The sequence below is a fragment of the Meles meles genome, chromosome 7, assembly GCF_922984935.1.
Source record: "Meles meles chromosome 7, mMelMel3.1 paternal haplotype, whole genome shotgun sequence".
Lineage (NCBI taxonomy): Eukaryota > Metazoa > Chordata > Mammalia > Carnivora > Mustelidae > Meles > Meles meles.
This window is the reverse complement of record NC_060072.1, coordinates 93,704,963-93,777,051: the sequence shown is the minus strand read 5'-3', so window position 1 is coordinate 93,777,051 and position 72,089 is coordinate 93,704,963. Positions and strand designations below refer to the sequence as shown.

Here is a 72,089-nt window from a genome sequence, read left to right as displayed (position 1 = left end):
TCTATTCTTGATTTTATTATGCTAGCTTATTAAACACATACACATTCACTACTAAACTGATTTTACAACCTCACAATCTACTCATGAGTCACATTCAAATAGTAGAAAACCAGGGACACCTGAGTGACTCAGTCAGTCAAGCATCTGACTCTTGATTTCTGCTCAGGTCATGATTTTAGGGTCATGAGAATGAGCCCCATGTCAGGCTCCATCCTCAGTGGGAAACTTGCTTGAGATTTTCTCACTCTCCCTCTACCCCTCTTGCTGTGCTTTCTGTATCTTTCAAATAAATAAATAGATCTATTTAAAAAAGGAAAAGGAAAAGAAAAGAAAAAACCATTGCAGTAGTCTTACCAGATGGTCACTGAATTTAGCAACGTTAATTTGGAATATGTGAGTTAAGCTTAAACAATTAAAAGGCCATTGAAGGAGAAAGATTTAAAGGTACTGATATTTCCAAATATCCCAAATTCCCATTATGCTCAATGGATATAAACTTCTAGAAATCACAATTAAATTAAAATTAATATGACAAATTGCAAATTTGTGGTGATTTTAAATTTCTCTGACATATTGACCAAGAATGATAGAGGCTAGTTGCTGCTTAAAGAAAAATCTATACAATTAAGAAAAATGTTGGCTAATGAAGACTTAGAGCAACAAATATTATTGGTATAATTTGCATATTCAATATATATTTTTATGAGAGTGGGAATGTGAAATTTTCCACAATTACATTTGACACAATTTCATTTTGTCTTCTTAGTTGATTTAAGGCACTTATGGACTTACAGACAAAATTCCCATGTATAAGTGGTGCTTTATCAGGATGAAAATGTCCTAGAGATTTTTTAAGAAATTAACATACTGAATTTCAAATGTAGAAGGGTCTGAATTTGAATTCCTGTGACTACCTCTCAATAACCCTACCTTGTCAAGATTCTTAAATTTTCTGATCCTAATTCATCTTTTATGAAAAATAAATGTATAATAGGATCTACCTGTTGGGTTGTTGCAAGGACCTTTTTTTTAGGATTTTATTTAAGGATTTTTAAGATTTATTTAATTATTTGAGAGAGAGAGAAAGAGCATGAGCATGGGGAGGACAGAAGGATAGTGAAAAGCAGTCTCCCCACTGAGCAGGGAGCCCAATGCAGGACTTGATCCAAAGATTCTGGGATCATGAACTGAACTGAGGGCAGATGTTCAACTGACTGAGCCACCTGGACACCCCATGAGGGCATTTATTAATGCTTTGATAAATCATGTTGGCTATTATTATCACTATTCTTGCTTTTACTATAGTGGAAAGCAAGTATTTCTTGTTTAAATTCTAAGCAACAGCTAATTAATAAACATTAATAAGCAAGCCTGAATGGCTCAGTCAGTTGACTGCGAGAGTCCTGGTTTTTGGTTCAAGTCTTGTTTTCAGGATCATGAGATTGAGCCCCCTGTCAGGCTTTGCACTCAGCATGGAGTCTGCTTGAGATTCTCTTTCCCTCCTCCTTCCCCTCTTTCTCTCTCTCAAATAAATAATCTTTAAAAAATAAAACAAAAATTAATAGATGATTAGGCCAATGATCAAATAGGTCCAGAACCATATTATGAAATATTCATATGAAGGTAATCTTATTATATAATCTCATTTAAAGCAGCAACTTACATAAAGAATTTGCACTGTGAATCCTTGGCAACTATAAGTCTCCACTTTTCAATACATCTTTTTAAAAGTTACTTAAAGCACATTACAAGATTATATTTGCATCATATTATATGCAGAATATATAGGGGTCTCTGGTGAATATTTTCATTTATGCTTCATAAATTTTCTATTCTTTTTTTTTAAAGATTTTATTTATTTATTTGACAGAGAGAAATCACAACAAGGCAGAGAGGCAGGCAGAGAGAGAGAGAGAGGGAAGCAGGCTCCCCGCTGAGCAGAGAGCCCGATGCGGGACTCGATCCCAGGACCCTGAGATCATGACCTGAGCCGAAGGCAGTGGCTTAACCCACTGAGCCACCCAGGCGCCCCTAAATTTTCTATTCTGATCTGTACCCCACAAGGCTGGCCTTTATGAACTGCATTGGCAGAAATTCTTGTCCTGTGTTTCAGATTTAGTTTGATGAAGAACAGGCATCAGCAGATTTGAGAGAGTTAGAATAGCAGAAGACCAGGATGGCTGCCTTTTTCCTTTAAAGAACAGGGCTCCAGTTGTGTGGCTTTACATATAGTTCGTAGCATCCACCAGGTTCCAGGTAATACTTCTTCTCCTTACCCCTTCAGATCAAGACTTGTGGATTTTCCATCATTTGAATTGTGTGACAATTATCTAGTCTTGCCCCCCAATTCACAAACAGAGCCCTCATAAATATTCTCTCAATTATCCCAAGAGTACCATCTGTCTATTGCTGGGAGTCTGACTGATACACGGAGACCCATCTATCACAGCAAGTGACACTGACAAAATCAAAGCTAATCTTGCACTCCTTTTAAGCTTTGGACTGTGGGTTCTGCTGTCTCTTCTTTGTTTAGAAACACTATGCAGTGGAACTCAAAACACTTCTAAATTCTGCAAGACTTTTTGAGTAAATGTCCTCTTGACTGTGCCCTTCACTTCATTGTTCCTGAGGCTGTAGATGATGGGGTTTAACGTAGGAGTGATGACAGTGTAGGACAATGACACTAGCTTCTTGCTCTCAGGGGACTGGTTGGATTTGGGCCTTAGCTAGGTCAAGCTGGCTGTTCCATAGAAAAGGGATACCACAATGAGGTGTGATGAACAAATAGAGAATGCCTTCTGGCGACCAGTAGTAGAGGACACCCTCTGGATAGTGATGATAATGCAGGTATAGGAGACCAAAACGAGGGAGAAGGGAAACATGATAAATAGTAGCATGGAAGCAAGTGCTTGCATTTCATACATGGTTGTATCCTGAGTGACTAGTTTCAGCATTGGAGGACCATCACAAAAAAAAGTGGTCTGTAGTATTTGGTCCACAGAAAGGAAGGCCCTTCAACCAAGCTGTCTATAGCATAGAGACAGGAACACCAGACATCAAAGAGCCGACTGCCATCTATAAGCATAGGGACCTACTCATTATGACTGAATAACGGAGAGGGTTACCAATAGCCACAAAGTGATCATATGCCATCATAGACAGGAGAAAACATTCAGAACTGCCAAAGAAGAAGAAAAAGTACATCTAGATCCCACAGCCTACAAAAGCGATGATTTTCCTTGGAGACACTAGATCCACCAGCATCTCTGGCACAATGACTAAGGTGAAACAGACTTCAAGAAGTGATAAGTTTTGGAGAAAGAAGTACATGGGTGTTTGAAGAGCAGGATTCATACTGTTGACTGGGATGATAAGGAAGTTGCCCAACAAAGTGACTGTATAGATGATGAGGAACAAAATAAAGAGGGAAAATTGCATCTCAGGGTTATTTGTAAAACTGAGAAGAATAAATTCAGTGATTCTGGTGTGATTTTCACAAATCATATCTTAGAGTATTTTCTCTGTAAGAATCAAAAAATATATATCAAAGTATAGTGTTTAGGTATAGATATGATTTTAAACATATCAATAAAAGCCATAACTGCATCTCTGTGCTCACATGTCTCACCATTCTATTTCTCTGAAGCAGAATGTTTAAAATAAGATAAAATTAAGAAAAAATGTATCTTTTTTCATTTTTTAAATATTTTATTTGTTTATTTGACAGAGAGAGGTCACAAGTAGGCAGAGAGGCAGGCAGAGAGAAAGGGAGAAACAGGCTCCCCACTGATCAGAGAGCCCGATGTGGGGCTCGATCCCAGGATCCCGAGACGAGCCAAAGGCAGAGGCCCAAACCACTGAGCCACCCAGGCGCCCATTTCTACAAACGTATACATTTCTGTCACCAGGCTTACAGGTATATGTGTGCAGACATTGTTCTCTCCTATACAGTGCCCTCCATAATACCCACCACCAGGGTTCCCCAACCTCCCACCCCCACCCCTTCAAAACCTCAGACTGTTTTTCAGAGTCCATAGTATCTCATGGTTCATCTCCCCCTCCATTTTCTCTCAACTCCCTTCTCCTCTCCATCTCCCCATGTCCTCCGTGTTAGAGTATATCTTTTTTTAATGGGTTATATACATTTCTATAATATATTTCTAGTCATAATATTCAATGTTTTGTTATTATTTATTTATTCATTTATTTCTAAAGATTTATTTATCAGATGGAGGGAGAGAGTGAAAGGAGTGGCAGAGGGAGGAGTGGGAATGAATCTCAAGCAGACTGTGGGGAACCCAACATGGGGTTTGATCTCATGACTGTGAGACCATGACCAGGGCCAAAAACAAGAGTTGGGCACTTTACTGACTAGTCATCCAGGTGCCCCTAGACAACTAGATTTTAGGACAAAGTTTAATATCAGAAACAGGGAAGGTCATTTCAAAATGATGAAGATCAAATTATTAAAATGGCATAGAAATTCTCAGATTTTATGATCTTAATAACAGAGTTTCAAATTATCTGAGTAAAAAACTGATAAATGTAAGCAAAAATGGACAAATACATAATAGGATATTTCAATACTCCTTTCTCAATAACTGGCAGAACAAATAAGCAGAAAATCCGTAAGGATATGGAGGATTTGAACAATGCTATGGACTAATGACTAATGGATAAAATAACTAGGCAGAAGATTAACAAGGAAAATTAGGACTTGAAAACTTATGAACCAGTGAGGTTTAACTGACATCTACAGAATAATTCACACAATAAGAGAAAAATATATTCATTTTAAATGTACACTGAATATTTGTCAAGATAAACTATACTCTGAACCATTAAACAAATCTTTGTGCAAGAACGTTCAACTTTCACAAAATGTGTTCTTAAAATTGTGTATTAAAAGAGGGATCTCCAGGAAACCCATAAGTATTTAGAAACTGAATAGCAAACTTAAAAATTACTCATGTTCCAAAAAATAAACCTAAGGGAAAATTATAAACATGGCTTCACTGGTGAATTTTACTAAACAATCAAAGAATAAATGCCAGTCCTTTTCAAAGAGTGCTAAAAATTTGAAGACAGGGACACTTCCAAATTCATTTATATCAGGTCAGTGTTACCCTGATTCCCAAGTCAGACATGTTACTACAGCTGGATAATTTTGGTCTGCATATCAGCCCAGCCAGGATAAAACTCATATTGCCTGAACTTTGCTTCCCTGTCTTCAGCAACTTTCTGATACTTTTTCAATGGTAACTTTGTAGAATTCTGAGCTCCTCTCCTTTAGCCTGTTGCTCTTTATAGAATACATCCTGCCTCTTTATCACTCGATCTTTCTCTTCCAGTTGTTTAGCCAGGTGCTTCCTTGGTTTGTTCTTCTTCACTTGATAATCCTTCCGTGAAGAATTGGTCTGGTTAATTGCTCATTGGCAAAAGCCCTCTCAGTTCAGTTCTTTGCCTTGCTTTAGTTGTTTCTGATTTTCTGACTCTTTCTTGGTTTGCTCCAATGCCTGCTCCTCAGCTACTCTTCTTTCAATTCTTCATCAGAAAGTGAGGAACCATAAGCACCAGAATACTGTTGAGACTTTGGACCAGATGTGAAGGTTTCCTTCATACAATCAATCACATTTTCCAAAAGCCAGATGTCTTTTACCATATTGATGTTCTCATTCTCCTCCACCTGGTAGTGACCTTGTGGGTGCTGGTGATCTCATGGCTCTTGCTTCTGTCCATGCAGAGACTTAGTATGGACCCAAGAGCACTACGGACCCCACCAGGAAAGATCCACATGGACATGTCCAGACTCTTTGCAGGGAGGGAGCAAGGCCAAAACCCCAAGAAGAAGCAAGGAGAATGTGCCAATCCTTAGGATTGTCTTAAATTCTCTTTTTCCTACTTTATTATTAGTGTATAGAAATACAATGGATTTATGTACATTGATTTTTATCCTGTGACTTTACTGAATTCATTTATCAGTTCTAGTAGTTTTTTTGTGGACTCCTTAGGGTTTTTTATGTATATAGACTATTATGTCATTTGCAAACAGTTAAAGTTTTACTTATTCCTTACCAATTTGGGTGCCTTTTATTTTTTTTTCTTGTCTGATTGTTGTGGCTAGAACTTCTAGTACTATGTTGAAAAAGGGGTGAGAGTGGACATCTTAGTCTTCATGATATTATGGGGAAAGTTCTCAGTTTTTTACCACTGAGTATGATGTTAGCTGTGGATTTTTTCATATACAGCCTTTATTAGGTTGAGGTATGTTCCTTCTAAACCTACTTTGTTGAGGGTTTTTATCATGAAAGGATGTTGTACTTTGTCAAATGCATTTTCTGCATCTAGTGAAATGGTCATATGGTTTTTGTCCTTGCTCTAATTGATGTGATATATCACATCAATTGATTTGCAAATATTGAACCACACTTACATTCTGAGAATAAATCCTAGTTCATCATGGTTAATGATTTTTAAATATATTGTTTGATTCAGTGTGCTAATATTTTGTTGAGGATTTATTTTTTTTAATTTTTAGTTTATTATTTTTTAATTAACATGTAATGTATTATTTGCTTCAGGGGTACAGGTCTGTGAATCATCATTGTTGAGGATTTTTGCATCTATGTGTATCAGATATATTGGTTTGTAGTTCTCTTTTTCTGGGGCATTTTTATCTGGTTTTGGAGTCAGAGTAATTCTGGCCTCGTAGAATGAATTTGGAAGCTTTCCTTCATCTTTTTTTATTTTTTTGGAGTGGTTTGAGAAAAATAGGTATATACTGTTCTTTAAATATTTGGTAAAATTCACCTGTGAAGCCATCTGACTCTGGACTTTTGTTTGTTGGGAATTTTCTGATTACTGACTCAATTTCATTGTTGGTAATTGGTCTGTTCAAATTTTCTATTTCTTCTTGATACAGTTTTGGGAGGTTATATGTTTCTAGGAATTTATCCATTTCTTCTAGGTTGTCCAATAATTTTTCCTACTATTCTCTTATAATTGTATTTCTGTGGTGTTGGTTGTTATTTCTCCTCTTTCATTTCTTTTTTTTTTTTAAGATTTTACTTACTTATTTGAAAGAAAGAGAAAAAGAGAGAGAGCATGCATGAGTGGAGTGAGGTGCAGAGGGAGAAGTCTCAAACAGACTTTGAGCTGAGCAGGGAGACTGACACAGGGCTTGATCCCATGACCCTGAAATCATGAACTGAGCTGAAACCAAGAGCTGGATGCCTAACTGACTGAGCCACCCAGGTGCCACACCTCTTTCACTTCTAATTTTTTGTTTGTTTGTTTGAGTTCTTTCTGTCTTTTTTGGATGGATCTGGCTAAAGGTTTACCAATTTGCTCATCTTTGAAAAGAACCAGCTTCTGGTTCATTGACCTGCTTTATTCTTTTCCTAAAATTTTATTTCATTTATTTCTCTTCTAATTTTACTATTTCTTTCCTTCTACTTGTTCTAGATTTTATTTGTTCTTTTTCCTAGCTCCCTTAGGTATAAGGTTAGGTTGATTATTCCAGAGTTTTCTTGCTTCCTGGGGTAGTCTGCATTGCTGTAAACTTCCCTCTTAGGACAGTTTTTGCTGCATATCAAAGATTTTGGATCATTGTGTTTTCATTTTCATTTGTCTCCATTTTTTTTTTTTAATTTTCTCTTTGATTTCTCTGTTGGTCTATTCATTGCTTAATAGCATGTTATTTAACCTCTAAGTGGGTAAATTTGTGGGTTTCCAGATTTTGTGTGTGTGTGTGTGTGTGTGTGTGTGTGTGTGTGGTTAGTGTCTTTTTTCATGATGTTGTGGTTGAAAAAGATGTATGGTATGATTTTGATCTTTTTGAATTTGTTGAGACTTATCTTGTGGCCTGAGTGTGATCTATTTTGGAGTATGTTCTATATGCTCCAAAAGAATGTATATTCTGCTATTTTAGGGTGGAATATTCTGAATATATCCATTAAATCCATCTGGACCAATATGTCATTTAAAGCTATTTTTGCCTTATAAATTACCTTTTTAGATGATCTGTCCATTGATGTAAGTAGGATGTTAAAGTCTCCTATTATTTTATTTTCTATCATTTATTTACTTTATGTTTGTTATTAATATTTTATGTATTTGGGTGCTCCCCATTAGATGCATAAATATTTGCAATTGTTATATTTTTCTGTTGGATTGTCCCATTTATGGTTATATACTTTCCTTCTTTGTCTTTTGTTATAGTCTTTGTTTTAAAATCTACTTTTTCTGATATAAGTATTGCTACCCCAGTTTTCTTTTCACTTCCACTGGCATGATAAATACTTTTTCCATCCCCTGATTTTCAATTTGCTTGTTTTTAGGTCTGAAAAAAGTCCCTAGTGGGCAGCATGTAGATGGGTTTTACTTTTTTATCTATTTCATCATTCTGTATCTTTTGATTGGAGTATTCAACCTGTTTACAGTCAAAGTAATTATTGATAGCCATGTACATATCGCCATTTTGTTACTTGTTTTATGGTTATTTTTGTAGTTCTTTGTTCCTTTATTCTCTTTATCTCTTCTTTTGGGGTTTGATGGATTTTTTTTTTTTAGTCAAATATTTCAATTATTTCTCTTAATTTTTTACCTATTACTGGTTTTTTGATTTGAAGTTGATGTTAGGTTTATATGTAACATATTATGTACATGAGAGTCTAATATTAAGTTGATGGTTACTTTAAGTTTGAACCCATTCTAAAAATACTAAATGTGTACTCCTGTGCTCCTCTATTTTACATACATGGTATTATACTTTAAATCCTTTTTTGGTGAATTCCTTGACTGATTTTTATAGGTATACTTAAAATTATTGGTTTTGTACTTCCTACTTTTCAAATTAAAAAAAAAATTAAAACAATTTCATTTATTTATTTATTTGAGAGAGAGAGAAAGAATGAGGAGAAGTGGGGGAGAAACAGTGGAAAAGGGACAAGCAGACTCCATGCTGAGTGTGGAGCCCCACATGGGGCTTGATCCCAGAATGCTGATATCATGACCTAAGCCAAAATGAAGAGTTAGATACTTAATGGACTGGGTCAGCCAGGCACCCCTCTTCTTAATTTTAAAAATTCCTAGTTATTATCTTTCCTTTTCATTGAAAGAATCCTCTTTCACATTTCTTGTAAGGCTGGTTTCATGGTGATGAATTCCTTGAAGTTTATTGGGAAACTCTATTCTCTTCTTGTATTCTGAAAAATAGCCTTGCTGGATAGAGTATTCTTGGTTGCAGGTATTTTTCCTTTTAGTACTTTGAATACATCATGTCATTGCCTTCTAATCTGCCAGGTTTCAGGGGATGGCCTTATGGGATTTCCCTTATATGTAACTGTTTTCTTTTCTCTTGTTGGTTTTAGAATTCTTTATTTATTGCTACTTTTTGCCATAATTTTACTTAGTATGTGTCTTTGTGTGAACTTTTTGTTGATTTTATTGGGTGCTTTCTATGCCTCCTGGATCTGGATTTCTGTTTCTTTTCCCAGATATGGGAAGTTTTAAACTTTTTTTCTTCAAATAATTTTTTTTGCCCCCTTTTATCCCCCCTTTCCTTCTGGGATCCCTATAATGAGAATGTTATTATGCTTCATGGTGTTACTGAGTTCTCTTATTCCATTCTCATTTTTTTTAAATTATTCGTATTTCTTTCTCCTATTCAACTTGATTGTTTTCTATTACTCTGTCTTCTAGATTGCTGAATCATCCTTCAGCTTCCTCTTGTTTACTATTTATTCCTTCTAGTGTATTTTTTTTAATTTCAGTTATTGAGTTCTTCCTCACTACTTGGTTCTTTTTAATATTTTCTATCTCTTTGTTGAGGATCTCACTGAGGTCCTTCACTGTTTTCTCAAGTTCAGTGAGTATCTTTATGACCATTACCTTAAATTGTTTTTCATTATATTGCTTATCTCCATTTCATTTAACTCTCTTGCTATGATTTTGTCCTGTTCTTTCCTTTGGGACATATTCCTCTCTTTCCTCATTGTGTCTAACTCTCTGTCTGTTTCTCTGTGTTCAGAAATTTAGGTGCATCTTCTGCTCTTGGAAGTAGTGGCTGTATGAAGAAGAGGTCCTGTAATATGCTGCAATGCAGTGTCCCCTCTTCACCAGAACCTGGTGCTTTAGGGGTGTCTCCTATGTTTATTGTGTGCACCCTCTTGTTCTGGCTGAGCCATGTTTGCCTTCAGTTTAGTCATCTTCAGTGGCTCACTTTGTCAGTTTGAGGAAGTTTAGTTCCTGTTTTGTTAATGTGCCAGTCTGTGGCTGCCTTGGACTTCAGTTGGGTCTAATCAGGCATTTGCCAGAGCTATGGTCACACCAAATGGCAGGTTTTTTTCCATGTCTTATTCCTGAATGGACTTCATTTGTGGGCCTTATTGGGGTCCATTATCAAAGGAAGGAGACCGAGACAAAGTGAAAGTTATGCAAAGCCTTATTCTATGCCAGGCATTAGAAGTTAGACTGACTGGCCAGGGGAATGAGACAGAGACAAAGTGAAAGTTATGTGAAGCTTTATTCTATGCCAAGCATTAGAAGTCAGACTGACTGACCAGGGCCGCCTCCGAAGAGAGCAACCCCCTCCTGATCTCACAGACTGGTTTTATAGGACATAACCACAGACCCAAGGTACGTGGCTTCTATTATTAAGGCATTTACTCCCGGAATCAATACCCAGAACCATACCAGGAACTACTGGGGCATTTATTCCTGGAATGAAGTCCGTGCATGTAAACAACAATATGGCTACCTAGGCAATATGGAGTTGCTCTGGCTAAGCAGGCCCTAATAGTTAAACAGGTTTTAACATTAAATTGGCCCTAACATTCCCCGCTTTTCTTTGGAGATTAGTCAATTCTTTGGCTCTTCAGCAAGTTCTTGAGGGTGGAAACGGGCTGACCTGAGGTGTCATTAACCTTGAGTGTTGTTCCATCTCCTTTCTTTCTGATTTTCTATTGGGCTGTTTTAGGCCAATGAGCTGGCTGCTGCTGAGTAAGAACAGGATTAAAAGTGACCAAGTTTTGAAACCCTTTTGGGTCTTAGTTTTAGTCCACAGTTAGTGGAGTCCACCGGCAGTGGCTCCCATTTCTGGGGGGGTGTCCTGTTTTTGGCTCGTTTGACATGACACACGTGAATCCAGGCCCTGATGCCTTCTATTTTTACTGCCGTGGGGGTGGTCAGGATGACAGTGAATGAACCCTTTCAGTGAGTCTCCAAGTTTTCCATTCAGTGGTCACGTATCCAAACCAAGTCTCCGGGTTGGTAAGGATATAGTTTTATTTCCGTCTCTGTCTCAGTGTAGGCAGCTCAGATCTCTGTGTGGGCTCTTTTTAAGACAGACTGTAGTGCCTGCAGTGAATGGAGTACAGACTGATCAGTCATTTCCATTAAGGCAACCTCTTGTAATCATGGACAGAGTGGAGGGGGTCTCCCAAACATTATTTTAAATGAGGTAACTTAGTTTAAATAGGGTGTATATCGCACCCTAAGGAGAGTGAAGGAAAGAAGGTCCACCCATCCATTGCCAGTTTCCAGAATTAACTTTGTCAAGGTCTCTTTAAGAGTCTGGTTCATTTTTATACTTGTCCAGAGTTCTGTGGCCAGTAGGCACAGTGTAGTTCTCCATTAGTGCCCATGGCCTTGGCCAATGCCTGTGAGACTGAACTGACAAATGCAGGGCTGTTGTTTGACCCAATTATGAGAGGCAACCCAAACCTAGGAATTATTTTTTTTTTTCTAGTAGCTTTTTGGCTACTATTCCCACCATCTCATGTTTAGCAGAAAAAGCCTCTACCCAGCCTGTAAAAGTATCCACAAAAACTAACAGATGCTTATGTCCGTATTTTCCAGGTTTCATCTCTGGAAATGAATTCCTGGTTCTTTACCTCTTTCTCTTTTTCCTCTTCCCATTCTAGTTCCTCCCGCATTGACCACGTGGCACTGAGCACATCTACCAACCACATCCTGAGCCATACGCCCTAATTTAGAAACCTGGAACTGCTTGCTCATAAGCTCCTTAAGATTACTTGTCCCCAAATGAGTGCCCTGATGTATTTGGCTTACTAATTTTTTTCCTAGTCTTCGAGGAAGAATTAACCTTCCTTTCTAGTCTTAGCCCAATCCCCTTCATAGTCTAATTTAGTCCATTTCTGTAATATACTTGCACCCTTGACCAGGAGGGCCATGGCAGCAATTATGCAGAGGCAAAGGGGGAACCCAGCCGCTGCTGGATCTAGTTTTTTGCTAAGATAGGCTATTGGTCTTTGCCAAGGCACCAGAGTCTGATTTAAAACTCCTTTGGCCATCCCTGCCTTTTCATCCACATACAAGTGGAATGGCTTGGTAACATCTGAGATGGCCAATGCTGGGGCACTCAGTAAGTCTGTTTGTAATTCCTGAAATGCTCCTTCTGCCTCAGCTGTCCATTCTACTATAGTGAGTCCTCCCTTAGTCAGTCCATAGAGAGGTCAGGCATGCTCCACAAACCACAGTATCCACAGCATACAAGAGCCCCCTGTCCCAAGAAACTCTTGTCAGGGTGTGGTGGATCTGGGGTATCGGGTGATCACCTGTTTTCTGGACTCAGACAGTGAGCTCATTCCCTATGGAGATTAAATCTTAAATAAGTGGCATGGCTCTGACAAAGCTGTGCTTTCGTTGCTGACACCCAATACCCTTTTTCCTGCAGAGTCTGTAAGAGAGCTCTCATCCCCCGCAAGCATGACTCATAGTCCTCAGTGGCTATTTCCATTATTCCCATTAACTCAGTCAGATTCTTCCTTTGAAATCCTTCAATTTTCTGAAGGTCCCTCCTTTTATCTGGGGTTGACTGATTGGCAAAGGCAAGATCATGTAACAAGCTATTGTGCAATTTCTCTGAAGTTTACCTCAAGTTGGCAAGTTTAGGTAAACAACCATTTAAAACAACAAATCTAGAACTTAATATCCACAAAAACGTGTTACTGAAAAATTTTTTTTTCTCTCTGGAATAACCCCCATTTCCAGAGATAGCCAAATCAGGACTAATTCATTTGAAAAACAAGTCCAGTTTTAACAAACTTGGTCTAGTTATTTACATAAGCTCAGTAAGAACAGTGAGTGATGATATAGATCTTTTAAGATCTGTTTTGCTGGAACTTCTTTTAAGGAATCTCTAGGTTGAACTTGTAATAGCCTCTTCAGGCCAGAAGCCAAGTCAAGTTCTTGCCATCAGACATGCCTGCAATACCTGTTGATTTGGGTGAATTCCTCTTCCTGAGGTTCTCAATGTATCCTGAGGTTCCTGCACCTGCCAGGAAGTGACATTCTTTACTCACCTGGTGAGGCTGCTGGGAACTCTGTAAGCAAGGTAACAGGCCAACAGTTTCAGGGAGCTTTATGGCTCCAGGTTTTATAAAGTCAACCTTAGTTCCTTCAAGCTGTCTGGTCATATCTAAGTCTTTTTTAAATATGACATTCCAGTCAATGCCTTGGTAAAATAGCCAGTGTTTCCAATTGTGTCCCATTACAAGGAGAACAGATTCTTATTGAACTTATGCAAATGACTGATTGCCATGGAAGAAAGAATACTTACTGAGACCTTTTGATTTTCAGAGGGTTCAGATAGAGAGAAAAGTTGAATGCCTTGATTTCTTTACAAGTGAATACTTTTACATTTCTGTAAGTTACAGATAACTTAAGAAAAATTTTCCCTAGTCTGGAAAAGCAAACATTATAGAACCAGCAATGTTTAAAATAACAGATACAACATTAAGAGACATAGCATTACAATCTTTTAGTTTATCTAGTCCCATGCTACTAATTCTGGTTTACTTTGAATGCAGCTCTTACTTCTGGAAATGCTTACTCATTTCAGTTCCAGGATTTCAACATATCAAAGACCTATATTTGTCCTGAAAATTTCCTATATGAATTTCCTTTAAGTCGGAATTCATTTTACAAGAGAATTAAAACAATTGCAAATGACAAAAACTCAGAACAGATATGGTTAAATATCAAGTGATGACCCTTGTCAAAACATTAAAACTTTGGGAAATGTATAGAACCTCTAGAATAGTTACAGTATTTACCCAAGTGTAACCTAAGGTATATCATTGGTTCAGCAGTACTTCCTGAGTAACTTAGCATACCAAGGAAAAGCCTTATGAGTCAAATAGATCTCATTTACAATTTAAATCTTGTTGACATTTGCTAAAATCTAAGTTTTAAAGCCCATGCCAAATAGGATTACAGATGTTTAAGATCTAATAAAACAAAACATAGAAACTGGTTTCTCTGGGCAGGCAAAGAGAAAACCATTTACATTCTCTTTTTAACAGCAGATCAATTAATCAAAGAAAACTTTCTTTTTGAACAGAGAGAAAGCAGATTTTTTTTTTTAATACCAGAGTCTTTTTAGTTTACATAATAGTCAACATTTACTTGAGTGGATCACCAATATAGATTTGCCATGACACAGGGCTTTAGTCTTCCTTCCTTAAATACTATGCCTCATTTGAACAGAAGCATTTTACAGGAAAATATTAGTCTTTTTTTCCCCTTTTTGTGAATAAATCCATCAAAACTGATCTAATATGGTCAAATTTTCAACATATTTCATTGTTTCCATTCAGACCTATAAACCAAGGCAAATAAAAGTCACTTTGCCCAAGTCTTCTACAACTTATTACATACACTCAAGTTTAGCTTTTACTATCTCCTTTTATGTTCTGGTGCAACCAGACATTTTTACTTTAAGACAAAACTATTTACTCTCTTAGGCCCTCTTTTTTGTGTGTACAGTTTTTCTAAACTTACTATCAGTCAACTGCCTTTTTTCTGGTTTTTCAGACAACATTAAGACATTTAATAAAAACCTTATGGCGTTTTTCTTTTGATAGTCCATTCTGACCATACCTAATTTTTTTTTCTTTTTCTTTTTTTTTAAAGATTTTATTTATTTATTTGACAGACAGAGATCACAAGTAGGCAGAGAGGCAGGCAGAGAGAGAGGAGAAAGCAGGCTCCCTGAGGAGCAGAGAGCCCCACGTAGGGCTCGATCCCAGGACTCTGGGGTCATGACCAGGGCCGAAGGCAGAGGCTTTAACCCACTAAGCCACCCAGGTGCCCCAAATTTTTTTTTCTAAAGATTTCCCTTCACAAACCTTTTATAACTTTATTTTGTATCCAGGTTTTGTCCCAAGTTATTTCCTTTCAAACAACCATCTCATTTAGGACAAAATTACCTTTTATCTTTAAGAAAAATGTATTCCCATTCCTTATCTTTCTTATGTATCTCCTACTTTTATTTTTTTTTTTTTTTTACATGTAGGGTTATTTCCCTTACTTCCATCAGTCTTAGTTAGAGTTAGCAGAATTTTCTATTCTTAGAAACACTTCAGTCTCTAGTGATGGTTAAGTATTAACCAATTGTAAATAGTTACAACAGAATTCTTAGGAGTAAAATTTATGAATCAGTTAGGCACAAAACATGTTTACCAACAGATTCCAAAAGCACAAACCTAGTTCCAGCAACCAGTGCTTTAGCATTTTATCCCATTTGGTTAAGACCTAGATGTCCAACAGATTTAACTCCATTTGTCATCCAAACAAAACTTTTCAGTTTCAGGTTACCAAAGACTTTGAAAGCTATTTTAACAATTACCCATTAAAACCTTGAGACAGACCATTAATCATCAGTTCAGTTATTTCTTTGCTAACAGATTTTAACAAATAGCATGAGCGTATTTGACCTTCAGTAAACTTTGAAGTTTCACATTTACTGCTGTAACTTTAAAGATATGTCTATCTTAATTAAACCATCAAACTTAACTTAGTTCAAATACTGATTTATGTTTCACCTGGACCCACTCCATTTTTAATGTTTACCTTAGACACAGGTGGGAAGATCTGGAGTGGGGGGTGTTAGGTCCAGGGCTGCTCTTCTTGCTCCTTGACAGTGAAGAGGGAAGGAGCCATGGTGCAGGAAGCACCGAGGATGGTCTAGAGGCCAGTTATGCAGGCCGCACCCAAGTTGGTGCAGAAACAGAAGGGGTAGTGCTGCCAGAAGGCAGGGAAAGGATTCTCAGTTTTAGAGAGTTTTCCAGGGTAAGCCTTGTCACCCAAGTGGGAGGTTTTACTTTGAAAATCCTTGAAATGCTGGAGAACAAGACTTAGGGGTGTCATAGGTCCCTTACTCTCTGCTTGCCCCAATTTCTTCAAACACAACAAACAACACGACAGACAACAAATAGACAAGACAAAGACAACCACAGACCAGACCCAGCAGCCCTTCCTCAACCAGATATCAATCTAAGGGTGTGCAAGATATAATCCCAACTCAAAAACACAACCTGCCACTAGTGGAAATTTTCTCGGTCCCCTGACCACCTAGGGGGATTCGAACTCCTGGTGACCACCTAAGGGGACCCGAACCCCCTGACCACCGAGGCGGACATGAATCCCCTGGCAGGTCCCCTGACCACCTAGGGGGATTCAAAGCCCCTAGCAATCTCCCAGTGGAGGGATGGGGCATCCCCGCATCCACTCCAGCCCTGGGGAGCAATGCTGCATCCAGCTTCTCCCCAGTGGGCTATACCCTGGAGCTCCACAACCAGTCAGACAGACCAGATCCTGCAGAATAAAATATTGAGATCTTACCTCCAGAGGCTTTTCCCAGAAATTCTGATGCTGACTCAGTTCTCGTCGTTTGATCACGGACAAGCCCCCAGAATGTTGGGGTCCGTTACCAAAGGAATGAGACTGAGACAAAGTGAAAGTTATGCAAAGCCTTATTCTATGCCAGGCATTAGAAATTAGACTGACTGGCCAGGGGAACAAAACGGAGACAAAGTGAAAGTTATGTGAAGCTTTATTCTATGCCAAGTGTTAGAAGTCAGACTGACTGGCCAGGGCTGCCTCCGAAGAGAGCGACCCCCTCCTGATCTCACAGACTGGTTTTATAGGGCATAACCACAGACCCAATGTATGTGGCTTCTATTGTTAAGGCGTTTACTCCCGGAATCGATACCCAGAACCATACCAGGAACTACTGGGGCATTTATTCCTGGAATGAAGTCCGTAGATGTAAACAATAATATGGCTACCTAGGCAATATGGAGTTGCTCTGGCTAAGCAGGCCCCAATAATTAAACATGTTTTAACATTAAGTTGGCCCTAACAGGCCTGGCCTGCACTCAGACCAGGTATCTGCCCCTAGCCCTATGCTTGGGCCACAGTTGGACTGGCATATGTGGTTCTCTTTCCCTTGCCCCTGGGTGGGAGTCACTTTACAGTGGTTTTGGCCACTGTTAGGGCTGCTGGCACAGTGTTACACTTGTGGTCCTGCTTTGGATGGACTTCTGCTGAGGGCTGGTCTGCAGGAAAACATGAGGGTGGGGTGCATGGTGTTAGCAAGATTGTGCCAGTCTGCTGTGGGAGGAGACCTGGATCTGCTTTATGGAGTTCCTGTCAAGGTTAGTTTTGACGGGTCATGTTGCAGGAAAAGTTGAACATGTGGCGCACTGTTAGCAAGCTAGGTAGGGAGTGTTGGACTGGTTTCTGCAGGTGTCTGTGAATGATGGTGGAGTGAGACAGTGCCTGCCTACTCTTTGTTCTTGGAGAAGACTCCTAAAGATCCCTGCCCCTCCAGGACCTGTTCTGAGATTAGTAATTAAATTTCCTTCCCATATTACCAGCATTTTTTAAACTGTTGCTTTTATGTTGTATCTCAGTGGTGCTGTTTTCTATACTGCTTCTTTAATGGCAGGGAATAAGTTTGCTATGCCCTTCTGCTCTCTCAGAGCCAAGCCTGCTGATTTTTAAAGTTCCAGGTGTTAAGCTCTATTAATTACAAAACTCATAAAATTATGCCCCTCTGGTTTTCAAAGCCAAATGTTATGGAGATTCATCTTCCCAGTGCGTGTCTCCCATGCCTGAGATGCCTGGTGTGGGGTCGGCCTTGTCCTTTCAATAGGCTTGCATGTCTCTCCCTCTTGTAGACAGTCTTACAGTCAGTTTTATTCCTGACTGAGTGGCCACCCTTCCCATTATTTTTGATGTGGCCTCCTCTCTACCATTAGTTGTGGAGGGTCTGTTCTGCCACTCTTCAGGTCACTTTCTGGGTTATTTACACTGATGTGGCTCTTATCTAAGTGTGTCCATGGCGTGAGGTGAGCTTAGGATTCTCTTACTCCGCCATCCTCCCTGGAAGTCTCTGAATTACACTTTAAGTGGTGTTTGCCTCTTCCTTATTACTATATAGTAGATTATTAGCTTTTCTTTATTCAATTACATATTTTAAAAATCATACAATTTGCAAGATAGTCAATACAATGTGGCATTTGAATAAGTAATTTAATTTTTATATCATAAATTATCCATCAAATAATGATATTTTGATTTTGAGTAATTCTATCCAATTATAAAATTATCAACCTTTATTTGTTTAGATTTTATTCCACTTTCTTGATCTAATTGTTGAGTATTTTAGGTAAGATAAAATTTCTTAAGATGTTCCTTGATGTAATTTTGATGATTATGTGTGCAATCCTGAAAGACAGTGCCGTACCCAGAGAAATTACAGACCTGGAATAACATGAAACAGGACTGAACCCTGGCTCCAACACTTATTAACACTACCTAATAGTCCCACATCTCAGTTTACAAATCTATGAAACAAAGATTAAAAACCAACTCCAGTGGTCTTTGGAAGATTCTTCATTTAAGAAATATGCATGTGCATGTGTGTGTATTAAAGTAAAATCATAAAAAAATTCATAGATAGATAATATTGTAGCTCATGTAAAGTTAGCTTAAATTGATCTCTCAGTAAATGACAACTTTTGTTAATTTTTTCCATATCTTAAAATAGAAATCAAATGTAGCAGGGTAGTTTAATCTTGATTTAAAGTTCTTTAAAATGTATAGCATATTTTACCCATTTGATTCTTTTATGAATTTTTTTGACAGAAATTAACATTTTTCTTTAATTAACATTTTTTTCAATAATTGTGAGACTATCTCATTCAGTATATTTGAAAATAATATATTCAATATCATTTATTTACTAGGTTTTATATATAGTAAAGTGTGCATAAAAAGTAGAGTTTGACTTTCTAGAAGATTTTAGATACACAATATAAAGAAAATTTTAGTGAATTAGTACTAAAGAAGAGAAAGTTTAGGTCAAAACAGCAGGTAGGATAGAATTTCTTCAGACTTAGTTTTTATGTTTGTGTGGTGGGAGAGGAAGAGATAGCCTGTAAATTGATGACATTCATGTTGAGACCTAAGTGAAAAATAGAGGAAATGGAATGAAAAAATGAGGAAGAGAGACTTGTTTTTTTGGTTTTTGTTTTTTTCTTTTTTTTCTTTTTAACAAAGGCAACTGTAAGTGCCATATTCTAGAGATACCAGGAGAGAGTCCAAAAGGATGGTCATAAGGCCTGGATGCCAGAAAGCAAAGAGAAAACTTAACAATATGAAAATTTACATAGTAGTTTTATGAGCTTTAATTAAAAAAAAAAAGATATTTTAAGAAAAACTGATGTACATTTTGTGGTCTTCTTTATAAGTTTTTTTTTTTAAGATTTTATTTATTTATTTGACAGAGAGAGATCACAAGTAGGCAGAGAGGCAGGCAGAGAGAGGGAGAGGGAAGCAGGCTCCCTGCTGAGCGGAGAGCCCGATGCAGGACTCGATCCCAGGACCCTGAGATCATGACCTGAGCCGAAGGCAGCGGCTTAACCCACTGAGCCACCCAGGCGCCCCATTTTGTGGTCTTCTAATGTATATTCCATTTGCTTCATGAAAAAAGTGTAACTATTATTTATCTTAGACTTCCATGTATATTGATAATTTGTTTTCTAGATTTCTTTTGAAATTGTTTTCATGATATAAAACAGTTGTTGGTTAATTTAACTACATTTTGAATTCGGATATTCATACTTTAAACAATTGAATATATTTCAAATTTTAACAACTTCTTTAATTCTTCAATAGCAATTAACATTTTGACACTGAACTTATCATATCTTTTTAGAAAATAGCTTTTTCTCACATTAAAACATCATATATTTTGTATAGTCTGTGAATCTTTTACTTTTAAAATTTCAGCATTTTTATATGAGTGTGTGTGTATTTACCAACAAACTCCAGGATCCTAGATGTCAAATTCCACTTCCACTTAAGACACATTTATTTGGAATGTATTTATTTTTATTTTCTTTACATTTCAATTATATCATATTAGTTTTTGGCAGTGGTGCTTTTTTTTCTTTTTCAAGTTTTTATTTAAATTTCAGTTAGTTAACGTACAGTGAGATATTAGTTTCAGGTGTAGAATTTAGTGATTCATCACTTACATATAACACCCAGTACTTATCACAAATGTCCTCCTTAATACCCATCACCCATTTAACCCCTTCTCCCCCCTACCAGTGCTGCTTTAAAAAAAATAATACTGAGACAAGTACAATCAGGGATATTACTAATTAAAAATTTCTACCTAGAGCAGTGCCTTGGTGGCTCAGCTGGTTAAGCCTCTGACTCTTGATCTCAGTTCAGGTCTTGATCTCAAGGTCATGAGTTCAAACGCTGTGTTGGGCATATGACTACTTAATTTTTTTTTTTTTTTTTTGGCACAGAACTTGACCTGCCAACTCTGGGTACTCAATAAATTTTATTAGTCAATTAAAATTCAGCAACACTTAGATTAGATGATTAGAAGAGAACTTTAAATCAATTATTTTTTACAAATCCAAGTAAATATAAGATAAACTATTTATTTCCTGTTTGGTTCTCATTTGTTTTATTTTTCTGCATTGCAATTTTGTTTGTGAGATTAGAAGTAACATCAGGCTTACATTTAAAAGAAAATTATTATCATGTCTTCTGATTGAGATCCTGGGTTTTTTTTTGCAGGGTGGAGAGTTAAAGGAGTGAACTCAGGTGGTGAAATATATCAATTCTGGGAGAAAAAAAAATTTTTGAGAAAGTTAACCTAAATAGAGATCATGTTAAAAAGAGACAAAGAGATTAAGAGTTTGATGGTTTATGCTTAACTAGTTATTTAATCTATGAACTTGAGCATTTTTTTACTTCTTTGAGGCCAATGCAATTTTTTTGAAGGACTCACTGAAGGCTTGTCTCACTTGTTTGTTTCTTAGAGTGTAAATGAATGGGTTCAACATGGGAGCTATGGATGACATTAGCACTGCCACGACCTTATTAATTGTCACTGATTCCTTTGCTGAAAGTTTGATGTAGATGAAGATACAGCTTCCATAGGCAATGGAAATAACAATCATGTGAAAGGAACAAGTAGAAAAAGCTCTTTTCCTTTGTTGGGCAGAGGGGAATTGTAGAATGGTCTTGAAGATGTCAATGTAAGGCAGAAGAACACACAGAAGGGTCAGAATGAAGGTCAGCACTGTACAGACAGTAGCCAATTGCTCTATGAGCCATGTGTCTGAGAATGAAATCTTCAAGATTGGAGATGCATCACAGAAAAAATAATCAATGACATTTGAATCACAGAATTTCAAATTTAGGAACAAAGTGGTGGGAATATGATTAAGTCAGTCATCCAACAGTAGAGGACAAGCCTCTTGCAGACTCTGTTGTTCATGATGGTCACATAATGCAGGGGTTTGCAGATGACTACATAGGGGTCATAGGACATTGTAGCCAAGAGAAAACATTCTGTTACTCCAAAGATGTCGATGAAAAAACTTGAATAACACAAATATTATATGTAATTGACCTTGTCACCTGTTGCTATGTCGTACAAATATCTAGGGATACATGCAGATGTAAATGAAATTTCTAATAAAGCAAAATTCTGAGGAAAAAGTACATTGGTGTTTTAAGGTGAGAGTCAACTAAAGTGAGGGATATGATGGTCAGAATCCCAGTAATACTCAACATATAAGTGTGAAATAGAAATATAAAAATTGGAATCTGAAGTTGAGGGTCATCTGTCAGTCCTAAGAAGATGAAAGTTGTTACTGTGTGATTTTTCATCACTGACTACTAAATTTTATTCAATTTGATGTAAAATTTATAGATATTTTATTTGAATAGAATGTATCAAAGCTATATGGCAATAAACAGTGACTACCAGAGATAGCATACAAAGGAACATGTGGTTTCTTCTATAAATTAGTAATTGATATTGCCAATACTCTGGCTACTCAGTTGTTTATTTTATTTTATTTTATTCTTTTGGCAGTTTTGTGATAGATTTTTAAACATATTTAAAAAGAAATTGTTCTACCATCTCATTTTCTTTTTCCTCACAGCTTTAATCTATACCCAAGAATGGATTTTCTCATGTGATTAGATTGTGATTCAGCAAAATTATGATTTCTTATAGCTAGCATTTCTTCTTTATTTCAAAGATGAATATCTCAATTTAGTTTGTTTTATGCCTTTTCTTGAAGAATTGGTCATGATAAAATGGAAATCTATAACAGTTGATCTGGATTTCTTCAGGAGCTGCTGATCCATCTGTGACTTGTATTTGGCATCGTGGCACAATGACCAAACAAGTCTTTATGTCTTGTTTCATGTTTTAACATGCAACTTCTAAATTGTTGGATCACTCCTCTGACTCTCTTCTTAAGTTTCTCTGGTGGTATGTAATTTACACTCAGTGTCCACCGGACACATGATACAGAGAGTATTTTAATGCACAATTTATCTGCTTCATATGAAGAACTGTTGGCACCAATGATACACAGCTGGAAAAAAACCTCACCTATTTCATTCTGTTTAAGTATTGGAAACATTGTAATACCTCATTATCACTAAGTTCAGATCAAATTAAAAATACTGAATATACTCTCCACACACCTGTCTATACTCTTTTCTTTCTCACTCTAAACTGTAGGGGCAGCATCATGCTGATTAAGAGCACACCTATTGTGAGACCTCCATCATGCAATACCTGGTTTTCCTGCCCTCATCTCTATGACTTCAGGCAAGTTTCCCAACCTCTCAGGCCTTCAGGGTTTTTTAATCAATAAAATGGAGATAATAAGAGTATCTACCATATACAGTTAAAGTGATTAGATGAGCTAATATATTTATGATAAAATCTGATGCATAGTGTATGCTTCATATATGTCAGCTACTTTTGTCTCTGTCCCACAGGTAATTCGTGTGACATGACCTCAAAACCACAAAATTCTAACTGGGATTTATGGTCTGTGTAAGTGATATCTTCTTTCTACTCCACATTTCTTATAATAAGAGGAATAGATTATATTTACTGACAATTTTTCATGTCATAGGTCTTGTGTCAAGTGCTTTACACTATCTATCTGGAAAAAAAAAAAAAAAAAAAAACCTCTCCCTCCACATCTCTCTCTCTGTCCTTCCACATTCCATCTTTACTTCCTAGTCTCCAAAACTACCCAGGTACAACTACTTATTTGTGATCTTCACTTGGAGCATCACTTCTACTGAGAAGTCTTCTCAACTTCATGTCTGTATTGACTGGTCCTTATTTGTGCTCTCATAACAAATAATTGTTACTTCCATCTTAGCACTTTCAGTGAGAAGTTGAGTTTGTTGAAATCAGGGACTGCTGTCTTTTTTTACTGGGATAGCTCTTAAAGTAACAATCCTAGGCTTATAGTCAATGGTAAGACATATTTTTGTATAAATACATATATATCTTATTCACTTGCCTACATATGCAAAGCTATCTTCTGTCCTATTTGGGTTTCATCTTGAAACTTCTCTCTGGGGCGCCTGGGTGGTGCTGTCAGTTAACACGTCTGACTCTTGGTTTTGGCTCAGGTCTGATCTTGGGGTTGTGGGATCAAGCCCAGGTCAAACTCTGCACTCAATGGGAAGTCTGCTTGAAATTCTCTCTCTCCCTCTTGCTGCCCCTCATCCCCACTTTCTCTCTCTCTCAAATAAATAAATGAATCTTAAAAAAAGAAACTGCTTTGTCACTAATTTTAATTATTAAACTTTTATATGTGCCAGTATCTAACATTAGTAGTTCAGGCATCATGAAAGGTAATAAAAGCAAAGAGGGTGGTGGTTTCATGATATGCATGAATGTTATTACCTTTCATGCTGATTGAACTATTAAATGGCATCTGTGACTTGCTTTAGCTTTCAAACAGGTAAATAGTTGTATTTTTCTTGGTAGTTGTTTTGCTTTCTTGAGGACTGTGTCAGTAATATATTGAAACTGGAGGTAAAAAATTTATATATTTAAATAATTTTTCACGTGCTATTTTTTCTTAAAATATAAATATTTTTAGATTTCTATTATAAAATATACTTCATTTAATTCTATTTAATTTCAGTCCACTGTATTTATGTAATTCCAGGTTTTAAATTTTAATGTAATTTAATTTTTTTTTTTTGGTGTTCCAAATTTCATGGTTTATGCACCTCACCCAGTGCTCCACGCAATACATGCCCTCCTTAATACCTACCACTAGGCTCACCCAAACCCTACTGCCCTCCCCTCCAAAACCCTCAGTTTGTTACTCAGAGTCCACAGTCTCTCATCATTTGTCTCCCTCTCCAGTTTCCCCCAACTCACTTCTCTCCATCTCCCAATGTACTCCATGTTATTCTTTATGCTCCACAAATAAGTGAAATCATATGATAATTAACTCTCTCTGCTTGACTTATTTCACTCAGCATGATCTCCTCCAGTCCCATCCATGTTGATACAAATTTGGGTATTCATTGTTTCTGATGCTCTTTTTTTTTTGTAAATTCTTACTATTTCAAAAATTTATGTGAAAATAGCTAAAGTTTTTAATCAATTTCCAACACCCTTTTATGAATCTTTATTTTCTACAAAGGTTGGAATGTCTTCAAAAAACAAGTTTTATGAACATTATGGTATGACTTTATAATAATTCCTGCAAATGAAATTTCGAGGAAAAAGATACTCACTTAGAAATTTTGCATACATTTACAAAGGTATCATCTACAAACTTCATTCCTGTCATGGTTTCCTTCAACTCACTATGCCACTTTAATTGTATCTGTGCTAAAATTACTGTAATGTACCGTGTCTTTTTTCAAGATTATTGACAAATATTTTATAAAGGTCAGTGCTGTTGGGTGTTAATTCACACAATCTACACCATGAAATAGTCAACTATTCAGTTTACATTTAAAACTTTCATTCTTGTCTTCCACAGAGGAAGATTTTTTTTCCCTCTTAAATTTTCATTTATGTCTCTTTAATGCATATTTTGAAACTGAAGTTTAAGAACTCGCTAATTTTTGCATTGGCTTAATAATTGTTCTATAGTTTTTCCTTAGCAATCACACTTAGTGTTACTAGCATCCTCAAAAACTTTTTTAGTCTTGAACTAGTATATCCAGGTTTTGAGTGTCTCTTATATAAGTGGATAGAAGGTAATATGCTTTTCAATCTCCTGGCAAAAATCAGATAGCTTGTGCTGTGACTCACTCTCATTTGTCCTGTAAAATACTCACTTTCTCCAGAGATGAGAGCAGGATCATCTCTCACTGTAGGCCCAGTTACTACAACTAAACCCCAAGGTTTACTGTCACCTTCACTGGACTCCAGTGACAATGATTTTTTTGAAGAACTTTGATATTCCCAGGATATCCCAGGGGCACACCATAATAACTACAATAGATAATTTTAATGAAGTGGGAAGATACTCTTAAGTCGGCTTAACTTCCTCAATCTGTTATTCCTCACTCCAGTGGCTCCTAGAGCTTTACATGGTACTGTGCTCTTTCCTGTATCTTCTAGGTGGTAACCCTTGTTCCAAAATGTTTTTCATTTATTCCATTCATTAATGCTGTCTTTAAGAGACAAGGTTTAAGAAAACAGTTTTCATCTTTAAAAGAGTTTTATATTTTAGGGGTGGCTAAATGGGTGGCTCAGTGGGTTAAGCCTCTGCCTTTGGCTCAGGTCATGATCTTGGGGTCCTGGGATCGAGTCCCTCACTGGGCCATCTACACAGAAGAAAGACTGCTTTCCCCTCACTCTCTGCCTGCCTCTCTGCCCACTTGTGATCTCTCTGTCAAATAAATAAAGTCTTTAAAAAAATTAAAAAAGAGTTCTATATTTTAAAAAAGATCTAGGATAACAAACTTCATCAATATTATGTAAGTTGTTATATCAGTGATCTTAATGTAATATACATCTTCTCTTTAAAGATAAAATGAGTGTGTGGCAGAGATAACTTCTCACCACACATAACTGTACATTATCTTTAAACTATAAAAAGCAGCATCAAAAAATACATCTCAGAAAGATCTGTGTCTTTATATAATAAATATTATTTACATCTGATTTTGATCAATCATGTTACATTTGCTTTTCAGAGGAAAATTAACATGTAAATTTACCAAAGATGGAAAAAGATGAAAGTAAAGATAAGGGGCGCCTGGGTGGCTCAGTGGGTTAAAGCCTCTGCCTTTGGCTCAGGTCATGATCCTAGGGTCCTGGGATCTAGCCCTGCATTATGCTCCCTGCTCAGCGGGGAGTCTGCTTCCTTCTCTCTTTCTGCCTGCCTCTCTGCCTACTTGGGATCTCTGTCTGTAAAATAAATAAATAAATAAATCTTAAAAAAAAAAGAAAGTAAAGATAAAAAGTAAAATGAAGTGTCCCTTATACTTACCGTTCCGAGGATTAATTTTACCTTCAGTTAATTATTTAACAATGAGCTCTAAAAGCTAATTTGATGAAGACAATCTATTAGAAAAGGTTTGTGTGGGATTTACTAGGTTCTCAGTTTATGAATCTACTTACCCTGACTGATATTCTGGGAGAGCCTAGAACCCCTTGTATTTTTCATCTTCAACACACTGAGACTTTCAGACCAAGAATTTTGGTCCTCTTTGTGCCTAGGAAATATTTTGTAGCTCTCTCTTGGTTGAAAGTAAAATGTAGTTAAAACATTTCCCCCACTTGTTTTGAAGTCACCATTATGACTTCTCTGGAAAGGATAAGAGGCTTTTTTACATAAGAGACTATGGACTCTGAAAAACAACCTGAGGGTTTTGAAGGGTCAGGGGTGGGAGGTTGGGGGAACAGGTGGTGGGTAATGGGGAGGGCACGTTTTGCATGGAGCACTGGGTGTTGTGCAAAAAGAATGAATACTGTTACGCTGAAAAAATAAATAAAATGGAAAAAGAAAAAAAAAAGATTTATATTTCATTTATTTGCTAAATTTCAAACTAAATAATAAACAACTGAGTCCTTGGTGACCCAGTTTCAAACATCACTAATTAGCCTTTGTAATGAATCTGGGCAAAAATCCTAAAAGATGCAGCAGTGGGGGCAGTATCCTTAGAGACACAAAGATAATAACAACAGACACAGGTCAAGATGCAAAGTAAAAAACCAGATGGTCAAGAAGTAGTCTGCGTTTCCTGCCTTTCTTCCCTAAAATATCTGGAAGGTAAAAGATCACAATTCTATTCCAATAATCATTTTTTCTCAGTCATTACAAAGGATAAAATAGGAAAACATTAGAAAACTCAAAAAAACTAATTCTTTTTAATATTTTAAGGAATTATATGAACATATATGAATATTTAAAAAATAAAAATATATTTTTCATCTTCCCCTTTCAGCACTTCCTAAGGTGGGTCTATATAGATTCATATATAGTTTTTTAAAATTTGTGTAAAGATATGTTTTCATTTGTTAATAAACTCAATCGTTTATTAACTTAATTATCACATATAGTTTTCACATCAAGCTACTATATTTACACAATAAACACCTGGTTGGGTCATTCACTGCTGCTTTTCATTTTCATATTATTTCCTTGGATTAATCCTGTGCACTTAGGAAAAAAACTATAGTTTATGCTCTAGCAATTTCTTGTGATCTGGGTTGTAATCATAACTTTTCTTTCATCTTACAATGTTATGTAACATATCAAAATGTCTGCGGTATACCATTGTGTAGAGGGAAATTTTTATTTAAATATAAAATTTAGAAGATTTAATATAGTGGAAAACCAGTAACCTAAACATTCACTTTAAGAGACTATAAGAAGAATGAGCTAAAACAAAATAGTTAGAAGGAAGAATAATAAAAGTAAAAATCAGTTGTATAGAGAATAAATATAATATAAAAAATAAATGCAATTACAAAATGATTTTTTTAAGAAAGTTAAACTTGTAGGTGTAGTCAAGAAGAAGCAAAGAATAAAAAGGGGAAATTATCCAAATGAAAAACAGGAATATCAATACAGATGCAACAAATATTAAAAGATAATAAAGTATGTCATAAAGAACATTAAGCCAATAAAACAGCTTACCTAAAATAGCATGTTAACTTATGTTAAAAACACAACTAAAAGAATTAGACAGAAAGAAAAAGAAAATATAAAGATATGTCAATGTAAGTCAAAATCATTGATTCCATAATTAATAATATTCTCACAAAGAAAATTCAGGGCCAAATGGCTTCACTAGTAAATTGTTCAAAATATTTAAGGAAAAAATTATACTAATTTTATATAAACCAATCCGGAGAAGAGTAAAAGGAAGAATAATTCTCAACTTGGTTATGGGGGCAGAATAACTTTCATGCCAAAATTGGAAACAATTTTGCAAGAAGTTAAATTAGAGGTTGATTTTTGTCATAATAATCATAAAAATCCTTAAATATGAATTATAAAGTTAAACAGAGTGTTAGAAAATGATATGTGTAACCATCAAATGAGGTTTATTACAGAAATTCTAGGTTGGTTTAACCTTTGAAAATCAATAAATACAATCCACCACATTAGTAGAATGAAGGAAAAAATATGATAATCTCAGTAATGTAGAAAAAAGCATTTTATAAACTATAATTCCCACTCATTATTAAACATTCTCAGCAAACTGGGAATAGAAACAAAGTTTGTTAGTCTGATAAAGGGAATCTAGAAAACATGTTATTAATTTTTTTAGTAATATATAATTGACATACAACATACTATATTATTTTTCTGGTGTAAATTACAGTGATTCAATATTTTTATACATCAAAAATGATCCTCATGATAAGTCTAGTTACCATCAGGCACTTTACAAAATCATTACAATATTCTTGGCGATATTGCCTGTGTTGTACATTACATCCCCATGATTCATTTTATCACTGGAAATTTGTACCTCTTAATTTCCTTCAACTCTTTCACTTGCCACCCAACCCCCAGCTCCTCTGGAAACCATTTCTTCTATCTATGAGTCTGTTTCTATTTTGTTTAGTTTTTTTAAAGATTTATTTATTTATTTTAGAGAGAGAGCACTGGGAGCAGGGGCAGAAAGAGAGAGAGAGAGTCTCAAGCAGATTCTGTGCTGAGCACAGAACACAATGTGGGGCTTGATCTCACAATCTTACAATCATGACCTGAGCCAAATCCAAGGGTCATTCAACTGACTGTGCCACCCAGGCACCCCTGTTTTTTTTTTTTCATTCATTTGTTTTCTAGATTCCATATATAAGTGAAATCATATGGTATTTGTCCTTCTCTTATTTCATGTAGTATAATACCCTCCAGTTTCATTCATGTTGTCACAAATGGCAAGATTTCATCTTTTTTATGGCTGGGTAATAGTCCATTACGGATTATTTATATAATACATATAATTATATAACTATATTTTATTAATACATATTAATACATATTAACATGTATATATAATATGTATTATAAATAATATATCATTTTATACATTATATATATATATATATATATCCTACCTTCTTTATCCATTCATCTATCAATGAACACATAAGTTGCTTCCATAGCTTGGCTATTGTAAATAATGCCACAGTGAACATAGGGGTGCAGTAATATGTCTCTTCAAATTGGTGTTTTTATTTTCTTCAGATAAATACTCAGACGTGGAATTGTTTAATCATTTGGTAGTTCTATTTTTATTTTTTTGAGGAACCTGCATGCTGTTTTCTAAAGTGGGTGGACCAATTTACATTTCTACCAACAGTAGATAAGAGTTCCCTTTTCTCTATAACCTCACAAATATTTGTTACTTTTTGTCTTTTTGATGATAGCCAGTTTGACTGGTATGAGGTAGTATATCATTGTGATTTGGTTTGCATTTCCCTGATGATCAGAGAAGTTGAGCATGTGCCTGTTGGCCATCTGTATATCTTTTGGAAAATGTCCATTCAAGTTCTCTGTCCATTTTCTGACTGGATTGTGTATTTTTTTGACATTATGTTGTGTAACTTTTTTACATATTTTGGATATCAACCTCTTATCAGATGTATGATTTGCAAGTATCTTCTCCTATTCAGTAGTTTGTCTTTTTTTGTTGATGGTTTATTTCATTGTGCAGAAGCTTTTCAGTTTGATGTAATCCCATTTGTTTATTTTAACTTTTGTTGTCTTTGACTGAGGAGACTGGCCCCCCTCCCCACAATTGCTGAGACCAGTGTCAGAGAGCTTATTGCCTTTGTTTTCTTCTAGGAATTTTGTGATTTTATGTCTTACATTTGAGTCTTAAATCCATTTTACATTTATTTTTGTATATGGTGTAAGATAGTGGTCCAATTTTTTTTTTGCACATAGCTGTCCAGTTTTCCCAACACCATTAATGAAGAAATTGTCTTTTCCCCATGGTATATTCTTGCCTCCTTAGTCATAGGTTGATTAACCATTTGTTTGGGTTTATTTCTGGGCTTTCTATTGTATTCCATTGATCTTTTTACCTGTTTTCATTACAGTACCACCATCCTATTTTGATAACTATAACTTTGTAATATAATTTGAAATCAAGGCATATGATACCTACATTTTTTTTTGGATCAAATTGCTTTAGTTGTTTGGGGGCTTTTATGGTTCCATACAAATTTTAAGATTCTTTTCTTTTAATTTTTTTTAAATTTCTTTTCAGTGTACCAGAATTCATTGTTTATGCACCACACCCAGTGCTCCATGTGATATGTTCCCTCCATAATACCCACCACCAGGCTCACACAACTTCCCACCCCTGCCCCTTCAAAGCCCTCAGATTGTTTTCAGTTCTTTATTATAGTTCTGTGAAAAATGTCATTGGTATTTTAATGGGGATTGCATCGAATCAATTGCTTTGGGTAGTATGGACATTTTAACAATATTGTTTTTTCCAATCCATGAGCATCAAATATCTTTCCATTTATTTGTATCCTCAATTTATCTCATCAGTGTTTTATATAATTTTCAGAGTACAGACTTTCACCTCCATAGTTAAATTTGTTCCTAAGTATTTTATTCTGAATGCTGAAATCTTCTCTGTTTAGTTGAGGAATATAACAGAATGTTCACTCCCACCATTTCTATTTATCATTTTACTGGGGGGACCTAGACAGAGCAATAAAGAAAAAAAATATAGTAGCCTGTCACTATTGCATATTATTTGATTGTGTGTTGACATATTTAAAATACACCACAGTAAATCACTAGAATTAATCACTAAATTTAAGAATTAGTAATTACTAAATTTGGGAAGATTACTAGATAAAAGTCAATATTAAAAAACAAGAGTATCTCTAAAACTAGCAACAAACAATTAGAAAATAAAAATTAGAAAATTCCATGTAATATAGCAACATATTATCAAAGGCTGAGGAATGAATCTATCGAATACCAGTAATATGTCTATCAATATTGTGCATGGCCTCTATACAGTTAAAATGAAAATATTTTTGAAAGTAATTAAAGACACAAATGAGACTGTTTTAGTGGATTAGAGTTCTTAATGTTATAATGACATTAATTTCCCCCAAATTGGCCAGTTGGTTCAATGCGATCTTAAAATCACTGAAGATAATTTTTTACTTGTAGAAATTGCCAAGGTTTTTAAAGTTTTATGAAAAACAAAGGACTGATAAGAACAAAGTAAACTTGAGGAAGTAGAAGACAGTTATTTGGATTACACTACTCGATATGAAAACTTATTATAAAGCTACTATAAATAGAATAGTATAGTATTGTTTCAGAGATAAGCATATCAATGGAATTAAATGATGAAACCTCAAAAAGATTCACTCACATATCAACTGATGATGACAAAATTGCCACTGAATTCAAGGAGAAAGGGGAATCTTTTCAAGAAATAATTCTGTTATTTTGATATCCATATGGAAAAAAAACCATCGTTCCCTATCTCAAACCATAGAAAAAGTCAATTTCACATGGGCCATTAACCTTAGTTTGTGAGAAATGTGAGTGAAACTTATAGAATAGAACAGACTTATGTACCTTGATGATGTTTAGTTAACAAAGATTTCTGAAACAACAAAGCCCCCAAAACGAAATAAAAAACCAAAGAACCCTCTATCAACAACAAAAATGAAATGGATTGGACTTCATTAAAGTTAAGATCTTTTGTTTTACAAATTTAACATAAACAACATGAACAGGCAAAACATAGATAAGAGATAAATAACTTCAGTATTTGCCACTGACAAAGGACTGACATATAGAAAATCAATAAAACTCCTAAAAATAAATTCAAATAGAAAGAAATCTAATAGAAAGGACAAATTATTTGAATAAGCACTTCACAAAATAGGATGTCTGATATCTGAAAAGCATACAACAGGGTATTCAACATCATCAGTCATAATATGGCTAAAGTTAATAGGTCTGACAAAGTTTCATGTTGGCAAGAATATGAAGCAATTATAATCCATATATGTTGCTGATAGGAAGATAAATTAGTACACTATTTTTGAGTGTTGAGTGTTTGACAATATCAACTAAGCTAAACATATGGCTAACAGATAGCCTATCAATCCACTTTTAGTTCTATATTCTACAGATGTGAGTGTTTATGTCTGCCAGAAAAACATGCACAAGAATGTTTTTTGACCTTTATTTATAATAGTCACATAAAGGAAACAGCTTAAATATTTATTAATAGGAGATGGCTAAATTAATTGTGCTGTATTTCTATAATTGACTAGAACTTATAAATTGCTAACACAACAACTTGGACCACTCTACAGACACGATGTCAAACAAACGAAACTAGACCCCGAAGTGTATGTTCTGTGTATTCCTATTCATTTTATGGTCATGATTATACAAAACTGAGCTTTGGCATTGTAAGTCAGTGGAGCAGATGCATTTGAGAGGATATTGATATTGAGTGGCATGAAAGAGATGTCTGGGGTGCTGAAACTGTGCTGTATCTGGATCTGTGTGATGGTTACATGAGTATCAGTGCTTATGAAAACTCATCAAGCTGTACACAGTGAATTATGTGATATATTATATATTATCATCAATGTTTAAAAAATTTATATGTTTAGAGTCATGCTGAAATGTATATGAAATAATGTATGTATCTGCCAAATAATCAAGTAGGGGTTGGAAGGAATAGACCTGTTTGTAGATGAAACAAGTTGGCTATAAATTGATACTTGTTGATGTGATTGAGACAGTACCATGAATTATGAAGTTTTCTCTATGTAAATTGAAAAGAAATGAAGTGTTTAACATACAGCTTGGGGTAGAATAAGCACTCAAAAATATTTGTTGTTGATATTAAGATTTTTTTAAAAGATATTTTTAACATTTTGGACATTTTAAGGAATTTAGGAGACTAGTTGTAATTACCCTTGGACTGAAAAAGCCCTGGTGTCTTAGAACAAGACCTGGAGGACTATAACTTTTCAGTCTGGGTCCTCAGGTAAGCTATTATTAGTGGGCCTAAGCAGTAAGGGACTTTTATTCCTATAACGCAGGCCTCCTCTAGCAACTTGTCTCAAGACAGGTGAGGGTTATTATTGCAATCGAAATTCCCAGAAACTGACAATTTCTAATAACTTAGTCATTAAGTCCACTCATCTCTGGAAACACCCAGTTTGTCAGATCAGGGGTTCTAGATGAGGAGGTTATAATTCTTAATATTGTCTCCTTGGGAGTGAAGGCATCGACTAGACAAATGAAGGAAATGGGAGGTTGGGTAAAGGTGAAAAAATTATGTGGAAAAAATGATTCCACCAGAGTCAGAGCTTTTGTATGAACTGAAGTCAATGCTGTAGAACAATTGATACAGTGAGTTGCCAAAAAGCTCTGCCTACATTAGAAGGAGCTTCCCAGGGTTCCTGAACTCATTGCACTCAGCCGTCCTTCCTGCCTACTCAATGCCAAGGAGTGTTGCTCTTAAAAAACCACATTGCTTACATATTCAGATTCCTATTTTTTAATCTTAATTTATATATATTTGAAAGTTCAACACTTTTAAAGGAAAATTAGAGTTATGCTAGTGGTCACTACATTTGTATTTTCTTTCGAAAGTTCTTTTCATTCTTAACCCACAGATTAATTTCATTTGTACATTATTAATCTTACATTAAAAAGATGTACAGCATTTTATAGGTTAAGTCTCTGGGAGCATTTTTTAATATTAGGGTTAATATTTTTAAATGTTACTTATACTGATTTCATTCCATGTAAGTTTTGCTTGAGAAGTCTCATGAAAACATCTTTTTTGCTAAAAGTGTTTCTTTGGTGAAGTTTTCTTTAGTCAAATACAGAATTTTGGGTCTAATAAACAGAACCTATATTCCGAGTCCACTACTAACCAGCACTGCTTAAATATCTGAAGCATTTCAATAGAAAGGTGATGTAAGCCACATATTTAATTCAGACATTTCTATAGCCATATTATAAATTAAAAATAAATCAATTTAAATGGTATATTTTATGTAATCAAATATATCAAATATTATTTCACAGTCAAGGTCCCTGAAATGTCATTATAATTTGTTTTACTTCCTTGTTTTTCAAGGTGTCAATGAAGGGGTCCAGGAAATAGTTCTGAACATAGGAAGTAGGGAGCCCTGTCATGCCCTTATTAACAGCCACTGTTTCCATGGCTGACTGTGTACTGTAGATGAAAGTACTGCTTCCATAGGTTTCCTTTGAGTGGTAGTCATTTCTGCTCCTAATTAAGATACATTTCATGTTTTTACTTGTTTTCTATTTTTTACATGTTTCTCAATAACCAATGCATATAGTTATAAAGGTGTAGAAACAAATACAGATATGGATATATAGCCACTGTCTTTAGAAATTTACTTGTCCTCTGAAAAACAATCTGAGGGTTCTGAAGGGGCGGGGGGTGGGAGGTTGGGGGAGCCTGGTGGTGGGTATTATGGAGGGCATGGATTGCATGGAGCACTGGGTGTGGTGCATAAACAATGAATTCTGTTACACTGAAAAGAAATTAAATTAAAAAATGAAAAACAAAACCAAAACCAAACCAAAACAAAACAAATAAATAAATAAATAAAATTTACTTGTCTTTTAAGAATAATTGTTAGCACTTTACCTTCAAATTAAACTGCTAGTAGTGATTTTTTGAGTATTCAAAATTGTAAGAATTTACATTTTATAATTCAGCTTTGGCATTAAGAGGCAAACATTTGTCATAGCTTCCTTTTTTCACTTTAAGATATTTTTGTTGTTTATAATTGTGAAAAGTGAAATAAAATGGCATCATTGATGTCAAGGGGTTTTAAAATGCATCTGGGAGGCCATTAAAGAGGTGGGCTGTATGCTTGTCCTCATCAGGTAGAACCATGAACTTCTGAACCTGGCCTAATCCCAAATACCTCAAGGACTCTGCAAGAGTATTTACAACTTGCTACAGTAATGGACTTTTGCTTAGGGATGGCCTTAGCAACCAGTTATGTTTAGCCAAGATTAGTTTTCTGCTGCTATCACCAAAGTTTTTGTAGACAACTTATACAAGCATTCCCTTTTTGTCTCTAAAACCCCTGGTTTTTGCTTCCTAGTAGAGCATTGCTGCCCAACTCCGGTACCTGAATTATAATTATTTCATCCCAAATACACACTTTTGCTTGACGATTGTTTCCTGACAATTGTAGGATATTCATATTTTATTTAATGCACTAGTCACTTATCCCTTCTAAAGTGTAAGGCATTTAAGGGCAAGAAACCTGTAGGTTTTCTACTCTATCGCCAGTGCCTGAAATGGTCCCTGGCATCAAAAATGCTCTTAAAAGCTACAAATGGTGGGGTGCCTGGGTGGCTTCAGTGGGTTAAGCCACTGCCTTAGGCTCAGGTCATGGTCTCAGGGTCCTGGGATTGAGCCCTGCATCAGGCTCTCTGCTCGGTGGGGAACCTGCTTCCCCCTCTCTCTCTGCCTGCTGCTCTACTTGTGATCTCTCTCTCTCTGTCAAAAAAAAAAAAAAAAAAAAAAGCTAGAAATGGAGAAGGCAATAGACACATTTACTCTATCCAAAATATACAATTAACTCATTGGTTCTGCTTATTTTGTCTTGTTTTGTTTGCAGTTTTGTAAAGGCTTGTTAAGATGTGAAGCATTCTTTTCTTTCCTAGAAATGTACCACATTTTCTTTTTCAGAGAGCTTTGCTTGGGTGGCTCAGTTGGCTGGGGGTCTGCCTTGGGCTCAGGTCATGATAGTCCTGGGATCAAGCCCCTAGTCAGGCTCACTGCTCAGCAGGGAGTCTTCTTCTCTTTCTACCCCTCCCCTGACTTGTGCACTCTCTCTCTTATAAAAATAAATATTTTTTTTTTTAAAGAAAGCTTTCTGAAATAGACTCTTTGCTGGAAAGGAATGGCATAAAAACTAAAGATATATACTTAGTAACTAAAGATATTTTTATGAATGTGGTTCCCTACTTTAGCAAATACTATTATTTCTTTGAGAATAATGCAATTCTTTTGATTGAGTCTTTGACAGCTTGTTTTACTTGCTTGTTTCTCAAGGTATAAATGAAGGGGTTCAGCATAGGAACAATGGATGTAGTAAGGGCTGCCACACCCTTATCAATGGCCACTGATTCCTTTGCTGAAGGCTTAACATAGATGAAAATACAGCTTCCATAGGTGATGGAGACTACAATCATGTGGGAAGAACATGTTGAAAATGACTTTTTTCTTTGCTGGGGAGAAGAGAATCGTAGAATAGCCTTAATGATGTATATGTAGGATAGAAGTACACATATGAGGGTCATAATGAAGGTCAACACAGCATAGACTATGACCATCTGCTCTATAAGCCATGTTTCTGAGCATGATATTTTTAGGAGGGGGAATGCATCACAGAAAAAATGGTCAATAACATTAGAGTCACAGAATTCCAGATTTAGGCCCAGGCTAAGTGGTGGGAGAATGATCAAGAAGCCAGCTGTCCAGCACCCAAGGATGAGTCTTCTACAGACCCTCTTGTTCATGATGGTCACATAATGCGGGGGTTTGCAGATGGCAACATATCGATCATAGGACATGTTGGCCAGGAGAAAAAATACTGTTACACCAAAAAGGTCAGTAAAAAAAATCTGAAAGGCACAATTGTTGTATGTGATTGTCTTGTCATCTGTGGATATGTTGTACAAATATCTGGGAATACAAGCAGAGGTAAATGAGATCTCTAAGAAGGAGAAATTTTGTAGGAAAAAGTACATGGCATTCTGAAGGTGAGAATCTATGAAGGTAAGGGAGATGATTGTCAGGTTTCCAGTTATACTCAACATATAAGTGAGAAATAGAAAGATGAAAATCATAATCTTCAGTTGTGGATCATCGGTCAGTCCCAACAGGATAAAAGTTGTTATTGTGCGGTTTCTCATCATTGACTTCTGACTTCAATTCAATCTGCATTTAGAATTCAGGTATATTTGATATACATGCGGTGGTAATTAATGGGAAAAAAAACTAAGCAAATAATCACATGCATTTACAAAAATTTTTTTACAGATATTATCAATACACTGGTATTCTAGGTTCTACAATTGGGTGGTTTTGGTAAATTCAGGAGATATTTTAAAAAATCAGAAAAATCTGTATCACACTCCAAAATATTATGGGGTGCTTCCTTCTCATTACATTTTATTTGCAATTTATATATTTTTTACTTATACCTGGGATTTGATTTTCCCAACAGATAGATTTGACTGCTAATGTTTTGTGAGATTATTTTGTCCCTATTCACAGACTGAATCATAAAGCTGAATCTTAAACTTTCATTATCACCTTCATACGTTTCCTTGAAGTTTTGTTTTGATAAGGAACAAATCACAAATAGTTTGAGTCTCACTATGTAGGCTCTGCATATCCATTACTGAAGATGGCGAGCTCTAGTATTATAATTTTTAAAATATGTATTTCCTTAAACAACTCCTTTCTCACTCACCCATTGCTCTGACTTTCATATTTTCTTTTTAAAATTGCACTAATTTCCTACTGCGGTATGGGAAGACAGGAAGTATTTTGATGACAAATATATTGTATAGAATGATAATATGTATGTGTTGGATGTAAGATATATAGGGATGTAAAAATAATTACAATTTTTCTTAGTTTTCAAACTGTTATTTGAGGTTGAAACACATTTCAAAATATTGTTATTAATATCACTAACTACAAAAAATTTCAGATTGAGCTCTTAAACACATTCTTCAAGCATGGCTTGCTTTCACTTTGACTCAGTTTTTATAATCTACAGAATGGAAATAATATTTTCCTTCATCAAAAAATTAAAGACTAATATACAAAGTACTTAGAAAGTACATGGCTGATAAAGAGTGATAGGTTTATTTTAACTACTTCAATTACCTTGTCCAGAATGATTTACCTTTTAGTTACCTTACATTCAATCATCATTATGCTATAGTCCTGTTTTGTTCTCAAGAACATACTGAAATAATATGTGCCAGAATTTATCACTTTTGTTTTCTTGCTTTTAAAGTTTAGGAAATTTCTAAGTAGAATGTGTACCTTCAACCACCCAATATTCATAGCATTCTCTCATAACTTACCTTAATACCACATACATGTTTACCTGCCATCTTTTTGCCTTCTAATCTCCAGACACTTTTTTTTTTGCTGGTCTCTCATATGTTGACATAATTCTTAACACTTTTAAAAAAGATTTTATTTATTTATTTTGTCAGAGAGAGAGAGAGAGCACAATCAGGGGGAGCAGCAAGGAGAAGGAGAAGCAGGCTCAAGGGGTCCTGATGTGGTACTCGATTCCAGGACTCTGGGATAATTACCTGAGGCAAAGGCAGATGCTTAATGGACTGCATGACCCATGTGTCCCAGTTGTTAATACTTTTTTTTTTTCTTAACACAATGCTCCCTTTGAGTGTTTTCTTGAACTTCTATTTTCTAAAAATGATTGTGCTTCAGTTACATAAACAAATGCACTCCAGACAAATGAATGTCCAAAATGAAACTCTTAATTTTCTGTACTCTCATCCTATTTCTCCCCCTGTGTTTTTCTTAATAATCTAACTTGTATATTTATTGAAGCTTTATTATATGCTAGGTACTGAAACCAACATTTTACATGGATTATCTATCTGGAGTAATCTTCCCTCCATTGTGCTGTGTTTCCCCACCCAATCTCAGTTTCCAGTCTCCAGTTTTGCTGGGCATGCACATCCTCAACAAGCCACTGGTTAATAGTTTTTAGTTCCCAGAATTTGCATTTGAGATGTATAACTTCATAATGGAATTCAAATTATGCAACTCTTAGGTGATCTCTTATTTATTGTTGCTTAAACTAATCTTATCAGTAACTGCACACTATCCAAGAATAAAGTGCTCTAAAAATGATGTTTAATACCCAGATTAGAACTGGCATTGCTAAGTTTTTAAAAACATTTGATTTATTTTAGAGAGACAGAGTGTGTGTGAGGTGGGGGCGGGGCAGAGGGAAAGGAAGAGAGAGAGAGAATCCTAAGAAGACCCTGCACTCAGCACAGAGCCCAGCCTGATGCAGGTCTCCATCCCAGAATTCTGAGATGATGACCTGAGCCAAAGCCAAGAGTTGGTTGCTCGACTGAGAGCCACCATGGTGCCCTTCCATTGCTAAATTTTATAGAATCAGTAAAGATTCACTTACTATAGGTGAATATGACTCAAGTCTCAAAACAAATGTAACTGAAATGACAGGATTCATAATACTTACACTCTGGCAGTTAATCTTAGCTTCTCTCTATTAAGTTAACTACAATTATTCTTATAGCTACAACTTAAAGATGCATATAATGTTGAAAACTTCTGGTCCCTACTGGCTGAGTCTGGCCACTCCTGCAGTAACAGCTCTCAGGAATATACATAATTTCCTCGCAGGTTTATCTTCAGGTGATTGTATCAATTCCCACATAATAACTGTAGTGCCATCACAAGCCTAGGAAATAGGTTTTTTGTTTTTTTTTTTTTGTTTTTTTTTTTTTTTTAATTCTCAGCCATCGAGAAGAAAAACAGATTCAGGGGAACTCTGGAAGAGTGGATGTTATGAACTGTTTTGCTGAGAGAAGAGAATTTTCCAGTTTCCCAAGCTTGATATTTATTTGCCATATCTGCAGCAAAATTAATAAACAGAAGAGTCCTTGATGACCCAGGTTCAAAAATCTCTAATGAGTCATCATCTTGTATCATTTGACCTTAAGGTAAAAAACAAAAACAAAAACAAAACAAAACAAAACAAAAACTTAACACAGTAGCAGTGGAAACATGTCCTTTAGAGACAGGAAAAGCAACAGAGTCATTTAAGAGACTGGTAGGAGAACATTGACTCTTAAACTAGTCCAGTTTTTTTTTTTTTTTTTTAATTCTTATGATATAAGGTAGTAAAAGATGATAGATCTCCCTCTCTGCTTTTTTGAATAGTTATGGAATGAACAAATTATATGTTAAAATATATGATTAGATATATAACAACAGAAAAATCACGGTGAAATATTAGAGGTAATATTTTGGAGAATACCTTTCCTTCTTTCCTTCCTGTAAACATATGCATGTTTGTCACATATAGTAAGTACAAATGCATGAACATTAAATTCAAAATACCTCTGTATTGAGATATACAAGTTGTCTAAGCTATTTTACCCTTAGAAGTGTGTGAATCTTGCTATATCTTAATTATTATTGAGATGCATCATTTTAAATCTATTTAATTTTGTTACACTATATTAATATGACATCAGAATTTAAACCAAAATTTATCAGTGTCATAAATGTATATTGCTTCCAAAGTTTCACCATTGTAAAATATCACTGTATGGATAATTATACTGTTTCCAATTACCTTACATCACTTTAGCTTCTTTTTATATATTTTATCATTATAAAAAAATTTATAATGATTAAAAAATTGTGAAAATATTTTTTGTACATTGTCAGATAAATGATAGAATTGAACTCTCTTCATAATAATGATATATTTCTGTGTTTTTAATTAATAATTTTATTAATTCATTATTTTAAGTAATAATTAATATCTTCTTTTAAATTAAGTGTATGAGTATCTTTGTGCATACACCTAAGTCATGAACATACATCTTCTTTTTTTTAAGTAATTATTACCTCCATTCATTTATGGATTAACATGGGTCTAGGTTGGGTTACAGATTTGTTACAGTAAAATTTACATAGAATAAATGGACCATTTTTTAATATTTCAGTTGAGGAATTTTTACAAAAATATACCTCTTTAATTATTATTACCACTGAAAATACAATGAATATTTCATTTCCCTACAAAGTCCCCTTCATGTCTCTTCCTATTAAAACCCTCTAATCCCAGCCAATGGAAATATACTTTTCATCATTTTATATTAAATTTGATTTTTTCAAATGCAAATCTTTTTCTTGTGTTTCATATGAATGGAATCATACATAACATTCTTCCCTTCTGTGTTTTTTATATTTATCTTTTTTTAAAAGATTTTATATATTTATTTGACAGAGATCACAAGTAGGCAGAGAGGCAGGCAGAGAGAGAGAGGGGGAAGCAGGCTCCCTGCTGAGCAGGGAGCCAGATGCAGGGCTTGATCCCAGGACCGGGAGATCATGACCTGATCCAAAGGCAGAGGCTTAACCCACTGAGCCACCCAGACTCCCCTATTTTCAACTTTTTGAGGAACATCCATATTGTTTTCCCAGAGTGGCTTCACCAACTTGCATTCCCACCAACAGTGTAGGAGGGTTCCCCTTTCTCTGCATCCTTGCCAACATCTGTCATTTCCTGACTTGTTAATTTTGGCCATTCTGACTGGTGTGAGGTGCTATTTCACTGTGGTTTTGATTTGTATTTCCCTGATTCCAAGTGATGTTGAGCACTTTTTCATGTGTCTATTGGTCATTTGGTTGTCTTCTTTGCCAAAATATTGCTTCATGTCTTATGTCCGTTTCTTTCTTTTTTTTTTTTAAGATTTTATTTATTTATTTGACAGAGAGAGACACAGCAAGAGCAAGAGGGAATAGAAGCAGGGGGAATGGGAGAGGGAGAAGCAGGCCCATCACTGAGCAGGGAGCTTGATGCAGGGCTTGATTCCAGACCCTGGGATCGTGATGTGAGCCAAAAGCAGATGCCCAACAACTGAGCCATGCAGGCACCCCCTATCCATTTCTTGATTGGATTATTGGTTCTTTGGGTGTTGAGTTTGATAAGTTCTTTATAGATTTTGGATACTAGCCCTTTATTTGATATGTCATTTGCGAATATCTTCTCCCATTCTGGCAGTTGTCTTTTGGTGTTATTGACTGTTCCTTTGCTGTGCAAAAGCTTTCGGTCCTGATGAAGTCTCATTTTTGCCCTTGCTTCCCTTGCCTTTGACAATGTTCCTAGGAAGAAGTTGCTGAGGCTGAGGTCGAAGAGGGTGCTGCCTGTGTTCTCCTCAATGATTTTGATGGAGTCCTGTCTTAGATTGAGGTCTTTTATCCATTTTTAGTCTATTTTTTGTGTGTGGAGTAAGGACATCATCCAGTTTCATTCATCTGCATGTGGCTGTCCAATTTTCCCAACACCATTTGTTGAAGAGATTGTCTTTTTTCCATTGGAAACTCTTTCCTGCTTTGTTGAATATTAGTTTACCATGGAGTTGAGGATCTATTTCTGGGCTCTCTATTCTGTTCCACTGATCCATGTGTCTGTTTTTGGGTCAGTATCAAAGTGTCTTGATGATTACAGCTTTGTAATAGAGCTTGAAGTCTGGAATTGTGAGGCCACCAACTTTTTTTTTTTTTTTCCAACATTACTCTGGCTATTACGGGTCTTTTCTGGTTCCATATAAATTTTAGGAGTATTTGTTCTATTTCTTTGAAAAAAAAATTGATGGTGTTTTGATAGGGATTGCTTTAAATGTATAGAGTGCTCTAGGTAGTATAGACATTTTCACAATATTTGTTCTTCCAATCCATGATCATGGAACGTTTTTCCATTTCTTTTTTAAAGACTCTTTTTTTTTTAAGATTTTATTTATTTATTTGTCAGAGAGAGAGCCAAGTGAGAGCGAGCACTGGCAGACAGAGTGGCAGGCTAAGGCAGAGGGAGAATCAGGCTGCCTGTCGAGCAAGGAGCCCGATGTGGGACTCGATCCCAAAACGCTGGGATCATGACCTCAGCCAAAGGCAGCTGCTTAACCAACTGAGCCACCCAGGTGTCTCCGTTTTTCCATTTCTTTATGTCTTCCTCCATTTCTTTCATGACTACTTTATAGTTTTCTGAGTATATATTCCTTGACTCTTTGGTTATATTTATTTCTACATATCTTATGGTTTTGGGTACAATTGTAAATCAGATTGACTCCTTAACTTCTCTTTCTTCTGTCTTGCTGTTGGTGTATAGAAATGCAACTGATTTCTGTGCATTGATTTTATATCCCAACACTTTAATGAATTCTTGTATGAGTTCTAGCAGTTTTGGAGTGGAGTCTTTTGTGTTTTCCATATAAAGTATCATATATCTGTGATGTCCATCTGGTCCAGTGTGTCATTTAAAGCCTTTATTTCCTTGCTGATCTTTTGCTTAGATGATCTGTCCATTTCAGTAAAGAGGCTGTTAAAGTCTACTATTATTGTGTTATTGTTGATGTGTTTCTTTGATTTTATTATTAATTGGTTTATATAATTGGGTGCTCCCATGTTGGGGGCATAGGTATTTAAAATTGGTAGATTTTCTTGTTGGATAAACCCTTTAAGTATGATATAGTGTCTTTCTTCATCTCTTACAGTCTTTGGCTTAAAATCTAACTTATTTGATATAAGGATTGCCACCCTAGCTTTCTTTTGTTGTCCATCAGCATGGTAACTTGTTTTGCAGTCCCTCACTTTAAATCTGGAGGTGTCTTTGGGTCTAAAATGAGTTTCTTGTAGACAGCATACTGATGGGACTTCTTTTTTTTTTTTAAGATTTTATTTATTTATTTATTTGACGGCGATAGAGACAGAGAGCACAAGCAGGCAGAGAGGCAGGCAGAGGCAGAGAGAGACAGGCTCCCCACTGAGCAAGGAGCCCAATGTGGGGCTCGATCCTAGGACCCTGAGATCATGACTTGAGCTGAAGGCAGTGACTTCACCTACTGAGCCACCCCAGTGCCCCGATGGGTCTTCTTTTTTTTATCCATTCTGATACCCTGTGTCTTTTGTTTGGGACATTTAGCCCATTTACATTCAGGTAACTATAGAAAGATATGAATTTAGTGCCATTGTATTGCCTGTAAGGTGACTGTTACCTATATGTCTCTGTTCCTTTCTGGTCTGTTCCTTTTAGGCTCTCTTTTTGCTTAGAGGACCCCTTTCACTAATTCCTGTAGAGCTGGTTTGGTGTTTGCAAATTCTTTTAGTTTTTGTTTGTCCTGGTAGTTTTTATCTCTCCTTCTACTTTCCATGATAGTCTAGCTGGATATAGTATTCTTGGCTGCATGTTTTTCTCATTTAGTGCTCTGAATATATCATGCCAGTCCTTTCTGGCCTGCCAGGTCTCTGTGGATAAGCCTGCTGCCAATCTAATATTTCTACCATTGTATGTTACAAACCCCTTGTCCTGAGCTGCTTTCAGGATTTTCTTTGCCACTGAAACTTGTAAGTTTTACTATTAGATGACAAGGTGTAGTCCTATTTTTATTGATTTTGGGTTTGATAACTATCCATTTTTATTGATTTTGGCTTCTCTGCACCTCCTGTATTTTGATGCTTGTTCCCTTCACCAAATAGGGAAATTATCTGCTGTAATTTGCTCCAATATATCTTCTCTTTTTCTTCCTCTTCGGGGATCCCAATTATTCTAATATTATTTCATCTTATGATATCACTTATCTTTTGAGTTCTCCCCTCATGATCCAGTAGTTGTTTATATCTTTTTTTCTCAGCTTCATTACTCTACATTATTTGGTCTTCCATACCAGTAACTTTCTCCTCTGTTTCATCTATCCTAACAGTAAAAGCCTCCATTTTTTATTGCCTTTCATTAATAGCTTTTTTGATTTCAGCATGATTAGATTGTATTTTTTTTTATTTCTCCAGAAAGGGATTCTCTAATATTTTTTATGCTTTTTTCAAGCCTAACTAGCACCTTGATAATCATCATTCTGAACTCTGGTTCTGACATATTACTAATGTCTGTATTGATTAGGTCCCTAGCCCTTGCTACTGCCTCTTGTTTGTTTTGTTTTGTTTTGTTTTGTTTTCTTTCTTTTTTATTTTTTTTTTTGTAGTGAGATTTTCCACCTTGTCATTTTATCCAGCTAAGAATAGGTGAATGAGAGAATAAAATACTAAAAGGGTAGCAATGACCCCAGAAAAACATATACTAACCAAATCAGAAGAGACCCAAAACTGGGGAAGGGGCAAAGGAAGGGGGAGAAAAAGAAAAAAATATATATATATATTACACTGGTGAATAGAACAAAGCTGGACACTTGATTTTGGGTGTATTTTGGTCTGTTAGAAGAAACTAACTCCTAAAATTTTGAAGAAAGAAAAACTTGTATATAGACCAAAAAAAGGGTTAAACAGGATGAAGGGATGGAATATGAATGTGAAGATGAAAATTAAAATAGATTCTAAAAAAGGAATTGATAAGATAAGAAGTTGGTTGAAAAGAGGAAAGAATGCGATCAGGCTGGAGACTAGTTTGAAAGCATGCTCTCAATTTAGGTTATATTTTGATCTAGTAGAAGAAATTGTATCCAAATTTTTAAAGAAAAAAACCCTATATTTATACAAAAAAATAAGGTTAAAAACAATGAAGGAATAAAATACGAGTATAACAATGAAAATTTAAAAAGAGTTTTGAAAAGGTATTGGTAACATAAAATAGTCAATGTTAAAATAGGAAAGAAGAAAAATTTTAAAAACTGTAATAAGAAAAAAATAAAATTAAAAAAAAATAAACTCTGAAAGACTAAAATACCATGGGGGGGAAAAAACATGAATTCTACATGTTGCTTTCCCCTATCTCTGGAGTTTTGCATTTCTTATTGGTTGGTGAATTTGCTCTTGCCTGGATGTTCTTGCTGATCTTCTGGGGGAGGGGCCTGTTGCAGTGATTCTCAAATGTCTTTGCCTGAGGCAGAATTGCACTGCCCTTGACAGAGACCAGGCTAAGCAATCTGCTCTTGGTAGCTTTTTTTTTTCATGAACACTTTCTGTACAGCTTTGGAGGACAGGAATGAAAATGGAAGCCTCCCATTCTCCCACCCCATAAGAGCCAAGAATTCAGGGCCCCACTCCTCAGTGCACCCTCCAAGAAAAGTGGTAAATCCACTTTTGTGGGTTTTGTAATTGAGTTCTAGCTTCAGAGAAGCTCTCCCTGGTCTCCAGGTGTGCTCCGAGATCACCCAGCCTGTGAACAAGCATTTCTATCTCTGGCACATGGCTGGGTTTGGAGTCTCCATTGCCAGTAGATACCTGCAAAGTACTCCTATGTAACTCCTCCCGGAGAAGGAATGAAGTCTCTCTGGATCTCTTCAGTTGCAGTTGCCCTGCTGTGCCTTGGATCATGGCTTAAGGTAACCGCAAGCTGAGACCACACGCCTCGGCTCTGTCTCTGCGGTTGGCTTCGCTGCTCCAATACCTGGGAGCTCTGCCACATTCCGACATCTCTGGTCTTTTTATGTCCCTGTGGGTGCTGAGACCACATTGTCCCCAAGGGGGATCCACCTCCTACTTAGCCTCTGGAGCAACAGTGGAGCAGACTTATAAAAGTTCTGATTTTGTATTCTGCTGCTCTCTCACTTGCTGGGTGCTGACTCCTTGGTCTATCTTTCTGTCTCTTCAGATTCACTTCTCCACATGCCTTACCTTCCTGAAAGTGGTCAATTTCCTGTTCCTAGAATTGCTGCTCTTCTCCTCTTCGACCTCCTGTTAAGTTTGTCGGTGTTCAGAATGTTTTGATAACTATCCATTCAGTTTCCTACTTGTCCACCATCTTGCTCCTGCTCCATGTTAGGGAGTTTTTAAATGGAGCCAGGAGGCCATTAAGGAGATGGGTCTCATACAAGTCTTCACTGGTGGAACCATGTACTTTTAAACTGGGCCAAACCCAAAATATTCCAAGCACTCAGCCTGAAGAGCTGCCTTCGCTATAGTAAGAGACAATTTAGTGATAGACTTTGAGCCAATTATATTCAGTCGAGATTAGGTTTCTGTTGCCAGCACTAATAAAAAATTCTTTGTCAACAACTAATACAACAATTCCATATTTGCTTAAAACAAAAACAAAAACAAAAACAAAGCAAACAAACAAACAAAAAAACCCTGGCTTTTGCTCCCTAGTAAGACACTATTTAGTTTCTCCCAAGTCCGTGTACCCTGAATTGCAATTCTTTGATTCCAAATAAATACTCTTGCTTAATTCGTGCTTCCTGACAATTTTAGGTTGACATGACTGGTGTCACTGGAAGCAATCCCACTGCTACAGGCTCAGCGTGGTCTAGAACTGGCCATGGTATTCACTCAAGCATTTGTACTCATCAGTATGCTGGACAGCTGTCTCCTTCAACTGTGAGTCCTTTCATGTTCCAACATCCCTTCTTCTGGTTGAGATTGTAGCCTTTATTTGGGGCCAAGTTGGAGATACCAAGGGAGATGATTATGGTGCCAGCTCACAGCTATGTTGTGGTGGTGGTGGCAATGGGTCTTCCTATTGGTAAATACACTTTACTTTCACAAGGGGGGAATATGAATAATTCCTGGTATCTTAAAATAGCTGTTGGATCATTTAAAATTGCATTGGCCATTTTGGGGAAGCTTTGTTTTAAACGAGTCCACCTTAACAGAGACTCTTAAAAGAAAAGATTCCAAACCACTTGAAGACCATGGAACGCATTCTTTGATTGGCATACAGAAGCTTCTAAAGACAAAATAGCTCCCATACAGCTCTAAAAGGATTCTGACAGCATGCAAGTGATAATAATAATAATAATTTAAAAAGTCTTTGGTTAAAGACTTTGGACATTTGAGCTGGTAATTTTAATTTGGTCCATCTACCAGAAACACAACTTGAGTTTCAGCTATTCTTTTGAGTTTCATATCTGGGGCATATGACAATATGAGGAATATTTAAAAAAGAAATATCAAAATCTGTAAGATCTCTTGGTCTATCTCTATACACATTATGGACATAGTGTTTTTCAACCTCTGGATGGTATTACCAAAATTAATTTGTAAGAGCTCTATTTAATTGTCAACCAAACTCAAGTGCTTATAAATTAAATATTCCTAAAGTTCTCAGAAATATAATCAAACTAACATACACGTTTTTTCAAGTTCATATGATCTTTGATATATAAAAGCTAATTCAAGTTTATTGGTTTAAAAAAAACAGGAATGTCTTCACAGTTATCAGCATTAGATATAATGTGGGTAAACAAATTTTTCTACATTTGTTTACAATCAAATAAGCTCATGTTGTCTCAATGTTCTGAAATTTGTCAATGAGATAAATAAGAAAATGGTGTTTAGCTAGTTAGTGTTTAATCCAAATATAATTGTTATGTTAAGCAAGTGATTTAAATTAATATGAATAAGATCAAAGTTTATACTAAGTTAAACTAAATAATGGATATTTGTTAAATATTTAAATTACTTACAAATCAGAGAAACATTAACTGTTAAACATAAGTTTATTTACTTTTGTCTTTTAATATTTACAAGAAATGTATTATGAGGAAGAATATATTTCTGAAAATTTCGGATATTTTTAAAAGGTTGCTAATATACTACAGGATGCTAATTTATTATGGCCCCCAATTGCTGGTTTCCTAGTTTTCCCTGAAAAGGAAAGATTACAAATAGTTAAAAAGGTTGGAAGAAGAGCTAACATTACAAAATGAACCAGAGAAAATGTTAAAACAGAGTAATAAGCATAAATTAACTCTGTGCAAACTGTGTGCATTGATGCTGAGAGAATGCAGACAAGGCCACAGGTGCCCCTTTAGAAGATAAGGTGCATTGAACTCCCACAGAGTTTTCTCACCCTGTGGAAGGATTTGCTGTAACTTCTCATTTTTCATACTGAAATCACAGACCATTGATGAGTTATGGTTAACATTTATTTAAATAAAAAATACACAATACCTATCAATGTAGGTGGATGGATGATATATGTGTCTTTAATTTTACCTATAATTTACATATTTTATTATAGATTTATTTATTACCTTTATATAAATAAAAAAGAATAATGTCATAGAATGGAAAATAGAGTATGCATGGCATATGCTGAAAATATATACATGTCAGGAAATACTTCCTGAAAATATTTCCATGTCAAGGAAATACATGTCTATTTATTGAACTTTTATTTCAGTTACTTATATGGTTCTAATGTGTATGTATGTCCTGGGACATAAATGTACACTATTTCTTGCTGTGAAATGATCCAGCATGTTTGAAAGCTACTGGTTTTATACCACATTTAACTGAGCAACAAAAGGATCTGTGCAGCTGGCTGAAAAAGTCAGTATAAGAACAATCACTCTTCTGCCCTGTACACACACAGTCGTAACTTCTCGAGGCCAAGCTGTAATCACTCTTTGATTGCCTCATAAATAGGTTGTCTTTTCAGACTTACAGCCAGGCAACAATCTTTGTTCAAAAGAAATTCCTTCATTTTTTCCTAGTCAGTTGCAAGGCTGGGAATTCTGGTAATGGCATCACAGATATTGCTAGCTCTGTCATCAGTTCTGATGTTGGCGTCACATCTTTCAAGTCTTTGCTCTCTGAGAACCTTCTTCAACAGTGATACAGGGATCCTGTTGCCTCTGCTTATTGTATCGTTTCTAGTCTAGCTGAACAATGTCAGGATAAAACTTAATATTCTTTCATCTGCTGAAAGGACAAAGTTTTCCTGTACTATTGGTCTGCTTCTGATAAGAGATTATGAAAGAAAAGCAAAGATTTTGTGTTTTATTGAAGTAATTTTCTGTGCTTTATTAGGTCTTTGATAGGTTTTGCTCACAAGTCTGTAACCTTCTGGCATTTTCCTGTAAAATCTTTTATTGTCTCTGGTCAAATACACAGTTAAGTATCTTTCATAATAATCTGTGAGACCATTTACTCAAATGTATAAAACGTTTTGATATTTTTGACAAAATTCTGTCTGCATTGGCCATTATCAAGATTTTTGGTCATTCAAAATTAGATTTGTTGCGTTTAGCTTCTTCTAAGAAGAAGTCAATTGTGCCATTCTGGCACCCCTAGAAATATCTCCCACCAATATTGCTTCATGACATTTACAAGTTTATCAGCTGCCCAGTGGGTCATCTGATGAGTCATTTCCATCAGAAGTCACCCAATTACCCCATCCCCCCACTACCCTCCCCTCCAGCAACTTTCAATTTGTTTCTTATAATTCTCAATCTAAGATAGAAAGGGACCTGGTTATACTTTTGCCCAAGCCTTTTTTTCCCTTGGACTGGAATAATAAACTTAGAAAAGGAAATATGCACCTTATCCATACTCATCACCAGCACCTTTAAAACTTCTGTTCAATTTGAATTATCAACAAACTGAAGTCAGTAGCCTGGCAGAAGTTGTCTTAGAGACTATCAAGGGCACTTCATATCTTAATGGAGCAACAAGAAAGCTCTTGTGCCTTTTGAGGAGAAAAATGCTGTTTCTATGGTAATTGATCTGGTGAAGTAACAACATAAGAACTAAAATTTAGGGCACCTGGGTGGCTCAGTGGGTTAAAGCCTCTGCCTTCGACTCAGGTCATGATCTCAGTGTCCTGGGATTGAGCCCCACATAGAGCCTGCTTCTTCCTCTCTGTGTGCCTGCCTCTCTGCCTCCTTGTGATCTCTGTCGGTCAAATAAATAAATAAAATCTTTTAAAAAAACAACTACAATTTATAAAGGATAATATCAACATAATAGGTGAAATAGGACACAAGCCCGGACTTGGATATTATTTCAATTTCTTCAGTTGTTTACCATCAGAAATAGGATCATGGTTAAGAATGATAGGACAAACTCATTTATCGCTATTAATCTTAATTATATGTGTTCCTGTGTTAACCAGATGTTTATTAAAAATTGAATCTTATGCTGTAAATTGCCCAACAGTGTAGCTTATGTTTGCACAGAACACTATGTCAGATAATTTTAATCGGCATGGATTTTATAGACTTGAAGACTTGGAGAAATTAGTCACAGGACCTCCCCTTACTTGCTCCCCACAACTCTGTCACAGAGGGACTGGATGGAACCAGGGCAGGTATTGAAACTATGCTGGCCTTTTAGTGACTAACATTACTCTATTGATGATTCTTCAGGGACTTATGAGGAAAAGGGAAAATATATGAAAAGAGTTGCTAGCAATGATTCCATTTTTGTACTTCAGATTTTATTTCATTAAAATATGAAATTTTACAGGCCTTGCTGACTTGCCAACAGTAAGGTTTTATTTCCTCAGATCTGTACTATTGCACTAAGTTTACTGAGCCTTTAGATACTTCACAATTCAACATTCTTAACAATTTTCTAGATTAACACCTAATGTACATTTGTTTTAGGGAATATTATTATTGCTAATTGTTCTTTTTATGCTTATCATCTTGCTAAGGAAGGTGAGCATCTGATTATGGTCACTCCAAGGATTGATTTGCTTGAAATTCCAGGTGGCTTATTAAAGCCCCAGATGAGGAAACAGTCTAAGAACCATTTTTCTGACTGCCTCCATGTTGCTCATTGTGGTCTGATGCTAATGACAGTGTCCTTAAAGTGCCTTTAAATTGTCCAAGATTAAAAATTCCCTCCAACATGGGACAAGATTTCCTGGGATAGGTCCATCCCAGCGACATGGGACTAAGTAAATACATGACTGATTAAGGATGCTTTCCGAGAAAGATCATAATCAAAAGGGGGAAATGTGAAAAGTGACATGAGATGGGGTCACTTATATCAAGGGATTTTACAGTGAAGCTGGGAGGCCATTAATGAGGTGAACCTGTCCTCACCCACGAAGCTATGAAATTTTAAACTGGACCAAATCCCAAATATCCCAAAGACTCAAACCAAATACCTGCAATTTGCTATAATAAGAGATTTTGCTTAGCAACCAATTGTATTCAGTCAAGATTGGCTTTTTACGCCTAACACCAAGGAAAAGTTCTTTGTAAATAATGTATACAAATATTCCCTTTTGCTTAAAAAACTGCTGACTTTTGCTTCCTAGTAGGATACTATTTGAGTTATTTACCCAAGTCTGTATATCCTGAATAGCAGTTCTTTGATCCCAAATAAATTCTCTTGCCTAATTATTGCCGCCTCACAACTTTACATTGACAGTTTAAAATTGTAAAGCAGATCTCTAGAGCTTTCTTATTTCCGTGATGACTGTTGATTAATGATTTTTCATTTTTCTCTCCCCTTATTCCTGGTCAGTACCATTCTAATCTTTGACCTTATGAATTTGACTATTTTAGATATTTAATATAAGTGGGATCATGAATTACTTGTCTTTCTGTGTCTGGCTTATTTCACTTAAAATAAGTCTTCAAAGTCCACCCATGTTGTTGCATGTAGCAAAATTTCTTTCTTTTTAAAGGCTGGGTAGTATTCCATAGTATATACCACATTTAATATATGCATTCATCAGTTGATGGACATATAGGTTGATATACATATGTTTCTGCATTTGAGTTATCATGAATAGAGCTGCAATGAACATGAGAGGGCAGATATCTCTTTGAGATCCTGATATCAGTTCTTTTGGGTATATACGCAGAAGTGGGACTACAGGATCATCACAGGGTAGTTAATGTTTATTTTTTTGAGGAATCTCAATGATTTTTAAATTTAAAACTAAAGGAAAAAAAGAGTGAGCCAATAAAGAATGAGGAGAATATATTTAGATGGGGAAACAGCAATTGGAAAAGTTTAGATGTGACGCAGAGGGGAAATGTCAGTTCTAATTCCTAAAGCATGGAGAATGGTGAGATGGGAAAAACAGTTTCAGATGATGAGCTGTATGAGGTTCTTTTTTTGGAGAAAATGTGATAAACAGTTTGTATTCTTCCAATGTATATCTTTATATCACAAAAGATGGAACACCTTTATTTTTAGCCTTTCATACTCCTTTTGGGAGCTTTTTTAAGTTTCCTAGATCCTATGTATCTAGCTATTTTTATTTCTTTCATTTTTTCACTTTATTTATTTATTTATTTTTTGGCAAGCATTTGCTTATTTTAGTGACATTCTCTGTTAGCATTTCAATTTGGTGTATACATCTGGCAGGGTTTTTTGTTTGTTTGTTCTTAATACCAAAATATTTGAAGTCTTCAGGATAGTTTCCCATTTTCTTTTTTTTTCTTTCTTTCTTTTTTTTTTTATTACCCATTTTCATCATCTTCCCTTTAACTTTGTGGGTTTTTTTTTTTTTTTTGAGAAAGGCTTATCTGTTTTGGTTATTTTCAGTTTGATGTAGTTATAAATTTTATAATTTTTGTTTTGTTATTTTAGAAGTTTTTCCATAATTGTAAGGTTGATAACTACCTTTAATAGAAAAAATATTTATTTAAGTGCAAGTTTCTTTCTTTCTTTCTTTCTTCTTACTTTTATTTTACTATATTTTTTAAATATTTTTTTATTTTTTTATTAACATATAATGTATAATTAGCCTCAGGGGTATTTTCTTTCTTTAATATAGAATTTTTTCTGTTTTGTCCTGAGGGTACATGGAAGTAAATTTCTGCTGATTTGTTCTCTATTGTTAGTGCTTAACATAGTACCTTACTCAAGGAAACTACCAAATTCATATTCGTTAGGTGAATCAGGAGATAAATCATTTGAAAGCTTTGGATTGGAAGAAACAATGACAACCATTACTTAGTCTTTAACTGGAAAAAGTAAAAGTTTTGAACTATAGTTTCCTCTTTTAATATTTTCTGATTTGGAGATATACTTCCATTTAATTTGTTGTGTTTTGTTTTTTGATTTTCCTAATTTGGAGGTAAAGCTAGGATTTAAGTTTTTAAAAGCTATTAACATGCCTGTTTGTGGAAGGATCTTAAAAGATATTTGTGATGAAGATGTTACTAGAACATGATGAATGAAAATGTACTGAATAAAATAACCTGACTATAAAATTTGATCCATTATATTTGGTTCATTATATTTATTTACTTATTTGGCTTCACATTCTCTTATTTCCTGGAAAATATCACAATTCTTTTGATTGAGTTATTGAAGGCTTGTTTGACTTGCTTGTTCCTCAGTGTATAAATGAAAGGGTTCAGAACTGGAGCGATAGAGGTAGTGAGCACCATCACGCCCTTATTAATCGCCACTGATTCCTTTGCTGAAGGTTTGATATAGATGAAGATGCAGCTGCCATAAGTGATAGAAACCACAATCATGTGGGAAGAACAGGTAGAAAAGGCTTTTTTCTTTTGCTGGTCAGAAGGGAATCCTAAAATTGTCTTGATGATATAAATATAAGACAGAACTACACATGTAAGTGTCATAAGGAGGGTCAGCACAGCACAGATTACAACAGTCTGTTCCATGAACCAAGTATTTGAACAAGAGATTTTCAGGAGGGGAGATGCATCACAGATAAAATGATCAATGGTATTAGAATCACAGAATTCCAGATTTAGGCCTAAGCTAAGTGGGGGGATTATAATAAACAGACCAGCTACCCAACAACAAAACACACATCTTCTGCAGACAGTACTACTCATGATGGTCACATAATGCAAGGGTTTGCAGATGGCCACATAGCGGTCATAGGACATAGCAGCCAACAGAAAAAATTCAGTTACACCAAAGAAGTCAGTAAAAAATACCTGACTGGCACAGGCATTGTAAGTAATGACCCTGTCACCTGTTGCTATGTTATACAAATACCTGGGAATACAAGCAGATGTGAATGAGATCTCTAAGAAGGAGAAATTTTGTAGGAAATAGTACATGGCAGTTTTAAGGTGGGAATCCAATAAGATGAGGGAGATGATAGTCAAGTTCCCAGTAATACTCAACATATAAGTGAGGAAGAGAAAGATAAAAATTAAAACCTGCAGTGGAGGGTCATCTGTCAGTCCCAGCAGAATGAATGTTGTTACTGTACCGTTTCTCATTGCTGATTCCTGATAATCTGTTAAATCTGCATGTAACATTGAGACATTTTATTATAGATTATTTTAACAATATGAACTCTATCATAGTCAGGTTTTTATTTGTTATTATTAAAAATGTTTGCAATTTAAGTGTACACTCTGTAATGGACTACTTTTGACTCTCATCGGTCTCTCATTTCATAGGAGAAAGATGTTTTTTATTTTCAAGAATTCTTTGATGTATTTGCTTGACATATTGTTCCTTCTTAAAATACTAATATGTCAGACATGTTGGGTTTAATGCATATTCTGTAGTCACTTGAAGTTTCTGTTTATGATTAAAAAATTTTGCTTTCTGTTTTGTTTATTGCATACAAGTTTTCTCCCATGAATATCTCTAAACTTCATCCTGCGTGCATTCACACACACTCATACACATACACACACACACAATGTTTTTACCTCTCCCTCTAAGATTTGTCTTTCCCTAAGTAATCACCTATAATTCACAGTGGAGCAGAATATATAATGTCTTAACGTGCAGTATACTTTGCATGAGATACTTTTATACTTCCACAAAGTGCTCTGATCAACCAACTTCAAAGATATTACAAATGGTATGTTTTTCTGATCCTTGTATATATCAGTGTTTTCTTCATTTCCCTTCATTTCTTGCCATAATATTTCTTCTGTAGTTGCATCAGTTCCTATGTTTTGAAATATTTCAAGTGGTCATCACTAAATCTGTATCTTTAGTTTATAATTGTTCTTTCTCATTCTCAGATGCAACCCAACATCTATTTGGATATTTCACATGGACTTCAAATTCCCTGTATCACAAATGAAATTAATCTCCCTCTCTCTTCCACCTCATCTTAATATGTCTTTTTCAAGAAGGATAGTAGACTACATTTATTGAACACATTCCATGTGATTGGTATTTTAGTAAACATTTCTCATGAAACATCTGTTCTCTGTCTTCAACTCACTGAGTAATTTCAATTCATCTTTAAGCCCTATGGAGTTTCCTAAAAGTCTGATGACTATGCTGTCTTTAAACCTCATCACCGTGTTCCCATAGAAAACAATGCTTTCTACTATTTTTAACACTCAAAAGAGAATACTAATTTGTGAAGATCATAATATGCTTTTTTTCACCATACAGCTAACAGAGCTCTGTATACATTTTCAGCCATCTAATGTTTCTAAGTGGATTTAATTAGAGTGTGCTTTCCAGACACCTATGCAGCTATTTTCCTATTTGGATTTCTAATTCAAAGCACTTTGATAATAATTTTGTTCATTGAAATTTTCTATTGGAATCTATTATTGATTTTTTTATTTTAAAGAAGATCAAGGTTTTTTTTTTTTGCTTTTGTTTATTACTTTCATAGAGGATAGAAGAGAAACTGCCTTCTCTTTGCCCTATCTTCTAGTTAAAATTCTGTTGATGCAATTTTTACTACTGGAAGCAAGATATTAATTCCAGAGGGAATGAAATTTTTTGATTGAGTTTCTGTTATTAGATCTTCCACAGGTTGTTTTAAGGCATTGGCAGTTAATTAGTGAAGACTCAAATATGTTCATTTAAAGTTACTGTCTCTAGGTTTGAAATTTCCTACTACAGTGAATTATGAAATGTTTCCCCTGGAGACTCCAATTTACTTATATGTGGACTACTCACTTTAGCATGTAAACTAATGTATTTAAAACATTAATTTTCTTCAGTTAGCCACTGTATAGTACAACATTAATTTTTGATGTAGTGTTCAATGATTCATTAGTTGCATATAACACTCAGTGCTTATCACTAGTGTATAGTTTTACTGATGCGGAACAGGGTTGGCTCTAAGGAGCAAAACCAGTTAAGGCCTCAGGATGATGATATCAAACAGAAGAAAGAACTGAACTAAGCTCATGATTGGTCTGACAGAACACTCTAAGGGAATCTAGAGATACACTCAACTACTATAGTAAATCAAATTGATATGTGGGAGAAAAATTTCTGCGGCCCATCTCGTACCTTCCCCCAACCCAGTTTCTAATTTCTCAGCAATGCATACATCATGGTATTGACTAAATGTACTCAGCCCTATCTCCATAGGATATTATTCTGTACTCTAAAAAGTTTTTTTTAATCTAAGGTGACATAAGTATAATACAACACTTAAAAAAGACTCAGTGAAATGTGACTAATTGGTTTTTGTTTATTCTGCCTTCAAAACATGTTTGATGTGGGTTTAAGGATCTCTAATGAGGATGAAACTTTGGTTGATGTGTCATTATTCTGAGAGAGTAAGGGTATGTTTATACAATTATGTGAATATATATCTTATTTTTTGGTGAGATTGATGATACAGGTAATATATTTCTGGATAGCTATCAAATTTTAATCCTTTTAAATGTCAGTATATTCTTGTACATAAAAGTCTCTCAGAAAATTACATTTATGTATCACTCTCATTTATAATTTTTAAAAGATAGGTAAAACATGTTTTGTTAGAGCATAATAAAACTCAGGTGACATGAAAATAAATATAATTAAAATGACACTTTTTCTCACTTACTATTATGACTGTGAATCATAGTTTCTGCTGGTTTTTGAAACACATGAAGCTTTAAAACTCCTAAAATGAAGATGGTAGTTGGGGTGAAGATTTTTATCTGAACTTCTGGCCACTTTTGCTTACGAATCCACTGTCACATTCACAACTCCAAGATGCACAGTAGTGTCCATCTTCAACCAGTTACATGGAATTCCTTGTTTGCTATTAAAATCCCCCTCACAAAAGGGATAAAAAAAACAAACAAAAAATCATACAGTACAAGGCTGTGGAATGTCAGTAACCTTCTCCAGTTTCAAGAAAGTTGCAATTTTGACCTCTCAGGGCTGTGAGCACAATTGCTATATCTAACTTGATATTTGCGTTATTTGATAAGAATGCAACTAAGTGAATAAACAAAAAGTCCCTGATGATTGAAGAACAGAGTCCTTAATGAATCTTCTGAGAAATAAAATTGGGGTAAAAAAAAGAGTACACTAACTGTGGCTTCTTTGGAGACAGTGTCCTTGGAGACAGGAGGGTACAGCAGCAGTTAATAGGCATAGGACAACAGAAAAATCTGGTTATAAAACAACTTTAGCTCCTTTTGCTGTCATATCACATTAACTGAGAGACAGCACAAGGGAGGGTCATAAATAAACCACATTCTTCATTTACTGATTTGTTACATAAATTATATTTGGAAAATTTAAATACATAAATTATATTTGGGAAATTATACTGGGACAAGATAAAGGAAAAATATGTGAAACCATATAACCCATAGTGCTTAATTATAGCATCAAAACTCCAGTCTTTTCCCCCCAAATATATCAATATACTTAAAGGTATGATTTAAAAATAAACATTAGTAACATAATTGGTATATCTGGACATATACATCAGTGTTCTTCTAAACATTCTAGATTAATAAACATATAATTATATTTGAATCATTTATTGTATTAACTTATGTTCAATATCTTAATGTTCCTTCAGCACTTGAAATTAAATTACTATAAATCCATGTCCTTAAGAATTTTCCATGCTGCCATGGTCTATTAATTTATGACAAAAGAACCAAGAACATACACTAGGAAAAGGAAAGACACTTCAGTAAATGCTATTGGGAAAACTGGACAGCTACATATAAAATAATGAAACCATACACAAAAATCAACTTGAAATGGACTACAGACTTGAGTGTAAGACCTAGAACCATAAAATTCCCAGAAGAACACATAGGAGATATCAGTCTTGATGCCTTTGATATCAGTCTTGGCAGTGGTTTTGGATTTGACACTAAAAGTGAAGCAACAAAGAAAAATAAACAAGTGGGTCCACATCAAACTAAAAAACTTTTACCCAGCATTGTCAACCATCAACAAAGTGCAAAGACTCCCTACTGAACGGGAGAAAATATTTGGAAATCATTTATCTGATAAGAGATTAGTATCCAAAATAACACATGAAAAAGTGCTCCACATCACTCGGCATCAGGGAAATACAAATCAAAACCACAATGAAATATCACCTCACACCAGTCAGAATGGCTAAAATTAACAAGTCAGGAAATAACAGATGCTGGCGAAGATGCAGAGAAAGGGGAACCCTCCTACACTGTTGGTGGGAATGCAAGCTGGTGCAACCACTCTGGAAAACAGCATGGAGGTTCCTCAAAATGTCGAAAATAGAACTACCCTATAACCCAGCTATTGCACTACTGGGTATTTACCCTAAAGATACAAACATAGTGATCCAAAGGGGCACATGTACCCAAATGTTTATAGCAGCAATGTCTACAATAGCCAAACTATGAAAAGAACCTAGATGTCCATCAACAGATGAATGGATAAAGAAGAGGTGGTATATATACACAATGGAATACTATGCAGCCATCAAAAGAAATGAAATCTTGCCATTTGCAATGATGTGGATGGAACTAGAGGGTATCATGCTTAGTGAAACAAGTCAATCGGAGAAAGACAACTATCATATGATCTCCCTGATATGAGGACGTGGAGATGCAACATGGGGGGGTTAGGGGGATAGGAGAAGAATAAATGAAACAAGATGGGATTGGGAGGGAGACAAACCATAAATGACTCAACCTCACAAAACAAACTGGGGGTTGCTGGTGGGAGGTGGGATTGGGAGAGGGGAGGGTGTTATGGACATTGGGGAGGGTATGTGCTATCGTGAGTGCTGTGAAGTGTGTAAACCTGGTGATTCATAGACCTGTACCCCTGGGGATAAAAATATATTATATGTTTATTTAAAAAAGAAGAAGAAAGAAAGGATGAATACCAAACTTTTGTAGCAACATGGATGGGACTGGAGGTGATTGTGCTGAGTGAAAGAAGTCAAGCAGAGAGAGTCAAGTATCATATGGTTTCACTTATTTGTGGAGCATAACAAAGGACATGGAGGACATTGGGAGATGGAGAGAAGGAAGTTGAGGGAAATTGGAAGGGGAGGCGGACCTTAAGAGACTATGGACTCTGAAAAACAACCTGAGGGTTTTGAAGGGATGGGGGTGGGAGGTTGGGGGAACCAGGTGGTGGGTAATAGGGAGGGCACGTATTGCATAAAGCACTGGGTGTTGTGCAAAAACAATGAATACTGTTATGCTGAAAAAATAAATTAATTAATTAAAAAAAGAGATTAGTATCCAAAATAATATAAAGAACTCATACAACTCAATAGCAAAAAGAAACAAAACAAAACAAATAAAATTAAAATTCGACAATGGGTAGAAGATCAGAATAGATATTTTTCCAAAGACATACAAATAGCCAGAAGGTACACAAAAAGGTGTTCAACATCACTATTCATCATGGAAATGCACATCAAAAGCACAATGGGATATTACTTGTCACCTGTTACAATGGCAGTTGTCAAAAATACAGGAGATAAAAATTGTGGTAAAATATGGAGGAAAGGGAATCCTTGTACACTGTTGCTGAGAATGTAAATTGGTTCAGTCACCGTAGAAATAGTATAGAGTTTCCTCAAAAATTTAAAAATAGCTCTGGGGTGCCTGGATGGCTCAGTGAGTTAAAGTCTCTGCCTTCGGCTCAGGTCATGACCCCAGGACTCTGGGAATGAGCCCTGCATTAGGCTCTCTGCTTGGCAGGGAGCCTGCTTCCCCCTCTTCTCTCTGCCTGCCTCTCTGCCTATTTGTGATTTCTTTCAAATAAATAAATAATTTTTTTTTAAAAATAAAAATAAAAATAGTACTAGCATAGGATCCAGCAATCCCTATTCAAGGTATATAGCCAAAGGAAATGAAAACAGGGATTGAAAAGATACATGAGTTGCATTTTTGTTGAAGCATTATTCATAATAGCTGGGATATGGAAACAACCTATAAGGTTATCAACATATGAGTGGGTAAAGAAGATGTAGTGTGTATATGTACAATAGAATATTATTCAACCATAGGGAAGAAGGAAATCCTGTCTTTTGTGACAACATGGATGGTACTTGGAGGCATTATGCTAAGCAAGATAAGTTAGACAAAGAAATATAAATACTGCATTATATCACTTATATGTGGAGTCTAAAAACATAAAAAAAATCAATAACAGATGTAGGAAAGTTGTTGCTGGGACTGGGGGATGAGGAAAATAGGCAGAGGTTGGTAAAAGCATAGGAACTATAAGGTGAATAAAGTCTGAAGACCAAATGTATGACATGGTGACTATATTTGATAACACTGTGTTGTATAACTAAAATTTGCTGAGAGTAGAACTTAAATGTTCTCACCAAAAAAACAAATAAACCCCAAAAGACTTGAAACCAAAGCCAAAAAGTCAAACCAAAACATTTGATGATATATAAACTGTCATGACCTGATATATGCAGATAGCCCATTGTTCCCATGGTGGGAGCCATTTTGGAGGACACAGTCTTGAGAGAGCAGAGTGTTGTTGAAACCACCTAGACAGTATGTGATTAAACCCAGCTAAAGCTTCTACATAAACTTTTACATTCTGGAGGAGATGGGTGTAGAGATTTAATCAACTTGCAGCGACTGATGACAAGCCTCATATATAATATATTCTCCTGCTTGTTGAAACTACAGTTTATCAGCCTGGAGTGGCCTGCATCTTTTGGTCCCTCCTTGCTCTTTGTGTAATGGGACCAGTTTCAGATTTCACCTGGAAAGCTTCTGAAATTGTGAATCAACAACTTTTTAAAATTAAAAAAAAAATTATAAAATGGCATTAGTTTCCACAGTGGTACATTTAGATAATTTAAAGGTATATTAAGAAAATCAGATTATTTATAGGGCACTCTAATGTCAAATCATGATTCATTTATTCCCAATTTATGTTTTATTTTTATCTGCACATTGGGTTAGAATTACTTGCATTTATATTTTACTGCTGACTGAAGATACATCAAAGTTATACTTCTAAAGACTTCATTTTTCTTTGTAGTTTGGTTACTGATAAAATGCAAATATACACAAATGGTTATGGGCTTTCTGTATCCATTACTTAAGATTTTGAGATCTAGCATTATTCTAATTTTTGAACCCATGTTATCTTCTCTAAACAACTTTTTCCTAACGCATTTCTTTTCCTCTCTCTCCCGCATGAATTTTTTGTCTAAACTTTGTGGTCATTGTCTATTGCTATTGGTGAGAAATTTGTTGTTTGAAATGTTAAGTTATGTTGGGTGTGACATTTACAAGATTGTATGACAGCATCACAATTTTTTTTTTTTTACTTTGAATTTGTTTGGCTAAGATTTAAACGTTCCAACATCTTGGTTCCAATGTCATTAAGTAAAAAAAAAAAAAAAAAGTCAGATTTAAAATATTAATCAACATTCCCCAAGCACTATTTACTTTCACTATTACTCAGTCTAATCATCTGTGAAGTGGAAATAATAATAGTGTCCTTTATATGCCATTTAAAAAACTAAATTCTACATACCTGAAACTTAGAAAGTGCCTAGCAGGTTATAACTATATGATCCCTATTTCAGTGTTCTTATTCACAGTAATTTTCCTTTTGTTATTCACCCTCCATTATTCTTTACCACACTGTAATCATACATTTGACCCCATTGTTCTTTTTTAATTTATTTATTTATTTTTTCAGCGTAACAGTATTCATTGTTTTTGCACACACCCAGTGCTCCATGCAATATGTGCCCTCCCTATTACCCACCACCTGGTTCCCCCAACCTCCCACACCTTCAAAACCCTCAGGTTGTTTTTCAGAGTCCATAGTCTCTTAAGGTTCACCTCCCCTTCCAATTTCCCTCAACTTCCTTCTCCTCTCCATCTCCCAATGTCCTCCATTTGACCCCATTGTTCTTTTTATAAAATTTTCTATTTATTTATTTCAGTGGGGAAGGCAAAGGCAGAGGGGGAGGGAAAGAATCTCCAGCAGACTTCCTCCTGAGTGCAAAGTCTGACACAGGGCTTGATTTGATGACCCTGAGATCATGACTTGAGCTGAAACCAAGAGTGGGTTGCTCAGACAACTGAACCATTTAGATGTCCCACCCCTGTTGTTCTAATAAAACCATGTTTACCAAAGTTTATTAAAGACCCTACCTTTTGATATAAAATAGAAGAAGACATCTATGTAGAATGGAACCCAATGAAATTATGATATATGGATTGGATGTCATTCAGTGTAATCAATTATTTCTCCTATTCCAGTATCACCTTGAAAATGTACATTATTTTGAGGCTAATGTGGTGCTTTTTATCTAGATAGCATCTATAAGTAACACAGTTCCATATATATTCAACACCTAAAAAATTTACTGGCAATTTTCTTTTTCAAAGATGTATTTATTTATTTGAGAGAGAAACAGAGAGAGGAAGAGAGAGATAGAGGGGGAGAGGAGGAAGAAAGGGAGAAGGACAAGCAAACACTGTGCAGAGTGAGGAGCTCCATCTCATGATTCTGAGATCATGACCTGAGCCAAAATCAAGTCCTTATTGGTAAAACATTTAAAGTCAAATTTTCCACCTGAAGTGACATTATTCTTATTTGGGATACAGCTAAAACTGCTTGGATATTGAATTTTCTTCTTTAACTTGTTAAATTCTGAGTCTAACATTTTGACTTTTGTTTTTGATTTTTTTTTTTTTTTGGCTAGTGTGGTATGTCTTATTATGAAGAGCACTCTGATTATATTCATTATATTCACTCCTGAAAAAAGTGGTAATTTCCTTCTCTTTGCCTAACCTGTCAATCAGAGGAATAGTAGTATGTTCATGAGGAGTAATTGTATGTTCATTGATACTGTTTTTGCTTTCTTGATGAATCTCTCAGTGGGATATTCAACCCAGAAGCAAGGGACTTTGAAATTCTAAATTTGTGGCGTTATGTTTAGCTTTTTTCCCCCTCTCAATTAAAACAAACTAAATACTATGCTGGCTTTTAAAATATTTTCAAAATGAAATCAAGGTTTCCCAAAATAGTAGATTTCCTACAATTTGAACTGGAGGCTCCAGTTCATTTACTATGTGAGATTTTTTGCTATATTGCTTTATAATATTCTCTCCATATTGAGATGGGGCCAGTACCAGCTCTAATCATGAGCTTAAATGCCAGAGTTGAATCCCAGGGATGACAGTCACTATCAAAGATAAGGGGCATGGACTTGCTCAAGGTTTGCTTGAGAGCTAGAATGCTCCCATAAATGTAGGTCCACTCCTAACATTTACAATTGATCATTTCTATGATGAAATGATCAATTCATCACAGTGAGGACCATTTCTGCAGCCCACCCCTATCCCTGAATCTATTCTTCCCAATGTACAAAGACTTGGGCTTCTCTGGAAACGAATACAACCCAACTGACTCTGAGAATCATTTTTCTTCCAGTCATTAAAACTATACTTCCATAAGAACTCTGACATTACAATGCAGGTGTTGAGTATAACTGATCTGAATTTTTATTGACTGATTGCTGTTTGTATGATATGTAAAAGGTTTTAAAATTTGATTTCTAATAAGATAACGCAATGTGGGCCAAGTTATTAAGTGTTTTTTTCATTGAGCAGTGCATCTTCATGTCTCTCAAGTTATGCTACCTTTGGATGATTTCCTATTTATTGGTACATACAAATGATCAATGAGTATAAGCTATCCCAAAGTAATACATTTTAAAAATAACATTTTTTAAATATCCATTTAAAAAATAACATTTTTTAAATATCCATTTAAAAAATAACATTTTTAAATATCCATTTAAAAAATAACATTTTTTAAATATCCATATTAAAACACACATCTTTTAGTTTTATACAGTCAGAGAAAATCGTTTCCCAGAGACAACATGACCCAATTATCACCAAAAGAGGATATAACTGAAAAGACAGAATTGATCATATTTATTTATACTTCTAGCAATTAATTGTAACCTTTCGATGTTTATCTACAATTATTCTTACAGCTACAAATTTTAAAATAAATGTAATGTTGAAAATCTGCATGACAGCTTCTGCTCACTGCTGATTGAATCCATGGATACAGTTACAGAATCCTTGTGACTTAATGAATTGCATAAACTGCCTCAAGATAGATGTGCTGTCATAAGCCCAGGAAATATTTTCTTTTACTTCCCACCACTAAAAATAAAGCCTAGTACAAAGGAAATTCCAGTAGCTTTGGAAAATTTGATGTTTTAAACTATCTTTGTTAGTGTATAGAAATGCAACTAATTTTTGTTATTAATCTTATATACTGCAAACTCGCTGCACTTAGTTCTAATAGTTGTTTGTGGATTTTCTATATACTAAATCATGTCCCTTCTTCATTTCCTGTCTTTTTTTTCTTTTCTCTCTTTCTTCCTCTAATTACCCTGGAAAAAAAACCCTCTAGTACAATGTTGAATAGAAGTGGTGAAAGCAGATATCCTTTTGTTACTGATCTTAGAGAGAAAACATTCAATCTTTCCCCATTAACTATGGGTTACCTGTAGATGCTTTTATGAAGTTGAGGAAGTTACCTTCTATTCCTAGTCTTTCAAGTGTCTTTATCACAAAAGGGTGCTGGATTTTGTCCAGTGTTTTTACTGTGTCACTTGAGATAATCATGTGTATAATATACAACATTTATACATTCAGAGAGGTTTTCTTTTTTGCATTTTTTGGTTTATTTTTTATTGATCAGCAGTTAACAAAAAACCCTGCAATGTATTTTTTCTTTGCTTGGTAATAGATATTTAATATTCTACCATTTTGTAGATGAAAATCTATTCGAAAGAAATTTTCTTTATTTTCACCCAAATGTATATATACCAAAACCTTCATATATAAGTGGGATTATATGATCAGTGTTTTACTTTGATTTTTTCCTTTGTCTCCTTCTACCCATTCTTCTTTCTAATTACATTGTTTAGTTTCTGCTTCAGATAACCTTCATTAAAATTTGTTTTCCTTTAATATTTTATATGTTCAGTGATTATATGAAAATATTCTGCAATACATAAATAATCTATGCATTCACACAGACACATACTTATACTAAATTTTTCCAACCTGGAATATTGGCTGCCTTTCTTTTGTTCTAATTAAATTTTATATTAAGAGATTTTATACTTTCTTTATATATATATATATATATATATATATATATATATATATATATACTGCACTTCTCTGTTAAATTTATTCTCTTGGTAATTAAACCAAGATAACCTTTTATGACCAAAATAACATTTGCTCATTGATTTCCTGTTGCTTTTTGCTATTAAAATGTCCTGCTTTTTAAAATAGTTTCCATTTTTTCAGCTAGAATACCAAATTCCCTTACTAGTTCCATTAGTTTCCTATTAGTTCCTTGAGTTTTCCTTGTATGTAAGAATGCCCTCAATATAAAAAAAAAAGATATATCAAATTTCATCAATTTTAAGACAACATCAGCTGTAAGGCATGCCATTATACTATTTATCACAACTGAAAAGAAAATGTTGACAATTAGCCTATGAACAATGGTAGATGCCATCCATTGTATGAAATGTCTGAATTTCAGAAAAGCAAAATATGAATAATACTTTAAATCAAGGAAATGCCATTGTTTTTATTCTTTCCCATTTATATAATGATTATTTTGTTTTCTTATGTCATCATCCAAGATCTAATAAAATATGGAGCATTTCTGATTTTTACTCATCACATTCATTGGGGTGAGGTTTATCTGTGCTATTAGAGTTTACAAAGAACTGGGTTTTGAATTTTTTGAACTTATTTAATTGATTTGAGTTTCTCCCCACAGTAACATTTTTCATTTGCTTTTGTTTTCAATTTTTTTTTTCAAATTCATTAGTATAAATTCTTCACTTTTGGTCTAGTTTATATATTTTTAAAAAATGAATTTATTTAAGATAACAGAATTCCTTCTAACTACAGCTTTCTCAGTGCTCCAAATAATTTGTGATGGCTTGTCTGCATTTCATTACTTTCCAGATAACAATTAGTTAATTTGATGTAAATTTCTTAATTTCCAAGGAATTATATTATGTGGATTTTTCATTCTTTACAGAGATTTTTATGGTTGTTATGGCAGAATTTGGACTATGAGAGCTGAATTTGCATTAGATGTAGGCACAGGCTATCAAATACAGTGGGGAATGTTTTCCCCTTGACTCAGAGCTCTATACCCAGCAGATGATATTTTTTTCAGAAACAAAGTAATCTTTCTGTGAAAATGAACTTGGTTTTCCAATTCAAACTTTCACTGAATGTGCAGCTACTGTGCTGTCCCAAGTACTTTCCACATTAATCCTGAGACTTTAAGCCTAAGCCTTCGTGATCCATAATGCAATGTCCTGTGCCCACCCTCCAGTCTATGCTCACCTCAGCACCCAGTAGTCATTTTGTAGATTATTACCGTGCTTTTAGTTGAGTCTTTATTTTTGATACCTCCTGTTGACCGCTTTGCGATGATTTCAGCTATAGAGTTAAGAGAATATTTATTACATATTATCCAGTGTTTCTGTGTGTTCATTATAGTGTATTTTCATGTATTTTCTCAGTATTGGAAGTGCCATTACTCTTTTTCACATGCATTTTAAATTATGTAATTATCCATCCATTTTAGACATTTTACCTATAATTACTCTTATTACATGTGTTTACATATCATTATTGTGTATGTTGAAGAGCTACAAACAATTTTACCCTATATTTCCCCGAGGAATAACTCTTATTATATATTGTAACAGAATTAAGATGTTAATTTCTCTTCAGAATGGTTTTTCAGAAATTGATATGCAAAACTATCAAATATTGGTTTGAAAAATCAAAACACAAGAATGGCATGAGCAGAGCTCAATGGAAGGTTGGTTAAAAAAGTGTTGAGAAAATTAATGTAACAGAAATATATGTTATTAAAAACAAGATTATAGATTTCAAAATAAAATGTCTGTGGACATTTATTCTTGTTTTTGAGATATTTTAAAAATAATATTTCTTTTACTTACTTGAGAGAAAGGCAAATTCTTTTGACTGAGTCCTCAAAGGCTTTCTTAACTTGATTGTTTCTCAAAGTATAAATAAATGGGTTCAATGAAGGTGAAATAGAGACAATGAGCAGTGAAACCACTTTATTAATGGTCACTTTTTCCTTTGCTGTAGGATTCATATAGATGAAAATGCATGTGCCATAGGTGATGGAGACCACAATCATGTGGGAAGAACAGGTTGAAAAGGCCTTTTTCCTTTGTTGAACAGAAGGGAATCTAAAAATTGTCTTGATGATATAAGCATATGACAGAACCACACATATAAGTGTCATATTCAAGGTCAGCACAGCACAGATTATAACTGTCCATTCCATGAACCATGTATCTGAACATGAGATTTTCACTAAAGGAAATGCATCACAGCCAAAATGATCAATTGTGTTAGAGTCGCAAAATTTTAGATTTAAACCCAGGCTAAGTGGTGGAATTATTATACATAAACCAGCCATCCAAGAACAGATGATGAGAGTCCTGCAGGCACTGTTGCTCATGATGATCACATAATGCAAGGGTTTGCAGATGGCCACATAGCGGTCATAGGACATGGCGGCTAGCATAAAAAACTCTGATACCCCACAGAGGTCAGTAAAAAACACTTGAATGACACAAGCATTGTAGGTAATAATGTTGTCACTTGTTGCTATGCTATACAAGTATCTGGGAATAATGGCAGATATGAATGAGATCTCCAAGAAGGAGAAATTTTTTAAGAAGAAGTACATGGGTGTTTTAAGGTGGGAATCCACAAAAGTGAGTGTAATGATAGTCAAGTTTCCAGTTACACTCAGTGTGTAGGTCAGAAAGAGAAAGATAAAAATCAGAACTTGCAGCTCAGGGTCATCCGTTAGTCCCAGCAGAATGAATGTTGTTATTGTACCGTTTCTCATCCTTGACTTCTGACTTCTCTCCAATCTGCATGTGATATTCAGATAAATGTTCTCATTGATTATAGATTATTTTAACAGTTCTAAAATATAATGCATTCAAGCTTTTATATTTCATTATTTTTAACATAAATATATATTATATGTATATTTACATTTTATGCCTATCCTGTACTTAGGATTTTCCCATGTGACCAAGTAGATTATTGAGGGAGTGTCATTTTAAGGGTAAAAATGTTCTTCCCTATTGAGAAACTGAGTCACAAAATTTCACACTCGATTTCATGTCTTTTCTTGACACTTTGGGTCTTTTTAGAAAAATAGTGCTAATATAACTTGGGTTCACTCTATAGACACTGGAGCAAAACAAGAGGGTCTTTAGGGATACCTGAGTGTCTCAGTAGCTTGGACATCTGCCTTCACCTCAGGTCATGATCCAGGGGTCCTGGGATCAAGTCCTAAATTGGGCTTCTTGCTCAGCAGGAGCTGAGCTCCTCTGCCTGCCTTCTTCTCCCTCTGCCTGCCTCTCACCTGCTTGGGTGCGTGCACTCTCTCTCTCTCTCTCTCTGACAAATAAATAAATAAAATTTTTAAAAACAAAACAAAACTGGAAGTCTTTGTTCCAAAAGATTTTTGTTCTTTGGTGTGTTTTTAGGTTAAGTGAGCTTAATTCTTATGAGCAACTTCACAACCTGCTGATACATAGCCTAGCTATTTATCTTTCTGAATTTTTGCATTACCAGATGAATTTGTGTTACCTTTACTGCTGATACAAGTGATGAGTGCCTTCTCTTCCCTCTCTCATCTTCCAGTGAATGAATTATTTTATTTTCATTGATGTCATACCTGTAGGGACTCAGATATGTCCGATACACAATCAAGATCTTAAACATTGAGGTTTTCTGGTGTACCAAGTTTCTTTGTGTTATGAACAAGTTCAGTTTATTATTTAATTTACTGTGTTCTCTTCTCACTGAGGCTGGGAGCAGAATTGTTTTTGGCAGAATTGTTTGGGACTATTTGCCTCATTCGTGGTGTTTCTAATATATAGAAAAATTGCCGACGATCAAGGTTTACTCAAAGGTTAGAATCCTCTTAGGAAATTTAGTTTTTTATTCAACAACTATAAGATAGTTCTATCAAATCGAGATGCAAAAGGAATATTTGTATATTTATATACTTGCAGCCCACCCACTTGCCTTTCATGTTTCATCTGAATCTGAGATAATGGGTATTATTGTGAAATCTTACTTGGCTCCCAAATGTTGAACATTATCCAATTTTCAAAATATAGTCATTTTTCCCCCAAGATATTACAACCTACTTTATGATGGAAGTTAGTAAGTTGACATGAAAGTGTAACTAACTGATTTTGTTTATTCTGTCTTTCTAATGAGTTTTCAAAACGAGCACAGAACTCTGTCATGAGATGCTGTTGTTTCAGTCATTATGGTGTTCTTTTCAGGGATGGGAAGAGGAATACGGGTGCATGCTTATACACTTCTTTTTTTTTTAAACCATATCTTTTTAAAAAAGATTTTATGTATTTATTTATTTATAAATAGATATATTTATTTATAAATATATTTATTTATAAATAGATATATTTTATAAATATTTATAAATTTATATATTTATAAATTTATAAATATATATTTATATATATTATATATATTTATAATATATCTATTTATATAGATCACAAGTAGGCAGAGAGGCAGATGGGGGGGGGCAGGGAACAGGCTCCGTGTTGAGCAGAAAGCCTGATGTGGGGCTCGATCCCAGGATCCTGGGATCATGACCTGAGCTGAAGGCAGAGACTTTAACTCACTGAGCCACCCAGGTGCCCCTCCTTATATACTTCTATATATAAGAAGACACTTTATATTATTTTATATTTTTTTTTCAGTGTTACAAGATTGATTGCTTATGCACCACACCCAGTGCTCCATGCAATACGTGCCCTCCACAATACTCACCACCACACTCACCTAACCCACCTCCCCTCCAAAATCCTCAATTTGTTTCTCAGAGTCCACAGTCTCTCATAGTTTGTCTCCTCCTCCGGTTTCCCCCAATTCACTTATCATTTCCTTCTTATTTTATTTTACTTTATGTTAATATTCAATTATTTATAATATCTAATTAATATATTAATATTAATTAATATTATATTATTGTGTAATAATTATTATTTTATATTTATTGATTATTATTAATTTTAATATTAATATATAATAATTTAATAATATTTTAATATTTTACTTTATTTTAAATTTGAGGTTGAATATCTATCCCAAATTACCCTAAATACTTCTTACATTAAGTTAGATACAGATTTGTTTAATAAGTGTCTTATGTATACAAGACTCCAGGCAATGATATTTATCTACACAAGGGAAATTCATTCTAAAAAAATGACATCTCCTACATACATCTTAGATACATTGAAAATATTAAAATTATCACTACAAATCTATTTTCTTTCTTAGAGGTAAATATAACCTAGATCCTATAAAGGGAATCACAGTCAAAGAGACAAACCTTATTGTACTTACTTTTCTGTTAGTAGATCAGAGCTTCTGTTGTTTGTTTGACCATAGCCAATATCAAGAATATAATGTTAAAAGTGATATTTTTATAAAGGTATTTATGTTTTCATATTCACTGACATGTCTATGATTGCATAGAACTCCCTTTGCTTACTTTCTCCAACAACTTGTACAGACTCGGTAATGGGATTAATGCTGTTAGAAGCCTCTAAATGTTTTCTTACTATCTCCATCATTGAAAAGAAAATACATTACTCAAACGGCTAAGGAACTCTCTCCACTGGTGGAAGAAAT

The 72,089-nt window shown here is 35.1% G+C and overlaps 3 protein-coding genes and 3 pseudogenes across 3 annotated transcripts; all 6 read right to left on the bottom strand.

The window, feature by feature from the left end:
- Positions 1–2,552: 2,552 nt before the first annotated feature.
- Positions 2,553–3,504, bottom strand: LOC123947574 (annotated as a pseudogene).
- Positions 3,505–5,151: 1,647 nt separating this feature from the next.
- LOC123946428 lies at positions 5,152–8,030 on the bottom strand (annotated as a pseudogene).
- A 13,053-nt stretch (positions 8,031–21,083) lies between these two features.
- LOC123946018 lies at positions 21,084–22,011 on the bottom strand (annotated as a pseudogene).
- Positions 22,012–36,653: 14,642 nt separating this feature from the next.
- Positions 36,654–37,592, bottom strand: LOC123947063 (olfactory receptor 6C2-like). The gene has a single exon (XM_046013021.1). The coding sequence runs from the start codon at positions 37,590–37,592 to the stop codon at positions 36,654–36,656; it is 939 nt and encodes a 312-aa protein (XP_045868977.1).
- A 16,806-nt stretch (positions 37,593–54,398) lies between these two features.
- LOC123947061 (olfactory receptor 6C2-like) lies at positions 54,399–55,334 on the bottom strand. The gene has a single exon (XM_046013020.1). It carries the CDS (start codon positions 55,332–55,334, stop codon positions 54,399–54,401), a length of 936 nt encoding a protein of 311 aa, XP_045868976.1.
- Positions 55,335–68,313: 12,979 nt separating this feature from the next.
- Positions 68,314–69,246, bottom strand: LOC123947163 (olfactory receptor 6C2-like). The gene has a single exon (XM_046013187.1). The coding sequence runs from the start codon at positions 69,244–69,246 to the stop codon at positions 68,314–68,316; it is 933 nt and encodes a 310-aa protein (XP_045869143.1).
- Positions 69,247–72,089: the final 2,843 nt, after the last annotated feature.

What these genes read in the sequence shown, in the direction of transcription:
- LOC123947063 (XM_046013021.1), bottom strand. Translation starts at nt 37,592, where the DNA reads ATGATGAGAAACCGCACAATAACAACTTTTATCCTGTTGGGACTGACC.
- LOC123947061 (XM_046013020.1), bottom strand. Translation starts at nt 55,334, where the DNA reads ATGAGAAACGGTACAGTAACAACATTCATTCTGCTGGGACTGACAGAT.
- LOC123947163 (XM_046013187.1), bottom strand. Translation starts at nt 69,246, where the DNA reads ATGAGAAACGGTACAATAACAACATTCATTCTGCTGGGACTAACGGAT.